We start from the raw sequence: 72,089 nt of genomic DNA, 5'->3' as shown, positions 1-72,089 counted from the left end.
TCTGAGAGATGAGGCTAGTATCATTATACGCTCAGAGCCATGTAATGTGTCCCAGCACATACTGGGTACCCCTCTTTGGACTGTCTTTGAGTATAAAGAAGAGACTCCAGAACAGGGGGCTGAGGACTCTGGTCTCTACAGGTTTCACACGTGCGTTTTGCTGGAAGAACCAGGGGAGTGGAGGTAAACTTGAATCCAGGATGTGTTGTAATATTCACAGTGAAATAAACTGAGATAAATCTTGACCCCATTTCAGAAAAAGAAAATCTCTTTTCAGTGCCGCAGGCTGTTTCTAGTCTTTATTTCTTGGTATATAATTTAAAATCTAGCTGACCTTCAGGCACAGAAGCCTAGTAATGAATTCAACTCATCTTAGAACAGATGGTAATAAAAGAAATCCTGCACATCAGTAAAGGGCATTAATGAAGCAATTAACCCTAGTCAGCATGTTATGTGACCCTGGCCTGAGAACAGACAACAAAACAAGGGAAAATGCCTGAACTGAGGACAAGGCTTATGATCAGGGGGAAGTGGGAGGACTCTCAAAAGCCAGGGAAAAAAGCAGTGACCTAAGAAAGACTCAAGGGACTGGTCCTCAGGGATCATCCCACAGTGAGGGAGTGGCCACCGCAGAACATCACAGGGCCAGGTGGCATGAGGAAAGATGTTCTTGATTTTTTCAATTATTCTTCATTTTTATTTTTTCCTTTTCTTTCCATTTTTCTTTCCTCCACCTCCTCCTTCTTTTTCTCTTCCCCACCCTCCTTCTTTCCCTGTTCCACTGCCTTTTTCTACTCCTCGCCCTCTCTCCCATTGGCCCTTTCCAGTTTCAACATTTTGTCTAGCGTCCATCATGCTCTGGTATGTGATCACCTCTCCATGGACATCCTCCCACATCTCTAGTCTGTCAGCTGAGCATTGCTGGCAGCGATGTAAAGATCTAAGCTGAGGCAGTGGCATTGAGCACAGGGCAGGAAACCAGGCTGTGAGGAGGTGGATGGGTAGAGGTGATGCTTTCCATCCTTACCTGCCTTCTGCTCCTCTTTCTTAACAGGACATTCCATACAACCCTCCAGCTGGTGCAGGCAGCTTGATTCTCTTCCCGGATGCTAGCACATTTGGAAACACTTTCTCAGTAAAATCGGGGGAGATGCTCATCACGGGCAGAGCTCTCGTTTTGATCCATGAAGAAAAATCTTTCAGATGTCAGTCGGCAGCTGACTGAGAACGACAGCTATGCAAATATATCCTTAAACTCAGAGGCATTGTGGAAGTACATAAACCAAGAGAGTTGAGGGGAACTTTTTGTAATAATGTTTCAGTTTCTTATACTGTCTTGGAGGGAATAATTGCTCTCTCTTTCCTGAGGTAACAGGAAATGACAACATGTAAGTCTAGAGTGACCTGAAGGTATTTATTAATGAAATGTCAATACTTTTAGTGTGTGCTGGATTGTTGATTGGGTTCAGTCATAAAAGACACAGCAGGTGAAGGTGCTTGCATCCAAGCCTGATGGCCAAAGTTCAATCCCCAGGACTGATATGACAACTCCTGAAAGTTGCCCTCTGACCTACAAACCTGTGCCATGTCATGTGAACACCCACATGCAGACACATATAATTGTGCACACGAAATAATTAAAAAAAATAAAAAAATTGAGACCTTTATGTCAGTTCTAAGACTGACTAAAAAAACTTAAAATTTCAGCCTAAGAATATTTGAAGGTCATTTATTTATTTTAGGAGAGCTGTTGGATTGCTCATTTTGATAGTTTGACCTAAAAGAGGGATGGAACACTTAAAAGTTATGAAGGTATGTAAACATCATTTGTCATCATAGCTGCAAATCTCTTTCAGCAATAGCTCTCCAGTCTAGTTGAGATCTCAGGCTCAACATTCGTCTTTCCAGACACCGATTGTGGCTAAAAGGAACCCTACCCCCAAGCTCATTTTTGTGTGAATATTTGCTCCATGAAGATACCATCTGATGTTCTTATCACTCTGTCAAATCATTTTGTGCCCTTGGGTGCACACTTAAACATATATTCCAGATAATCTACAGTATCTCTGCTGTGTCAAAATTTAACACAACTTGTATCATAATGATTTGATAATTGACAGCAGCTTGAATTTCTTGATAGGCTACAGAGTGCAAAAATCATGAGATCATATCATTTTTGAGACCAAGAGTCCAGGATTTGTAATAAATACACTTAGGATTTGTTTTTGATTTCTGTGGAAACAAATGAACATATAAATATTATGAGCCATGAACTCAAAGTGCTATAGCTGCAATCTGAGGAGGCCTAGAATGTGGGGGGATTCTCAGATGTTTGTAAGATACTTAATTAATTTATATTATTTCTTTTTTAATTTTATTTTATTTAATTAACTTTTTTCATTTATTTTATACACTAACCACAGTTTCCCCTCCCTTCTCTCCTCCAGTTCTCTCTCCCAACCAAGTCCTATCTATCCATCCACTCCTCCTCTGTCTCTATTCAGAAAGGGGCAGGCCTCCCATGGGTTGAACAAAGCATGGCACATCAAGTTGAGGTAGGATTGAGCTCCTTTTTCTGCATAAAGGCTGGAGAACAGGTTCCCAAAAGCAAGCTAAGCACCAGGGACAGGTCCTAATCTCATTGCTAGGAGCCTTACAAACAGACCAAGCAACACAGGGGTCACACATATGCAGAGGGCCTAGGTCCATCCCATGCAGGCTTCCTAACTGTTGATCCAGAGTCCATGTGCTCCCATGAGCTCAGGTCAGCTGTCTCTGTGGGTTCCTCCGTCATGACCTTGGCATGCACCTCTCCCCACAATCCTTCCTCCCTTTCTTCAAGAAGACTCCCAGACTTCAGTCCAATGTTTGACTATGGATCTCTGCATCTGCTTCCAGCAGTTACTGGGTAAAGGCTCTCTGATGACAATTAGGGTAGTCACCAACCTGATTGCAGTAGGTGGCCAGTTCAGGCACCCTCTCTACTATTGCTAGAAGTCTTAACTGGGGCCATCCTTGTGGATTCCTGGGACTTTCCTTGGTACCAGGTTTCTCCCTAACCCTGAAATGGCCCCCCATCAAGATGTCTCTTTACTTACTCTCCCCTCAGTCCTGTCTCCAGCCTGCTTCCCACACCCAACCTGCTCCCTCAAATTCCCATTCCCCCTCTTCCCCCTCACCCCACCCCTAGTTTACCCAGGAGATATCTTCTATTTCTCCTTCCTGGGGAAATCTATGCATCCCTCTTTGGGCCCTCTTTGATATCTAGTCTCTCTGGGGCTGTGGATTGTAGGTTGGTTGTCCTGTAAGACTTTAACCTAATATCCACCTATGAGTGAGTACATGGCCTGTTTGTCTTTCTGGGTCTTGGTTATCTCACTCAGAATGATTTTTTTTCTAGTTGCATCCATTTGCCTGCAAATTTCATGAGGCCATTGTTTTTTACAGCTGAGTAAGACTCCATTATGTAAATGTGCCACATTTTCCTTATTCATTCTATGGTTGAGAGGCATCTAGGTTGCTTCCAGGTTCTGGCTATTATGAATAATGCTGCTATGAACATAGTTGAGCAAGTGTCCTTATGGTATGATTGAGCATCTTTTGGGTATATGCCCAATTTTGGTAGATTCCCATTTTTTTTCTGAGAAACTGCCATACTGATTTCCAAAGTGGCTGTACCAGTTTGCACTTCCACCAACAGTGGAGGAGTGTTCCCCTTGCTCCACATCCTCTCCAACATAAGCACAATTAACACTTACACCAGTTGGAAGAAGAGGTTAGTAACTGGTCCTCCAGCTAAACAGCCCAAACCTCCAGGCTCTAAGCCTCAGGGCATATCCTATGCCCCTCCCTCTCCCATCTCAGCCCCAGCAAGGCAGCTGGACCCTGCCCCCAACTCTGGTGGAACCCCACTGTTCTGATGCAGACCCTAGTAGCCAGCCAGCAGGTGAGAGACTTATAGGCAGGCCGCATCACCACCTCTGCCACCTGCTGGACTCGGTTCCCACAAGACCCACTCCACTCCCCACCCCTACCTACCCCAGCATCCTCCCTGTGGACAGCCCTCTCCAGCAACACCAGCAAACCCTATATCATTTCTTAATGTCTAATTTTATGGCAGATGACTTTTTAGTGACCATCTAGTCACTTTAAAATGATACTGAAGGGACAAATCTTACTATGTTGTGTAAGCATTTGGGTGCTGAGAAGAGGCTTTTTGAGGTCATCCAATCTTTGAATTTTGGGGTCTCCAGGTTAGAGGGATGAAATAATTTGAATTTCCTTTGCAATGCACAGTATGTACACATCCAGGGCGAAGAAATTACTGTGTTCTTCAGAAACATATTCTGTTATTAGCATCTTAGACTGTTCTTTCTTATAGTGAATCTAAAATTCACCTGCCTCTCACCCTTAGGTAGTCACTGCAGCCTTTGGGACTGACAGGTAACAGTGTGATTAATTTTCCATGTGACAGCTCTTCAAGTATTTGAAGACATCTGCTCTGCCAACCACCTTCTTTCTTCCCTCCTTGCTCCTGTCTTCTCTGTTGAAAGCTAAACACATAGAAAGGAGTGTTTCAGGGACAAGAGGTCTTTCAGGCCTGATAAGTTTTACAGATCATCATCTACAAGATAGTGTATTCTTCTCTTTGTAGATCATTAAAAATACATCTCTTGTTCTACAGTCCTTCAGTCCTGACTTCACTAGATCACCCTGAGCTGCCCCTGACCCCTGGTGTTTTGGGATGCAATCAGGATGAAATTACGGCATTCAGCGTCATCAAAGGCATGGAGAAGTCTCAAGATCTCCCCTCTTATCCTGCGTTTTCACGTCTCTCCAGGTGTTTTTCTTGCCCACTTGGTTTTGCTCTGTGGGAAAAATTACGTAACAGTAAAATAAAAAAAAGCCTGACCTTATCTTCCTCCCTCCCCTCACTAGTGTTTAACTCCTCAAAGTCAGTTTCTGGAAAGTCCATTGGATCTGAAGAGTGCAGCGAGAGCGCAGAACTTGAATATAGCATGATAGCTCTGCCACCTGTTACGTGTGACTTTGTGCACATCATTCAACTTCTGTGTTCTGCTTGCCTTGAATGAGAATGTGAAATGAGTATAACAAGAGAACATAGTTGACAAAATACTGAATGTGGGTTTTAAAGTTAATGTATATAAAGTGTGTAGAAGGATTTCTGGTACATAGTGAGCATCAGTAAACACCCAGCTCTTATTTTAGCAGAGTAATGAAAGTTTCATTACTATGGTTTGAATCAACATCTCCCAGACTCATGCATTATTATATTCTTGGTCTCCATAGAGGTGCTATTGGCAGCAGTAGAGCCTGGGCAGCAGAGACTAGAGGAAGATCCTTGGATTACTGGGACCATGCCCTTGAAGGGGGTTGTAATACCCTGGTCTCTTCCTTTTTCTTTGTTTCTTGCCTTATGAGCTGAGTGGTTTGTTGCACAATGTGTCCTCTCCATGTCAAGCTATGATCACCATAGGCCCTAAGCAATGGGGCCATTTGATCTTAGAGTGGAATCTCCATAGCTATGAGCCCAAATAGAACTTTTTATTTCTTCATAAATGAATTACCTCCAGTATTTCATTGTAGTGATTTAAAGTTAATAAATACACTCATGTATCTTTATCTGAAGAAAGTCTTCCTCAGCCTGTGAAAGTGACCTATTGAATAGTTAAGATAAACAAAAACAAAAACACTATTTCTAGAATAAACACAGCTTTTTTTTTTTTGAGATAGAGTTTATCTGTGTAACTGCCCTGGCTGTCCCTGTCCTGGAACTTGCTCTGTAGACCAAACTGGCCATGAACTCACAAAGATCCGCCCGTCTCTGCCTCCTGAGTGCTGGGATTAAAGGCATGCACCACCACCACTTGTCTATGTATTTGGTAAACTGGAATATAGGGGCATGGATAGGAATAAAGTCTTTCTTACCCTGACAACTTTGCACTGACAGTACTTAGGTCAGGAGGATGCTCCTCATCTGAGCATTTGCTTCTGAGACATCTCCTGAAATCATTCCATCTCCCCTTTCATGTAAAATTTATTTTGGGGGCCCATGAGTCTCAAAGAGTGGCCATCTCACCCTTTTCTGACAACTTGTTCCTCATCCTCTGCTGTTCCAAAGGTTGCTATGGTTGTGATGGATCTAGGGATAACTGTGAGGTTATCTTGACTGTCACCACATATTGAAATTTGAATGCAATGAGCCAAGCACCATGGTGCATGCCTTAGGAATGTTCCACTTAAATTTTACAAGAACACTATGATTTTCTACTTGAAAATGTGGGCATTTGGGTTGGAAAAGCTAAGTAACTCATCCAAGGTCACATAACTCATTATAAACAGCCCAAAGATCTGAACCAAGCCTGTGACCTTACTCAATATTTAAGTTTTAAGACTGTTCTATGCTTATTTTATAACTTGCTTCTCATAGTCAGGACTTTAGCACATATATGATGGTATTGTCTAAAACCTCTTCCCAGTTGTTTTTATCATGAGATTCATTATAATTCTCATGGATCAATTGCTAGTTATGTATGTCAACCTACAGGGGTGTGTTAGTTCCCTTTTGTGTTGTGTGACAGGATGTCAGGCAGCAGGAATTCAAGGGAAGCTCATGATTCAAGGGTACAATAGAGTCCATCAAGGTGGGGAAGGCATGGTGGCTGAAATGGTTCAGTCCATGGTGATGGGAGATTGGGCCAGCAACTGATGGCAAAGAGAAAATAGAAAGCTCAGGATCAAAGTAGGGCCAGGCTATAACCCTTAGCTCTCAACAACCTAGCCTGCACTAACCAGCTAAAACCTAAGTCAAAAGGTTCCAAACAGCACCATAAGCTGGGAACCAAGTGTTCACACACACTAGCTCATGAGGATTATTTGACCTTTAAACCCTGACAAGGCAGTTCCTGATACATTCCTTCATGCTTCATCCGCAAAGACGATTGCTGCCATGGCCCAAGGGCAAATGGAACCCTCAGATTCACAACTGGGTCACTTTGGTAAGAGGTGGAGAACCAGAGGTGCCAGCAAGGCTGTTTTCTTGTGGCAGTGCATACTCATTTGGAGAACTTAGAAGCATCGCAGTTCCAGGGTGAGACACAGGGCGAAGGCAGACCAGATAGAGCAGTTTTACCCCTAGCTAGGTGACAGATGTCCTTGGAGTTGGCCCCATTACTTTCTCCTGAAATCTGTGTGATAAAGTTTAGATGACAGAATTAGAATGTGAGTCAGAAGGGCCTGGGGAAAAGGATTACCAGATGTACCACGACCACGGACGACAGGAGGTCAGTTCCCAGCACCCCTATCAGGTGGCTCACAATCCTGTGTAACTCCTCCTCCAAGAGATTTGACATCTCCGGTTTCTGGAGGCACTACATTCATGTGGTCACAGTGTGCCCCACGTACAAGATTTTAAAAAATTAGCAAATGACTAAGAGGAGAGGCAAGAGAAACGGTTAAGCACCCCTTCCATGTCACTGGGCCGGGCTCATTGTACGTTTTCTAGGAAAACTTCCTGAATAATCAAATGTTGACGCAATGGCTTCAACAATTTAATTGGCCAGGAGTATGCTGACGTAGCATGGTCTCTCTTGTTCCTACATTTACACCTTTGAGGTACGTTTCTCTTACTTGAGAGCTAATCTAGAAGTTAGGAGGTGTAGTGCACTTTCTAAACTTGGCTTACAAAGTTTTCAGAAGTCTTGCTTCCCACTGGAGAAAGAATTACCCACTCTGCTCATTGCTAGTAAGTTTTCTAGATTCCAGTTATCTGGCATTAGAATACCTTTAGGCTAGATTCATCTAGGATTTTATTTATTTATTTATTTATTTATTTATTTATTTATTTATTTATTTATTTATTTAAATTCCTAACCTTTAGGCTGTGTGTGCGCATGCCACGCTGGGCTTATAAAGGTCCAAGACCAACTTGTAGTTGGTTCTTTCCTGCTACTATGTGAGTTTTGGTGGCTGAACTCAAGTGCTCAGACTTGGCAACAAGTACCCTTACCCAGAGAGCCATCCTGCTTGCCCTGGCCTGGTATTTTTAAGAGCATTGAATACTGTTTGATCGTAGTCAGATTGGTAGTGTATCCTATCTCAGTGTGGAAATCCTGCATTCCCTCAGGCTGGGAAGAAAAGTGGATCAGTACCTGGAGGCTTCCATATTTCAAGTGTATGTTGTCACCGTCTTGAATGCAGGCTGGTCATGCCACATTTGCAGTTAGCTTCCAAACATTGCTGTTTGCTTCCACAGCTTACCCAGCCCACAGGGAAGCTTGCTCTTCTGTCCTAGCCAGGAAGTAGTCTTTAGAGAGCAGCAGCAGCCCTGGACTGTGTGTCGATCTACATTGAGATGCTGGAGGGTACCAGTGCTATAACCAGTTAGCTCTCTCAGGTAACGACTGTCTGCACAGTGTCTTAGGGCTCTTTACTTAATGAAGACTCTTGGTAAATTAAAGGAGATTTCAGCAAATCTTGTGGGGCATAGCTTGTTTATCTCTGAAATCACAGACTTGAGGTAGCAGCCTACTCCACCAAAGGACAATAAGACCCCCAGTTATTTGGTATCAGTGAATTTTAATATTGAGCACTCAATGCAAGATTTTTTAAAACTATAATATTTCATAGCTTATAATATGTAACTTTTTTGTTTTTTTGAATATGCAACACTTTTAATGGAAGTCAAGAGAGACATTTTTCAATTAAAAATAAATTTTGTTTAATGTTTATTTCTTAAAGTTTTACTTTTATTGTAATTGAAAGAAATATTTTAGAAGTAGTCATGCATTTTATCATGTGAGGCATTATGTACACATTAACAGAGAATAAAAGTGATAATCTTATTAATGTTTTATAAAACTTTAAAAATTCCAGCTCCTAGTTTTCCTCAGCGCTTTCCATTTTAAACTCTGATGATCCTGCTTTTCCATACAGATCCTCCTTTATACCATTAAAGGCATCCATGAGATTATATTATCTAGTGCTGTTCTGTAACCTATACTTATTTCTCCTCACCCTTGGGGCTATGAAAATTCAGTAACAACTTCATTCTAACTTGTGCTTGACAACAGTGGGCAGTTGTATATTAACGTCAAGGTAAAATAATAGAACTGATAAATACTAAGTCAGTTGTGATTGGTAAGACCAGTGCATTTTCAATATGTGGGGTGTTTTTTTAATGCAAGAAGTTAAAATGAGAAATAAGCATACCATTTCAGTTTTATAGTTTACAAAGCAATTTATACATATTATGTGATATGTGTATTAAAATTCTGGCCTACAGCAAACATCAACAAGAACATAGTTTTCTCTGGTGGCAGGTGGGTTTTTTTTTGTTTTTTGTTTTTTATTTTTTGTTTTTTTTTTAGATAAACCAATGCTATTATCCAGCGGGTATGTGTCCACATACTTTTCATTTCTCCTGCTGACAATGGCAGAGACTTTGTTTTCACCAAACCCTTTCTTCCCTATTCCTTTGGCACAACTGCATCATATTTCCTACTTCCCTTGAATTGCCGTCTGAGAATTGAATGTGAACATGTCTGATGTACATTGCCTTCAAGCTTCTTCCATAAAACTGTCTTGTGTGATTGCTGGACCCCGTTGACATGTGAAATCCACTATCACAGTTCCACTCCTTGTTAAGCTGACACTCTACACAAAATTCTGAAAGCCTGTTTAATCACCATATTGTTTCCACACAGTGATAATGGGTCACACTTTTCCTTAACATAATAAGCTAACCAGCATGCAAAAGAAAATACAGTCTTCCACAGAAGATGCCAAGGCCTTAAGTGCTATTACTCTTTTACGCAATATCCTGTAATTTAAATTCTAGAGTATAAATTAAAAATTAAGTAAGTACTAATGGTATAAAGTCAACCCATTTTATGTTACATAAGAAAAGACAAAGGGATTTGCTTTACACATGCGTACACACACACACACACACACACACACACACACACACACACGTTCATTACACAATAGAGAAAAATATGAGAGCTACCATCTTTATTTTTCTGGATCTCATCACGTTGTTGGAGCTGCTTGGTCTTTACAACGACTTCCTTTCACTGCCGTTCCTCTCCTGTATTGTTTGTGTTTTTAAGTTTCAGTAGGCTGGGACATGGTGCTAAGTGTGCAACACCATAACTCCTGGTATCCCCGCCTTGAACAGTTACACGGAAAAGAAATCACTGATGTTTCTCTCAGCCCCTATATTCTCTGAGCTGCCTTTTTGTAGCCATGCCTCGATTAGCTTTTTACAAACACGCTGCTTCTAGCTGGAGTATCCCTCCAATGCAGCCTGTATTCCACATGTGACTGCAACCGAGAGCGAGGAAGGAGGTGGTGTTCAGCAGCTGGTGACAGAGAGCCATGCTGTCTCAGGTTATAACCTAAGAGTAAGATAAATTGATGAGTGCTTGATATATCTGCACAAATAATTCAAATGTGTCTAGATACTCCACCCTCAAACAGGAGAGACAAGTGTCTGCACCCCTCAAGGACAGGTTGGACCTAGAGAATTTCCTACAGAATGTAGCATAGGGCAGCAAGCAGGAATAGAGTGACTTGGAAATAGAAAAACCTGACAACATGATCACATCCGGGTTATCAGTTCAGTATCAGCCATGCTCACATTTTGCCATCTTATGGTGTGATATGATGCCTCAGTATTGAAGCCTTCTGCCTCCATGTCTATAAGCCTTATCTAACTATGAGAAGGGCAAAGGAGAGCCACCTGGAGGAATATTCAATAAAAGACCTAACAAGTTTGAAAAGCTGTCAATACTAAGGCGAGGCATTATTAGTAGGAGAAACTGGACTTGGGAGATGTAGAAACATTCTTTGATGTTTTTGTAATTTCTGGGTAAATCTAAACTGTTTTTAAATAAAAAGTCTACCAAAAAGAGAAAAGGTGACCAAGTTATGTGTGTATAATTCAAAATTCCAAAATACCGTCTGTGGGCTAGATGCCTGTAGCCCCTCCCCTCAGTTTCCTCTGTTAGAACATTTGTTAGTCACTGATGGGACTATATGTGGAGTATTTAGAGGTGGGAAGAGAGGAGACCCACACTAATTTCTATGGTGGTTGGACTAATGTCTATCCTCACTAGTGACTATGACGCTTTCTTTTGCTCCTCAGCCTCACCAACATTTGTAATTTTTTATTTTGCATATTTTTTAATAACCATCCTAGCTAGGGTAAGATGATACCCAGTTGTGGTTTTGCTTTATATTGCTTTGATAGCTAATAATATTGAACATTTTCATATATTATTAACTATTTGTATTTCATTTTGGGGGAAATGTCTACTCAAGTCATTTGCTCATGCTTTAATTGGACTAGTGATTTTCTTGTTACATTTTCTGAGCTGCTTGCATATACCTGAGTGTCAGTCCTTTGCCAGGTGAATGGCCGTGAAATATTTTTCCCATTTTGTTGGTTGTCTCCTCATATTGCTGATTGTTTCCTTTGTGGTAAGAAGTTCGTTAGTTATTTATGATCCCAGCTGTCTAGTTTTGCTTTTATTCCCCATCAATGGCAATTTTGGAATTAAATAACATGTGCAAATGTAGATGGCTAGTTAGCAAGTGAATGAAAATTACTTTCTTATAAGTGCTCTTCAAAACTATAAAGACCATGAAAAACATAATATGAGAACCTGTTATTACCAAGAAGTTACTGTGGGGTGACATCACAACGATACGCTTTGTGGAATCTTGATGGGATTCCTGAATAGAGAAAGGGGGCTTCAAACTCTACAAAACACATTTAGAGGAGGTATTAGCTGAGATTCTCCAGACAAACAGACCAACGGGATGGCTATATGCTATGAAAGGAAATTTATTAGGCTGGCTTTCATGCTACACACTGGGTAACCCAGCAATGGCTACTGCACACTGAAGTCGCTAAGACCCAGGTCGTTCTCTGTCCTGGACACTGGATGTCTCAGCAATCCCATTCTGGCTCGAAGGCATGGGGGATTCCTGGAGCAGCTGGTAGTCCGCATTGTGAGGCTGAAGATGGGCTCTGATGGCGATGGCTACCATCCAAAAGCAAAGGAGGGGAAGCAGGCGGCCTGGCTTGTCCTGTGCCTTTTTAGATCTGGACCGCCGCTGGAAGGTACCGCCCACTGTGGGGCAGGCTCTTTAAATGACTCCTCTCCCTTTACTCAGTCCTTCCTGGAAATGCCTTCGCAGACAACCCAGAGCGCCTCTTAATCGAGTCTAGATCCAATCCGCACAGAGAGCAACTGTGGCTTTGTTTCGTATAGTTTTCACTTCTTGGTTTTCTAGTTTCTTCTTCCTTTGCATTGTGGATTACATGCCTCTGAATTTTAACAATAACTTTATATGAATGATTAGTATGTGCTAATCCCAAGGATGAAGTTATTAAAAGTTGTTTGTAGTTATTAGTGGGGACATCAGTAGGAACTTTTAATATGCTTTAAAGATATAGACAAAATATAAGAGTTTTCTATAAAATCAAAAATTTATTGATTTTATTTTATGTTTGTGAGTGTTTTGCCTGCACTATGTATGTATGTATGCCACATGCATGTAGTGCCCCATGGAGGCCAGCAGAGGATGCCAGATTCCCTGGAACTGGAGTTACACACAATTGTGAGCTGCTGTGGAGATGCTGGGAATTGAACCCTGGTCCTCTAGTCCTCGGAAGACTAGTCAGTTCTCTTAACCATTGCACCATCCCAGGTATAGCATGTCAAACTAATTTCTGAATATTTTACATCAGTTTTAATAGTTAGGACATTGTGTCTATAGACAGATGATAGATATATGGTTTGAGGCTAAATAAATATTTTGGGGAAATAAAAAAATCAGCTTAAAGATATCATTGAAGGAACACGTTATCTTCTGTGGAAAAAGCTTGAATGCTAAAGATGGTTAGATTAAGTCAAAACTAAATTGTTTGGGAGAATCATAGTTTCACTGAAGCTGAAATAAGTGTCTTGGTTTCTTCTGTTGCTGTGATAAAATACCCTAACAACAGCAACTGAAGGGAGAAAAGGTTTGTTTTGACTTACAGTTCAGACAGAGCGCAGCCCACTATGGCAGGAGGGTCAAGCCAGCCGGCTCTTAAGGCTGCTGGTCACATCACATCCACAGTACATCAGCAGAGGGCAGGTGGACATTTGTATGCTCTTTTTTTCTACAGTCAAAGACCCCAGCCGGGCAATGGTGCCGTCCATGGGTGAGTCATCCCACCTCAATTAGTCTAATCAAGACAATCCCTCACTGGCATGCCCTGGGATCTGTCTCCTAAGGGATTCCAGATATCATCAGGTTCACAACTGAGATCAGTCATCAGATTAAGAATATTGATGATTTTACTTGAAAACAAGGGAAGATTAAGACATGACCATGTTTCAAATTTAGGTATCATATTTTGCTCCATTCCTTTACTTTTAAAAATTCCATTCTTCCTCTAAGAAATATCTTTTTTTTTTTTTTTTGTTTTTTTGAGACAGAGTTTCTCTGTGTAGCTTTGTGCCTTTCCTGGAACTCGCTTTGTAGACCAGGTTGGCCTCGAACTCACAGAGATCTGCTTGGCTCTGCCTCCCAAGTGCTGGGATTAAAGGTGTGCGCCACCACCGCCTGGCTAAGAAATGTCTTTTGAAAGGTTGTTTATAATTAAAGACTCCCCATCTCTGCCATTTTCTCCTTCTCTTTCATTTACCTATGAAGCTGTGGAAAGATGGTGGATGGGGGATGCCGTGTAAAGCTTTGGGAACTTAGTATTCTGTTCACATTGCTCTAATCTCATTGAATACTGACGTTGGAACTGGGCCATGGGTAGAGGCTGGAGCAGTTGTGAACTGAGGAGGGTTATGGTAAGATTCTTCAGGATCCATGGAGAGCCTGGACCTTCTCAGAGGACAGCAATGCAGATAATCAATGAGGTTCTGATGAGATCTAGATCTCAAATGGAACTGAGGAACAAAGTATTGGATTAAAGTCCTCTTTGTTAAACTTGACTGCACTGTGTCTGAACTCTCAGACTTTGTGGAATGCAGGACTTTAGAGCAGTTAAGATAGAATATTTGGTACAGGGGAAATTTTATGCAGCAAAACATTCAGGCTATATGATGAAGTCGCTTTTAATGCCTTAAAGAAAAAAATGAGAGGGCAAAGAAATAACTTAAAGATGAGTTTATAATAAAAAGGGAAAGAGAAAAGAAAGATTTGAAAAGTCCTTAGCCTGACTGAGTGGCAGAAATGAACATTTTGAGGAGTGAAAGCCAAGGGTGACCCTGGGTGACCTGTTGCTTAGGAGATTAGCATGGATAGAAGGGATCATTGAACACTGGAGACTTGTTAAGCATTTCAGAGACCATCAAGTGTGTCCTTCCCATCACAGACCAAAGCAGTAGGTGGGCAGAATGTCTTCAAAGCATTAACCCAGGGTACCCTACGTGAACTCACTTCACATGAGAGCCTCAGATCTCTGCTACCCCAAGTCTGCTCTAAATCATCCCTGCTCTGATTGTTGGTAACATGAGACCCCACCCACTGCTCTGGAAGGGAGCCCCAGGTAGATGTCATGTATTCTGCAGGCCTGAAGAATGCAAGAGCTGTGAGGCCCTGCCTTCCTCTGCATATATTTTAGTGGATGTCATCATGGCCCAGAGATGCCCAGAGACTCAGGCAGAACACTGAAGTAAGGGTTGAACCTCTACACACAACCCTTTCTAGGGCAATGCCTCCTGGAACTGTGGACATGGGAGTGTCTCTGAGAATCCAGGATTATAGAGATACAATGGCAGTTTTGGAGAGTTTCAGACAGGAAGCTCCATCTTGAGTGAGCTGAAGCATGGGCAAACCCAGGAAGGGCACAAAGATAGATGTGTGAGGCATGGAGTCAAATGAGACTGCTCTCTTACATGAGACAGTGTTATTTTCTCTGTCCGGTTTTGGAGTTCTTGGCCTTTTCTTATTTGGAATGAGGATGTCTCACCACTATTTTGGAGGTACATAACTTCTGTTGATTTCATAGGCTCAGAGCTGGCGTGATTCGCCACAGTATTAACCCAGCCTTGAATCTCACATCTAATTCAAATGAGACTCTAGATTTTAGACTTTTAAATTAGTGCTGAATTGAATTAAGACTTTGGGACTTCTGATGTTGAATAGGCAGAAGGACATGAATTTGCAGGGCCAGGGGAATAATTCTGTGATTTGAGTGTTTTTTTTTTTAACAAAAGTTCATGTGTTAGAAAGTTATTTTTGCTAATTCTATGTTAAAGTGGGTCTCTTGAGTGGTGATCAGGGTTCCATGAGGTCACAATGGTATTTGTGGCTTTGTAAGTAGAAAATGAGGTCCAAGCAATGCATTCTCTGTCTTGTCACTTGATGCCCCCTAATATCTTATGAAGAAGACCTTCATCATCTACTGCTGTTATACTCTTGGATACCCCAATTGTCAGAAATCTCAGCTAAATAAATAAAATTGCATTCTTCATTTATCATCAAGTCTATGGTATCACTTATGGTAATAGAAACCTAACGAAGACACTGCTTAGTAAAATATTATATTCTAGGTCATATGCTACCTTCCCAATAAGAAGAACTGAAATCAAGGATGGATGAATGGAAAGGGATGGAGAAGAGGGCCAGAGGGCCAAGGGAGTGTGAGGAGGCACAATGGTACCCAGATCCAAAGAATCTTAAGTCGGTATACTATCTCGGCACAGCCTTCACTCTGTTATTTCCTTCACTCCAGCTCAACTATTAATGAGACAACCAACTTCTCTTTGCTTTCTCCATGACCCTTCTAAAGTTTAATTACATAACAATCATAATTCACTGGATAATTTCTAATAATTAGCTTTTGGCCTTAGAAGTATCTATCAATGTGTGCCATGAAAACTATGCCAGTCATTACTGTTACATTCTATAGATGAGGAAACGGAGGCTTGGAGAAGTGAATAATTTGTGACTCATCCATTTGGTGACCTGGCTCCAGTTTGAACAGAGTCATAAACCAGTGGTTCCTAATGTTCCACCCCTGTTATCCCACCCACAGGAGTATCTGCACTGGTGGGAGTCTGGCACTGTATGGGAGGACGTGAAAACAAACCATGGTAGCAAGCATGTTAGTGAGGGATGTTAGAGCCTTGTCACAGAGAGAATTGAAAGTTGTGCTCCTCAGGTGCTTGCTTAATTTACCCTTCCCCCTTTTAACAGAAGATTTTTCTTTCTATAGCATTAATACTTTGATTAATGGAAAGAATAACAGTGAACCAAAACTATCAGATTTAACATCCCATAGGTGAGTATGTTTGAGATCCATTGAAGTCTGATTAAGCTGCTCTTTAGAAAAGATAGTGAGCCAAACAAGCATTGTATAAAGAGGTAGATTCCCCAAAACACTGCGCAGGAAGGTATTCTAAAGTGGGCAAGAAAAAGACAGGCAAAGCAAAGCAGAAGGGAATCCTCCACAGAATAATTCAACATAAAACACAACCAAGGGAATAGCAAATTTGAGCAGTGATTTTTTAATCAATATTTTATTAGATAGTAACTCAATACTATATAAAATTTATTTCATCCTTATATCAAAACAATATATTTTAAAAAGATGCTACTCTTATTGAATTAAGCCATACTGATTGTTACTCAAAAACCTCCCCAGACTGCTGAATCTATGGTCTATAGTCAAAATCTGCAGACTATGTTGACCAGAATAAACACATTCTGGAATCTTCCTTGCATCATCATGTGTGTCTGTTTATGTGCTGTGGCTTATTTTGTCTTGACCAGAGGAGGGGGAGGAATGTTCTTGATGGAGGCTACCCTTGTGTGGGAAGAGGAAAAGGTTGATGCTTCAGGCCCTTCACAGGAATCTTCTTGAGCCTCATACCAGATTTGGGAGAGCTGGTTGTACCTGACTAAGCCTGCCACAGGGGTGAGCTCATCCAAACAATGTCTAGCGTGGTGAGTGCAAGTTCTATTTTGTGACTCCTGTGCCACACTGAGCTGTTCCTCTTTGGTTACAGCCCAGCATGGGATCTGAAGACTTGAGACACACCTTAGTTAGAAGAATAAGGACACAGGAAGACCGAAGTTAAACCTCCAGCTTTCTGAAACTAAAGCTTGGATTTCAGATTTAAATTCCTCCATAAACAAGTAGAGAGTTGGGGGGGGGGTGGCCGGTGGAGAAGAAGAGGGGAAGGTGGAGGGGGAGGAAGAGAAGGAAGGAGAGGAGGGAAGAGAAGGAGAAGAAAGAGTGGAAAAGAGGAAGGGAAATTCTCTTGACCTTGAAGAGACTAGGAATTCTAGAGGACATATTCTTGGAGCATTTATTTTATTTCTGTCAGTGAATAAAGCTCTCATGGAAAGATACTAATTTATCTGGCCTAGTTAGTATGTTAAATTACACTATTTCATCCTCTAGTGGCCTGAAAAAGTTAATTTACCATTTGAATGTCCGGAATGCTAAATACATATATCATGTCTTGGCCCTTTATAATTCTCAACAAATATACAGTATGCTTTGCTTAGGTGTGCTTTCTTTTTTTTTTTAAATTTATATTTACAGTTAATGGGATGGGATAAGAGGACTGAAGGAGTCTGCTGGCAGTAAGACCACAGATGCTGACTATGGTGCATCTCAGAGAATACCGTGATATAAGAGAGGGAGACGATGCCAGGAAGAAGAGAGCACAGAGAAGTGCTGAGCCCGTGACAGTGACTCTGAGACCCACTGGCTTCCCCTACTCTGCCCTTTGCATCCATGGGGCATGACCTTCTATCCCCCAGTCCTGAGATGCTCTAGACCCCACCCTCTCCTGCAGAAAGCCCTCTTTCCCAGGGCTCTAAGGGGGAAACCAGAATGGATGGATCTAAAAACCGAAGAGTCGATTTTCATTCTTCCAGATATGTTAGTTGCTTAAAGCACTAAGATAATTAGGATTGGTCTAGAAACAAAATGTCACTTGCTTAATTTATACAATGGGATGAGAAAGAAGTGGCAGATGCTTGACTTACATTTCACATGTAAGAGATGTTTATTGTTCTCTTGGATGTCAGAAATGCAGCTTCTGAAGATGGGTGGCTTTTATGTATTGCTTTTGCAAGATCAGTAAGTCAGTACCCAAGACCCAAGCCCTTTGGCCACTTCAGAGGCAAATATGTTTATAATATAAGGTAAAACTGGAAGCTCTTATCCCTCTTTGAAGGCTGTTGAGCGTGTTTTGGAGTTCCAGAAACTGCTCAGTGCATAACAACTTCTCATAGCAAATGTTATGAAGTAGGGACAAGGTTGGGCAAGACACAAGTCAAAAAAAAAAAGCCTTATTTGGAAAGATCCAACTAGAATTAAGAGGACAGATAAATGAAATCTAATGGATAAATAAAACATAAATGATGTTCTTTCATCTATCTGTGTACATAGTTGATTCGTTCGTTAGTTTCTGAGCTAAAATTGTGCTATGTGGGCCAGGGTGACCCTGAGGACTTGCTGTTCTCCTGCTTCAGCCCTAAGTGCTGGGATTACAGGTATGCACCACCACAAGCAGTGGCTACATGAAATTTCTGAAGGAGATTTGGGTAAGCTAAAAATCTTACCAAAGAATTCGTTAATCAATTAATAGAAGCTAATAAATTAATAGAAGACACTGAGCTGTCACCTTTAAGAATTTTACAGACAGCTATGAGTCTTGAGAAACTGCCTTTCTGTATCATCTGTCAAATGCCTGAGTTTTTTTCAGTGAACTTGGCTCTGCTCTCTTTTAACTCCTGAGTTTTTTCAGTGAACTTGGCTCTGGTCCCTTTAACTCCAGCCATAGCCAGATGGAGAGTTCCACAAGTGTTTGGCTCTGATTTTCCCTCAGAGGGCTCCATGAGTTGAGGCCACAAGCTGGCTGCAGGGTCATCTTCTGCCATTGGTCTGGGCCCACTTTACCTTGCTTACTCCCCCAGGGGGGAGATAAATGAACAGTCAGGTGAGACCCAGCAGGGGGAGTGGGTGAGCTGGCCCTATGGCCATCTGAGTCTGTCCTTGGGTGTGGGTATGGGTGTGGGGCAGCTGGGTGGGAGCAGCGTGCAGGCTACCAGCACCAAGTGGTGCGCCTCTCGGGGGTGTGTGCAGAAGGCTCCAGGATAAATAGGAGGCTCCCAGCGCTGGGCGACACTGGAACCCGCTGGCTGCCCGCCCCGGGTGTTTCCCTGCCCTGTAGCCAGGCTGCCTGCTGCGTAGTTTCGTTTCCTCCTGGCTCAGGGATTAGTTTCCAAGCACCCTCTCGGTGCCGGGCCCGGGAAGGGCACGAAGAAGGAGCAGGGAGACTCTTCCAGGGGCTGCCCTGCCCCGCACAGCACGGTTGATGGACCCGGCCGCCCCGGGCAGCGGCGTCAGCTCCCTGTCGCTGCTCCTGGTTCTTGCCCTGGGTAAGTGTCCCTTCTGGGAGCTGCAGATCAGGAGGAAAGACAGAGTGCTGGCGTCGTGCGAACCTTGATCTGAAGAGGGAGACAGCTAAGCTAAGATCCCGCCTCTGGCTTGCACCTGCTGGAGGCTTCCCGGGCTGTGTGCGAGGCCTCAGGACGGAAGGGACCCTGCGGGCCGCTGCTGGGCTGCGCTCAGGTGGCACTGCCAGGGCGGTGTGCCAGGAGCAGAGCCTGGAGGAGGTCTCTGCTGCGGGGACCCGGGAGGCACATAGCCGGTGGGTGAGGCAGGAGCAAGGGAGTTTGCACTCAGAAGGATACCAGCAGGAGGCAGAGGAGGGAACTCCTTTCATGCAAGGGCGAGAGAGCAACATGCCGCTGTGTGTGTGTGTGTGTGTGTGTGTGTGTGTGTGTGTGTGTGTGTGTGTGTGTGTGTGTTTTCCAGGAATGTGTGAGAGACAGGACCGCTGTTGAGACTAGCAGTGGCCTAGGAGGAATCATTGCACGCACGCGTGAGAGACAGTCACACACACACACACACACACACACACACACACACACATACACACACACACACCTTTTCCTCTTTCTTCTTTTTCTTGTTCAATTAGGGAGTAACTGGAGCTGGGAGGGAAAAGTGCTCTCTTCTGAGACATTTCTGTGATGCTTCCATTCACGACAATTAAGCAAAGATAAATGAAAAAAAAAAAAAAAAAGAAAAGAAAGAACCTGCCTCACTTAGGATCTGTTGTTTCCCATTTTAAGAAGTCACAAGAGGAGATGTTTCTCTTCATTTGGAAAATTAAGGCCAGTTGGTTGAGAACCCACGGCTGTGATTTCTGCTGTGGGGAAGAGGAGAGGCTGGTGCCCGGGAACCAGAACTCAGGAAGGACAGCAGGAGCTTCAGGCTCTGAGTAGGGGACAAGAAGACAGTCTGATGGGAAAGTCTAACCGTCTTAAGACCTCTGATTCGAGGTCCCTGAGGATGCTGGAAGGGAAGGGATGCTAGTGATATTTTCTAGCCTTAGGTGGAGTCTAAGGAAGATTGAGACATTGCCTGCCAAGTGTCATCGTGTTATTAAACCTTCTCTCAAGGCTGGAAACAGGCTACCTATCACCTGTGGAAAGGGATGAGACTGTATCCCAAGGTGGACAAACGGATGGGTTCTAAGTGGAAATTTCATTTGGCTGTGTCTCCAGCATGGGGAAGGAAAGTAAAATGATTGTCGACCTGGTAGCAGGTGGCTTGGATGTGGGACCCAGGTTAGAGAGAATGGACTGGCTTAGCCTGCAGCAGAAGCAGTTCATACTAACCCAGTGTAGAGTGATGTGGAACAAGAAGAGTGAGCCACCTGAGAAGGAGGTCCAGAGGAAGCATTGATTCTATTATCAGCATCATTTGGATGCAACTGGTCTCTCATCCTCTCTCTTGTCTGGACTATCCCGTAGAGAAGGTCTTCATCTTGTTAGAGTGAACAAGATGCAAAAGTATATGATAAGTGGGTAGAAGACTGTTCAAGAGACTCTTAGATGTGGTTCTTGAACTTACAGTGCTTCTGTTGAGTCGGGAATGCCAGTCTGACAATACAGAACAATTAGGGGAAAGTTCAGATACGCAGAGAAGGGAGAGCTCCACACTGTATGTGGACTGGTGACAAGAAGCTGCATGGAAGATATGTGTGGGTACTGGGAGAATCTGAAGAAAGAGAGGAACTCGGGGTAGGAGTGGGCAAGGCAAGAGCATTTAGTAAAGGGATGTTGGTATGGTGGTAATTCTCTACTGGAAAAAGAAGCAATTGGGTTGAGAGAAAATGTAAACAGATTATGAAGAACCAAAAAGACAAGTCATATTAAACTATTTGATCAGAAATCAATAGGCAGTTAAACAAACTCAATTACAGCGCATGAATGGAGGATGTAAACAATGAATCAGAGGAGATAAAGCTGGTATTAGGGTGCAGTGTGGAAGGAAGCCGGACAATGGGCTAAATAGCTTGACTGTCTTGAGAGTATGAGTTAAGCATGAGCTATGTGGCTGGACCAGGAGAGTGAGGAAAGAAATGATCTTTCAGGGCTGATGGGCATTTATTTCCCCCTTTACTGTCACAGTCTATTTCATACCCCTAACCAAAGACAAAAATGAAAAAAGAAATCCTCTAACCCAGTGTGACAGTACACCCAGGAAAACCTAAATGCACAGTACATCTAGGGAAACCTCCTCGATGACTGATAGTTTAGGAGCTTGGATTCTGTCTCTAGATCCCCTACACGCTTGCAAAGTGCCAAGGGATGTCATTTGTTGGCATCACTGTTTCCATTAAGCATTCCTCCTTCTATCACACATGCCCTTCAAGTCCCATTCCTAATTCAAACCATATGTCATTTTACTTTTGCAAAGACTGGGAGCAGTGGGATGTGATGTGTGATATGACCTGTGGGACAGTGGGAAGAACACTGCACACGGTCGCTGAGCAGGTGGGAGGCCTGGCTCCACCCCTGCTCTTCTGTGACTCTAGCATACCTGTAAGTTACACATTTTTTCAACATCATTTTCTTCATTTGTGAAACGATGAGGTGTTAGGTTCCCATCATCACATTCTTCACACAAAAAATACACAAAATAATATATGATGAGTTAGGAAAAGCTTAATAGGAATGTGCTTTAAGTATAGATGCATCTAAAGCTACTGGGCATTTGGAAGATTGATCTATACAGGGTCATTACCATTCTAATACATATAAAAATCAGATGACACTCCCTTTAGGGATTTTATGAAAGAAAAAGTGAGTTGGAGATAGAAAAAAAGAAGTATAGCACAAAACAATTAGTTTTATATAATACAAATGAATTTAACATATATTATAGATCTATATGTGTAAATATATATTTATATGTGTACTTAATATCTTTTATACACATCATTTTGGTGTTATTTTACTAAAGCTGCCCAAAATCATTTTTATAGAGCCAGTGGAAATCTTGACTTCGATTCCTCATCTGTATTCTCTTAATTGTTAATCAAATTCGGCTACTGATAGAAATCTAATTCCAGTGGTTGAGAGGGCATCATTCAAGGAGAGATATTGAATACTGCCTTTTTAGCCTTGTCACTGTGTTTGAGAAATGAGCCGAGTGGAATTAGTCCTATCTCTTAGAATTATAGGTGTTAGGATGTAGTCCTGTATGATTCTTTTTTTATTTCATTTTTCTTTATTAAGAAATCTTCTACTCACTCCACATACTATCCATAGACCCCCCCTCCTCCCTCCTCCCTCCTCCCACTCCCAGCCCTCTTCCCCAAGCCACCCCGCATCCCCACATGCCCCAAATCGAGGTCTCCCATGGGGAGTCAGCAGATCCCAGCACACTGAGCCTAGGCAGGTCCAAGCCCCTTTCCACTGCACCAAGGCTGTGCAAGGTGTCACACCACAGTCACCGGCAGGGGGATTGGGATCTGTATGATTCTTTAAATGACAAAAAAGTCCATTCCTGAGTTCTTACTTGCCAAAAGAAGGGAACAGCCTGTAGTGATGTCACTCCAGGCCCTGTTTGCATTTGCTTGCTGTATAGAGGCAGGCCATGAGAACTAAGTCTGGTTTGGGTGATCCTTGTTCTTGTTAAACTTTAGTGAGTGCTACTTTTGACTTCCCAATGGCTTGCATTTCAAAAGCTAGCATTCATGACAGATACTCTGAACAGATACACAAAGTATCCTCTGTCAACAATGACTGTGGTTGACATTCCCCCTCAAGTCACAAAAAACTCATGAATTTACAATGTACTAATGAAAGGATAGAACTAATGATAATAATATTACATCTAAGTCTCTAAGTAAGCATCAGGTTACAGATAACATGTTTGTTTTTCACCATTACACCTTGATAATGATGTGCTGTTTTTCATGAGCGAAAACTTTGGAAGGTGGGAATGAGGTAATATCCTGTATCTGTCATGCATTCAACAGATATAGATTGATGACTTTTTATGGAAAAGGCCTACGTAATTGATGGCCATGCTTGAACGTTATTTGCATAACACTTTCCAATGCACAGTGCTTGTTCCTCAGATAAGAGACAAAAAACTGTAAGGAAGAGAATAGGTTTTGACTTATGCCTCTAAGGTTTGCACATCAAGTGCTGTCTGATCTGTCAAGTATGTAATATCATCGCCCAGTTATAAAGCAAAAAACATTCTTAAGTCATCTAATACAACAGGCACAAAATTCTTCAGGTGAAGTAGTTCCCAGCCTCCTGCCAAGATACTCTACGTTCACTGTTTATATGGAGAACTTGATACACAATTAACTTGCGGAGTTGTTAAAAGTGTCCAGGGACTCACTTACCACGCAGTGAACTGATTTCCTAGTTCTTTATACTGCTCATACAGATAGCCTTGCCCTTTACGTTATAGAATGCTCACAGTGAGTATGCTTTCTAAGGCTAATGAGTGTATCTTAAAAAAATCTCAGTAGCTTAGGTGAGTCTTGAGTGGTGAGAATTTAAAGAAATAGAGAATTTTTTAGATGGATGGAGAGAGTTGGGGTATTTAATCTGAATCCATATCAATTAAGTAGTTGCCTATTTTGATTATCAGCTGTTCAAGTCAACTGACCATGAAATAGTTTCATTCATTCTTTACATTTTTGAAGGATATGTAGATTGTTATTTACTGGCCCATGGGTTAGTGGCATGAATTACAGAATGAGTTTGGAAAGTACAGAAGTGGTCATATTCAATTTTCTTGTTTGAAAGTGTGGCATGGGTTGTATAAAGAAATGGGTTACTAATAGAACATTTTCACCTTTTCAAAATTATGAGCTTATTATTTGGCCTTGTTTGCTCATGAAGGGTTGCATAAAGAATGCCTCACAAAAAATAAGAATTCAAAATAATTAGTTAAATGAATGGGTAAGTGAACATGGCTGTTGATGAGCATGCCCCCATTGAAAATGCAGCAAGTCCCTTGGCTCTCTCCATATGTCTTATAGTTGTATAGCCTGGTCCTCTTGTGGGAACAGGGGCTGTCTCTTACTCTTTTACAGGTTTTTGGGACCCTGTTCCTCATACTGGGTTGCCTTGCCCAGCCTTAATACATGGAGAGATGCTTAGTCTTACTGCAGCTTGATAAGCCATGTTTTGTTGATACTCATGGGAGACCCGCCCTTTCCTAAACAGAAATGGGGGTGAAAACAGAGGGAGGGTGGGGGGGAGGGACTTGGAAAAGAGGAGAGAGGAAACTTTGTCCAGGCTGTAAAATAAATAAATAAATAAATAAATAAATAAATAAATAAATAAATAAATAAATAAATACTAAAAAATGCAGCAAGGTCAAGTAAATCTTTTGATTTCATGTTGCAAAATGGAGGCCATAGCTCTAAGATGCTGAAGGACATGTTTCTTCATCTCTTACTATGTGGTCCTGGTGCTGGAGGGGTGAATGAGCCTTCTGCAAAAATGTTCTTATTTTGCATGAAGTAAGATCATTTCTTCTGCTCTTTGTTGAAGATTCAAACTTACTATACCTGTCTCATAGGTTGAGTTCTAGGGAAGATGTGATTGGTCAAAAGAACTTTTCAAAATAAGTCTTTGGAGATTTGGGGGTATACCTCAGTGTCCAGCATGTTGGAGGCCCTGGGTTTAATATCTAACACCAAGGAAAGAAAAAGAAGTGATTATGTGAGGAAGGGGAAGACAGTGGACTTGAGACAGTCTCTTGTGGTTCATCAAAAACGATTTACCTCTTTTGGATTAGAACAATGCTTTTCACCAACAGTGAGTAATAAAGTTGTTATATTATGGATTTCTGGGTGATAGTCTATAGGAAAAAACCAATAAATAAAACACACTTTTGGTAGCCTCTGTGGACACTGAAATAGATTTGCTTTAGAGGCTGCTGTTCTTGGACTTGGTAGTGCTGGAGAATTTGTCACTTATTCTAAATCACAAATGAAGATGGTAGAGCCACCAGTTGCCTCGTTTTAAACTTGTGACTCGTGAACATTTATCCTCTCTTTTTTGGAGTGAGCAGCATGATCTGAGCTTAGCCAGAGCAGGAAAGGGCCCAGGATAGAACAGCCAGGAGCAAGGCCAAGGGACTGTTTGCAGAGCTGAATGAAGAAGTTTGGTGGACTTGGACTTGACTTCCTCCTGAGTATCTTCTTAGTGGTCTGCTCTGTGGGATTCTGATGGACACAGGATGCTGTTGTGTACTTAGATCTTGTCTTGATCTTTAGTTTGGAATCCCAACATTGCTACTCTTTAGACTTTGGGGATCTTTATAAACTTATTTCTGTCCGGGCGGTGGTGGCACACGCCTTTAATCCCAGCACTCTCAGGAGGCAGAGCCAGGTGGATCTCTGTGAGTTCAAGGCCAGCCTGGTCTACAGAGTGAGATATCCAGGAAAGGCACAAAGCTACACAGAGAAACCCTGTCTTGAAAAATAAAAAAAAAATTATTTCTGTACCTATTATCCCATTTGGTCTTCAGCACAAAAGTAGCAGGCAACCAGTAATACTGTACAGGGCAGGCACTAGTCTAAAAGACTTATGACTTATTTGATCTATAAAACATACCCACCTAGTGCCATTATATCCCCATTATATAGGAGGAATATAGATACAGGGATCATGTAACAAATCCAGGTTTCTGGCTTTATTGAATATGAATTTTAAAGTGTGAAGTGAGTGCCTGAGTCCTAGTCAATAAGCATCCATTGCTGAATGTGAGAGATTGGAACAGATAGGATGCTAAAAGCCCGGGATGTCATGCTGCACTAAAGTAGAAAAATTGACACTGGAATCGCATATTCTTGGCTTATTATTATTGCTTTTTAAAATGTTGAAGTTTATCATAGCTGTTTTCTCACCATCAGTCATGTTGCCTCTCTATACATCTCTGTCATCTTTGGCTATTTCATGTATTTGGGAGGGTCTGGCTCTTCAATCCCCCCAGATAACCTGCCTGCCCATGATCCTGGGCTGGACTTCCCTGGTTGATAGAGTTAATTTGATAAAGATCTTTGGAACAGGTGTTTACTTTGGTCTGTGACTAGCATTACTCTGGACATCATAGACTGATCTTATACTGAAATAAATGTGAACATTTGGAAGGATTCCTATGCCTTCCCGGGTCTTTTTTTCAGCCATATGACACCCACATGCTCTTGTGGGAAATTGGGGGATGACATCGTTTTTATTATTCTAGATTAGATCCACTTGCCTATTACTGAGAATAGGTGACAGGGTCTACTCTGACCTGGACTAATATAGGAATTAGGAGGCAGACTCAGCCAGAACATTGGCTGTAATATCTGGTGCTCTGAATTACTGACTCTGAAACCTCAGTCCCTTAAACCTTCTCAGCCTTAGTACCCTCATTTACAAATGCTGATAGGAATGGAACCAAGGTTATTGCATAGATGACCCTCATTACTCTGTAAAACACCTACAGTGAGTCCAAAGAGTAAATTTTAGATACGCATAATCTATTATATGAAATCACAGGAGAAATCATAATGACCAATACCTTCTTAATACTTTTTGTTGCAATTTTGAGTCTGACTTCCTGATTATATTCAGAATGTATTAATTAATGAAAAAAATCCTTTTTTGGGCCTTTGTTTGCCAAGTTTATGATCTGCAAGTTATGAAATAGGCATCAGATAAAAATCCCCCAAAGAACTTTACTTTGACTGATTTTGAAAGGAAAATGTGCACTATAAATTTGCAAAAGTGAAATGAATATCTATTCTCTGAATACGAAATGCCCTCATAGATTCTTTTTCACCTGCCAGTTCTGATCCTGATTTTATGTAGTTAAGAGCTTCACAGCACTGTGTGACATTGATATAGATACAAAGTCATTCTGTAGTAGTTGAGTGTATTTAAGAGGTGATTTTTGATATTTGAAGCCATCTCATCAAAATGAGATTGTCTCATTTCTTTGAATTGCAGAAATAATTGCCTCAATTTAAAAGGAATAGATCTGTCATTTTGGAAGAGTGGGTGGTGATGCAATGTCAAAATTCATTTTAAATATCAGAAAAATGGAAAAAATATTTCATAAATTTTAGGAGAAAAATTTCTGACTCTTTAGATAGCCATTCATGATATTAAATTGTTCCATTTCTGTCTTATAACAGTGAGATAATTACTTAGCTTTTCCACATCTCATTCTCTGACCCACTCAAAAAAATCCTCATCATCACTTAGGGACACAGGATCGTTTTGAGGACAACATAGAATAATACAGGGAAAGATTTTACCAGAATAATTGGGAAACAAATGTCTAGAACAGTACTACTACTCTCAACTTTGTGAATAACTTTGGGAATAACTTTCAAAATATTTCATAGATATACTTTATAAACTAGTAATAGAATCACTTCATCCATTAATCCAAGTGAAGTGATAGATTTTTGTACTCTGAGCAAAGGAGAAGGAAATTGTCACATTTTTCACCTCTGGAGGAAAAGAAAGTAAGTTTTTGTCCATAACCATGACAGAGGTCTTGTCAGATTGCTCACGTATATCTGAGTGCCTAGAATAATGTTTTTATATAGGAAGTATTCAGTAAGTACTTGCTGAGCAAATGAACGTAAGATAGCCCAGGAAGTATTCCTAGACCAGTATATTCTCATAGTATACCACAGAGTATTTGGTGTAAACTTTATACTATAACACACATACACACACAAACACACACTCACTCAGACACACACAGACACACATACACAGACACACATACACAGACACACACACACACAGAGGGAGAAAGAGAAAGAGATAGAGAGAGAGAAACTCTTTGATAACTGAAATTTAGGAACTTTCTACTCTCTCTCACAACTCTTTGTATTTGTCTGAAGATTTGCTAAAAAATGACTTTTTTTCACTATACAGTTCCTTACCAAGATGTCTCTGAGTGAGATGACCTAGCATAATTGGATTATTCATGGACTTTAGTGTTGATAACTACCATTAGCAACCTGTCAATTTACCCCAAAGCAGGACTCTCCTGTACATGGCACAATGTTTGGGGTCAAAAGAAAGCACCATTGTGATTTATAAAACTTATAATAATGAGAAAGATCTAAATTTATCATAGTTTTACAATTTTAAAAGTGCACCTACTATTACTTTAAAGAATGTCTATGACCTTTAGGCATCAATGAATGAATAAGAACCGTTTACTTATAAACAATTATCTTCTAACAGGAGTTTAAAATATGTTGTGTTAAAATGTTCATCACAAATGAAAGAGTATAGACTTACTTAATTCTACAGTACAGGTTAAATACGATCCTCATAGGAGGGGGATTGAAGGGCTGAGTGATTGAGTGAACCCACTGATGGAGTAGAGACTGGAGGCAATTCTTCCATGACAGTGATGGGGAGTTACCTAGGAAAGACTTAGAGGTTGGTAGATGAATAGCTGCTACCTTTTTTTTTTTTTTTTTTTTTTTTTTTGGTTTTTCGAGACAGGGTTTCTCTGTGTAGCTTTGCGCCTTTCCTGGATCTCGCGCTGTAGACCAGGCTGGCCTCGAACTCACAGAGATCCGCCTGCCTCTGCCTCCCGAGTGCTGGGATTAAAGGCGTGCGCCACCACCGCCCGGCGCTGCTACTTTTTAATGTGTGCAACAAAATAGTGAGAATGCTCAAATGCCTAGAGCACGAAGTTGATTTTGTGGTCTATGGAGGGAAATACTGACTCCAGAAAGAGGAGCTTTCTAAAATGAAGCCTTTAATCAGGACATTGAATTCTTGATGCAGTGCTCTCTTGGTGGGGTTCCCAGGGACTGGAGCCAAGTAATTTTGTAATTCAGATAAAGCCAAGTTTTTAATGGCAAGTGAAACTTTAAAATATTTTATGGGTTCTTAGTTGGAGGGAGTTTGTTTAGATGCTGAGGAAAAATTCAGTCTGCCTTTCTCCTGGTTCCCTACTGTTTAGTGATGGGCTACCTCATCTTAATCAAAGGTCTGGACCAGTGGTCTGCCCCATGGTTCTTTTCCTTGTTTTATGTTTTCTAGACAAGGTTACAGAACTCAGGCTGGCCTTGAACTTCTAATCTTCCTACTTCAGACTCCTGAATGCTGAAGTTACAGGTATATACCACCATGCCCAACTTTGTGGTCCCTAATCACTCACTGCTAGGCTCTATAAGCTTGGAGGTAGCATCAGGTTCATCTTGTGGCAACAATAGCATCTTTTAAGAGATACTAATGTTTTAATAATTAATAGGATTAAAAAGTTTAATGATTATAATGTAGTGACATGTTTAAGAGAATTGATTCATGACCCTGAAGGAGTGGAAACCCAAATGGAGTATGCTTTATTCTTTTTTCTTTAAAGTTCTTCTTATTATGTGGAAGCTTTATAACATCCAGGGACACCATTTTATTCTCTAACTCATATTAGCAAGAGGACCTTCACTGGGATGTAATAATAATGGATAAAAGTACTACCTTGGTGTTCTCAATAGGGTAGTAACACTGTGAACACGGTGATTTAAGAGTGACCTTAGTGTACAGAAGAACAGACGAGAAACTAGTCAAAGGCAAGGGAAAACTCTACTGATGCATAGCTTGGCTGAGAGAAGAGAGGAAAATTTGTAAATATTTCAGCATAAGAATTCTTCAGCTGTATTGACAGATCACAGATCCACAAGGAAGGAGAAACAAGGATCACAGCTCGCTCTGAAATTGACAGTCTGAGACAGAGAAAGTGTGTGGTACCATATTGGGGAGAGCATGGTTTTTCTGTGGGCCTGTGATCTGCTTTTGGGACACTTGATGCCTGATCAGGAACTGAAACTATGGAGACCAACAGAAGTTAGAGTGGTGGAACCCAACCTGGGCTGTTTCCCAGGGAACGTGAAAAGTACACAACATCATGCCTCCTCATGAAGTCTTCCTTAATATGCTTCTAAGGAGTCTTCTTTCTAGGAGAAGAACAATGTTCCTTTATAGAGTAATTATAAATATATATGTAGATACTCTTCCCTTCAGGAAATGAAACTTAATTCCTTGGCACCTTTCAATGGAAAACTGATTTAGTGACTTGCTTTCAAAGAATAGTATAACATCCCATGTGGAGTGGTTTCTTTTGTTTTCAAGGATGAATAATATCCTATTGCATGTATCTATCATACTATCTTTACTTATAATTAATTTGATGGACTTTGACATTGTATTCTTGTTTTGGCTAATACTAATGCTGTAGTGATCACGTGGCTACAGATAACTCACAAAACTCTTGATTTCAATGTACTTGTATATATATATCCAAGAAAGGGATTGCTGTGTTTTTGTGAGTGTTGTGAAGCAGTCAAAACCAGAACCAGAAATGATGGTTCATCAACTTAGAAGCTGAGATAAGGGGATTACTTCCAGTTTAAGGCCAACCAGTGCTACTAGTAAGACTCTGTCTCAAGCACAACAAAATAAAAACAAAACTAAAAATGAAAAACCATAGAAGCAGAGGGTAGACTGGTGTTTTCAGGGATGGAGGTGCTTGAGAAACGAGGAGGTATTACTCTAAGGATGCTAGGATTCAGTTTTGCAATATGATAATCCCAGAGATCCGCCGGAGTGCTGAGCTTGACATACTGCACCATGTACTTAAAACATTTGCTGAATTCCTAACATGTAACAGAGTGTGCAAAGGGAATGTAGTAACTGTATAGGTCAGAGGTCTGGTGTGACCTCCTTAACCAAGTAATCCAGGTTAACACAACCAACTGTCATTTAGATGTCATGCCTTCTCTAATACATTATAATGTGAAGAATGAGTCAACAATGTAATAGTCTCTCCAATAATTACAATCACAGCTGAGCTATGTAAAAACATCAGACAAATGAAAAGATGAGGGACAATCTACGGGATACTCAATGTGTCAATGAGGTTATGAACACCAAGAAAAGACAGGCCTGTTACAGGGCAAAGGAGACTAAAAATCTTGACAAAGAAAGATATGAACAACAACAGTGATGCATCTGGAATAGTTCTGGTCATGTGTCGCAGCAATGTGACCAGGTCACATCAGAGGCAGCTAAAAGCGAGGAAGGGGTATATTCTTAATGCTTAATGCCTTGAAAGTTTTCAATAAATATGAAATTCTCGCATAAAATGTTCTCTTGAAAAAGAGACTCCTTTTTGAACAACTACCTGTTTAGAAAATAGGGCTGGAAATATAAATGATGTTTTTCACTGACTATGATTTCTCTAGCACTATGCTGGGCACACAATATGTCCCAGTAACTATCTGTCCAGTAACCGAGTCCGTGAGTGTTTTGTGACACCAGATGACACTGCAGGAAACAAGACAGAGACAAAAAATTCATAGAGACAGAAAGAGAATGGACATTCCCAATGGTCGAGTCAGGGGTAGGGTGAGGGGATTTTGTTTGATGAGTATAAAAATTTCAATTTTGCAAGCTGAAGAGAATTCTAGAGGTGATGGTGAGGTTTCCACGATAATTTGGATTAATTTTATGCCACCAAATTATACTTTAAAAAGGCAAGATTCTAACTTTTACATTTATTTTATCGCAGTAAAGAAGAGCAGGGGAAATGAGAGACCTGAAGCAGTGTTGGTGGCATTGAACTCATGGTAGAGAAGTCAGAAAAAGTGCTGTGGGTGAGGGAAGGGACGGGCAAGTCAGGAAGCAGAGAGCATGAGTATATTGCTGAAAAGTTTGAGGATCAGCCCTATGGAATGCTGGGGATGAAGAGAATGAGGCTGCTAGCTGTGTGTGAGCTGTGTGAGCCCAGGATCCAGACACTGATAACTGAGGAACCCGAACATGCATGTACACAAGCCACTGAGCAAATGGGGTGCTGACTGGGAAGGGTGAATCTTGGTCTATCAGAAACAACTTTGTTGTGGAATATTTGTGCAATGCACTGCGTGAAGGTATATAGCTGTGATTGGTGTGGTAAAGGGCTGAGCAGTCAATAGCTAGACAGGAGAGATGGGTAAGACGTTCTGGCAGAGAGAAGGCACTGAGAAGAGGAAGGCAGAGTTGCCAGTCAGACAGAGAAAAAAAAAGATGAACAGTACAGAGTAAAGATAACCAAGCCACGTAAAAGAACAAAGATGAGAAGATACGTGTTAATTTAAGTTATAAGAACTAGTTAGGAACAAGCTAAGGCCGCACTAAGGCTGAGCTGTCACAATTAACAATAAGTCTCTGTGTCACTTTTTTTGTGTGTGAGCTTGCACCCTCTCCCCCCCAAAATCCATCTACACAACTTAACATATTTGAAAAGCAGTTTCAACAAAGGTCCCCTCCGTATGGATCAGAGTACAAGTTAGACCAATGAACTCAAGGCCTAAGGAAGATAACTTTCACATTAATCCAGGATGAATTCTTTTCCCATATGAAGCTTTGAAAACAAAAATGGAAGCAAATGCTCTAGGATGTGGTGAGTTTTCCACACCTGGGCACATTGGGGGTTATTCTTAGCTCTTATGGGAAGCATGCAGAGGTGATCTCCAGGCAGAAAGGCAGATGGACCAAGTGACTTTCAGGATATATTGTGTTTTTATGAATACAGAATGATGCTAGTTCACTTTGAGGATGCTTTGAAGGTTAGGAGATCCTCAAAGGAAGAAGCTGCCACTCTCCCCTGAGACGAGCATAAGAGGCAGAGCCATCAGGACTGGAAGCCAGCATTGGAGAAGAAAATGATTTGATTATTTTCCCATCCAAACTTGAGTTCCATGACTCTTCTCTTCTCATGGGCCTCATCTTGAAATATAGCAGCATTTTTATGCCCGAGGATGTTTCTACCTTGAAAACTCTGCAGATTTGATAGTTGAATAACTCAACTGTGCCTTAGTGTGAAGGAAACACAAATCACAGCTACATCTGCTAAAATATATTGATGAAAATTTCAACTGCTGCTGTGTCAGAGGCCACCTTTTCCCTTGTGATAGAAAATGGAGAGAAAATTCTGCACTCGTTTTTAGATAACTTATAGTCAGTCTGTAATGGAGAGGCACAAGAGATGAGGTTGCATACATAATTACAAGCCTCACTTCCCTCCCCCACCTTTTTTTTTAAAAAAAGTCTACTAAATGACAACCCCTTGTTCTTTCTTATTGATTTCTTCCCAACAATAGTCAACACTATTATGCATGTATTGGGTGGTTTTCTAGACTAATCAACTTCACAACTGTGAATCTGTCTTTCAGGATGTGGTGAGCAGGCATTGCAAAGAGTCAACTGAAAATATGTGGTGTGACTGTTTCTTAATGAGTCTTATTTTCCTAAATCACATGGGAAAATCAATTGAATTATTTCACAGTCACAGCAACACATCAAGAGGGCCCTTGATTCATGAGACATTTTCTTTTTATCATTTCTCCTCCAGCCACATGGCTTTGCCCACAGTCTCTAACACACACAAAGCTCATTGCTACACCATTGCCTCTGATTCATTTCAGTTTCCTGCTTCTTAATGAAGTTTGTCTTTAATATCTCATCAGCTTACCACATTGTCTCTCTTTGGGATCCCAGTATAATTCATTTTCTATATTTCTTACACTTGGAAGATAATCCTAATATTATGTGCTTTTCTTTCTTTATATTTTTAGTCCTTATGAACAGTTTTACTGATAAAGATAATAATAGATGAATACTAAGGGGAATTGGCTTACTCAAACTCATTTAAAGAACTCTGGGACTTTTGAAGGTTGGGTAAGTCTCCACTCTGAAACCCTTTGTCTTTTCTTTAATATTGTTAAACTTTGGTGCCTTGTTTTCTTTTTAAAACAATGTTTTCAATGTTTTTATTTACTCCTTGGTAATTTCATACAATATATTTTGATCATATTTTTCTCCTCTCCTAACTCCTCCCCCTCCATCCTAACATCCAACTTCCTGTTCTCTCTCTCTCTCCCTCCCTCCCTCTCTCCCTCCCTCCCTCTCTCTCTCCCTCCCTCCCTCCCCCCCCCCCCTCTCTCTGTGTTTTAAATTGAGTCCAATTCATGCTGGCTGATGACTCTTGAGAATGGGCTATGTCTTGAAGAGTGACTGTTATACTCTGTGGTAAAAATGTTACTATCTACCATTCTTAGTCTTTATTAGACGCCAAGATATTATATCTTTCATTTAGAATAGAGTTTCATATTAGAGGAGAAACAATTGTATTTTACTTTCCTGGTTTGGAATGACAGTGACATATTTGTGAAGATCCTATGGATTGTTTCTTTTTCTCCATGCTTCCCCCTCAGGCCCTGAAAAGCCCATCTTTCAGTTTGATCGAATAGAAAGTTTCCCAGGTGAAATCACTGGAAAGAACTTGGGAACTCCGCTTTCGCTTGGCACACTGTTTCTCTGTTTTCTAAGAGGTGTCCTGCTACCCAGGTTCCTGTGCTGGAACCCAGTGGGCCAAACCAAGAGCTCTTCTGCTGCCTCCCAAACAGGTTGCCCCACTTTGGACCTTGGCATAAGTCCTGGCCTCTTATTCATCAGAACTAAGTACATTAGTAGCCAGCAGAAGAGTTTTATCAGTGGGGAACTGGTGATGAGCACGACTGGGCCGATACATTTCTCCTTCCTTCCATTTTCTGGAAGCACACCTTAGTTAGATTCAGTAACTGTTTGGACCGCTTATGTGGTCTGTGTGTGGGTAAATATGCTATTGGGGGGAATTCCTATGTCCTTGTGTGAGACAATGAAGACAAATTTTTAAGTACCTCCCTTCTCTCTTTCATTTCCTTTTCCATCATTTTCATGGCCTTGGGATTGTAACTCTTTAATCCATATCTCAGGATCTGGCTCCTAGAGGACATGGATTGAGACATTCTAGGCTCTAGGAAAATTCTTCTGAGCTAAGTAATTTCTCTTCTTATGGGTTTGCTTGGAAAACAGGCTAAATGGTAACATACTCAGGGCAGTATTTGTAAGTGCAATAGTTAATACATCGTGAAAGACAGCAACAGAAAAGGCAGAAAAAGAGTTGATTTTGTTTTTGTTTTTTTTTTTTTTTTTTTTGTTTTTGTTTTTTTTTTTTATTAATTTATTTTGCAATACAATTCAGTTCTACATATCAGCCACGGATTCCCTTGTTCTCCCCCCTCCCGTCCCCCTCACCTTCCCCCCAACCCCCCCCCCCCCCATTCCCATCTCCTCCAGGGCAAAGCCTTCCCCACAGACTGAGGTCAACCTGGTAGACTCAGTCCAGGTAGGTCTAGTCCCCTCCTCCCAGGCCGAGCCAAACAATCCTGCATAGGCCCCAGGTTTCAAACAGCCAACTCATGCAATGAGCACAAGATCTGGTCCCACTGCCTGGATGCCTCCCAAACAGATCAAGCCAATCAACTGTCTCATCCATTCAGAGGGCCTGATCCAGTGGGGACCCCTCAGCCATTGGTTCATAGTTCATGTGTTTCCATTCATTTGGCTATTTGTCCCTGTGCTTTATCCAACCTTGGTCTCAACAATTCTCGCTCATATAAACCCTCCTCATTCTCGCTAATTGGACTCCCAGAGATCCACCCGGGGCCTAGTCATGGATCTCTGCATCTAGATCCCTCAGTAGTTGGATGAGGTTTCTAGCACAACAATTAGGGTGTTTGGCCATCCCATCACCAGAGTAGGTCAGTTCGGGCTGTCTCTCGACCACTGCCAGCAGTCTGTTGTGTGGGTATCTTTGTGGATTTCTGTGGGCCTCTCTAGCACTTTGCTTCTTCCTATTCTCATGTGGTCTTTATTTACCATGGTCTTCTATTCCTTGTTCTCCCTCTCTGTTGTTGATCCAGCTGGGATCTCCCGCTCCCCCAAGCTCTCTTTCCCTCAACCCTCGCCTTTCATTACCCCCACTCATGTCCAGGCTGTTCATGTAGATCTCATTCCATTTCTCTGTCATTGGGTGATCCCTGTATCTTTCTTGGGGTCCTGTTTTCCAGGTAGCCTCCCTGGTGATGTGAGTAGCAGACAAGTCATCCTTGTTTCATGTCTAGTATCTTGCTATGAGTGAGTACATACCATGTTTGTCTTTCTGAGTCTGGGTTACCTCACTCAGGATGATTTTTTCTAGATCCATCCATTTGCCTGCAAACCTCATGATGCCATTGTTTTTCTCTGCTGAGTAGTATTCCATTGTGTATATGTACCACATTTTGTTTATCCATTCTTCAGTTGAAGGGCATCTGGGTTGTTTCCATGTTCTGGCTATTACAAACAATGCTGATATGAACATAACTGAACAAGTGCTCTTATGGTGTGGTTGAGCATTTCTTGGGTATATGCCCAAGAGTGGTATAGCTGGATCTTGGGGGAGATGGATTCCCAATTTTCTAAGAAAGCGCCATATTGATTTCCAAAGTGGTTGTACAAGCTTGCATTCCCACCAGCAGTGGAGGAGAGTTCCCCTAGCTCCACATCCTCTCCAGCATAAGGTGTCTTCAGTGTTTTTGATCTTAGCCATTCTGACAGGCGTAAGGTGGTATCTCAGAGTTGTTTTGATTTGCATTTCCCTGATGATTAGGGATGTTGAGCAGTTCCTTAAATGTCTTTCGGCCATTTGAGTTTCCTCTGTTGAGAATTCTCTGTTTAGCTCTATAGCCCATTTCTTAATTGGACTGTTGGGCATTTTGATGTCTAATTTCTTGAATTCCTTATATATTCTGGATATCAGTCCTCTGTCAGATGTGGGGTTGGTGAAGATCTTTTCCCATTCTGTAGGCTGTCGCTTTGCCTTGTTGACCGTATCCTTTGCTCTACAAAAGCTTCTCAGTTTCAAGAGGTCCCATTGATTGATTGTTTGTCTCAGAGTCTGTGCTACTGGTGTTCTATTTAGGAAGTAGTCTCCTATGCCGATGCGTTCAAGACTACTTCCTACTTTCTCTTCTAGCAGGTTCAGAGTAGCTGGATTTATGTTGAGGTCCTTGATCCACTTGGACTTAAGTTTTGTGCACGGTGATAGATATGGATCTATTTGCAGCCTTCTACATGTTGATATCCAGTTTTGCCAGCACCATTTGTTGAAGATGCTTTCTTTTTTCCATTGTGCACTTTTGGCTTCTTTGTCAAAAATTATATGTTCATAGGTGTGCGGATTAATGTCAGGGTCTTCAATTCGATTCCATTGGTCCACATGTCGGTTTCTATGCCAGTACCAAGCTGTTTTTATTACTGTAGCTCTATAGTAGAGCTTGAAGTCAGGGATCGTGATGCCTCCAGATGTTGTGTTATTGTACAGGATTCCTTTGGCTATCCTGGGTTTTTTGTTTTTCCATATGAATTTGAGTATTATTCTTTCCAGGTCTGTGAAGAATTGTGTTGGTATTTTGATGGGGATTGCATTGAATCTGTAGATTGCTTTTGGTAAGATTGCCATTTTTACTATGTTAGTCCTGCCTATCCATGAGCATGGGAGATCTTTCCATTTTCTGACATCTTCTTCAATTTCTTTTTTCAGGGACTTAAAGTTCTTGTCATATAGGTCCTTCACTTGCTTGGTTAGTGTTACCCCAAGGTATTTTATGCCATTTGTGGCTATAGTAAAGGGTGATGTATCTCTGATTTCCTTCTCCACTTCTTTGTCCATTGTATATAGGAGGGCTACTGATTTTTTTGAGTTGATCTTGTATCCTGCTATGTTGCTGAAGGTGTTTATAAGCTGTATCAGTTCCTTGGTGGAATCTTTGGGGTCGCTCAAGTATACTATCATGTCATCTGCAAATAGGGAAAGCTTGACTTCTTCCTTTCCAATTTGTATCCCCTTAATCTCCTTATGTTGTCTTATTGCTCTGGCTAGAACTTCAAGTACTATATTGAATAAGTATGGGGAGAGTGGACAGCCTTGCCTCGTTCCTGATTTTAGTGGAATTGCTTTGAGTTTCTCTCCATTTAATTTGATGTTGGCTGTTGGCTTGCTGTAAATTGCCTTTATTATGTTTAGGTATGTTCCCTGTATTCCTGATCGCTCTAATACCTTTATCATGAAGGGGTGTTGGATTTTGTCAAATGCCTTTTCTGCATCCAGTGAGATGATCATATGGTTTTTTTCTTTGAGTTTGTTTATATGGTGTATTATATTGACGGACTTTCGTATGTTGAACCACCCTTGCATCCCTGGAATGAATCCTACTTGATCATGGTGGATAATTGTTTTGATGTGTTCTTGGAGTCTGTTTGCCAGTATTTTATTGAGTATTTTTGCATCAATGTTCATGAGGGAGATCGGTCTGTAGTTCTCTTTCTTTGTTGTATCCTTGTTTGGTTTAGGAATTAGGGTAATTGTAGCCTCGTAGAAGGAGTTTGGTAATGTTCCTTCTGTTTCTATTGTGTGGAACAATTTAGAGAGTATTGGTATTAACTCTTCTTTGAAGATCTGGTAGAATTCTGCACTGAAACCATCTGGTCCTGGGCTTTTTTTGGTTGGGAGACTTTTAATGACTGTTTCTATTTCATTAGGGGTTATTGGACTATTTAAATAGTTTATCTGGTCTTGATTTAACTTAGGTATGTGGTACCTATCCAGAAAGTTATCCATTTCTTTTAGGTTTTCCAGTTTTGTCGAATAGAGGTTTTTGAAGTATGACCTGATGATTCTCTGGATTTCCTCAATGTCTGTTGTTATGTCCCCCTTTTCATTTCTGATTTTGTTGATTTGGATGCTCTCTCTCTGTCTTTTGGTTAGTTTGGATAAGGGCTTGTCTATCTTGTTGATTTTCTCAAAGAACCAACTCTTTGTTTCATTAATTTTTTGTATTGTTCTCTTTGTTTCTATTTTATTGATTTCAGCTCTCACTTTGATAATTTCCTGGCGTCTATTTTTCCTGGGAGACTGTGCTTCTTCTTGTTCTAGAGCTTTCAGGTATGCTGTTAAGTCTCTAGTGTGAGATTTCTCCAACTTATTTATGTGGGCATTTAGTGCTATGAATTTCCCTCTTAGTACTGCTTTCATAGTGTCCCATAAATTTGGATATGTGGTGTCTTCATTTTCATTGATCTCTAGGAAGTCTTTAATTTCTTTCTTTATTTCTTCCTTAACCCATTGGTGATTCAGTTGGGTATTATTCAGTTTCCATGAGATTGCAGGTTTTCTGTAGTTTTTGTTGTTGTTGAAATCCAACTTTAGACCATGGTGGTCTGATAGAACACAGGAGGTTATTCCAATTCTTTTGTATCTGTTTAGATTTGTTTTGTGGCCAAGTATGTGGTCAATTTTAGAGAAGGTTCCATGGGGTGCTGAGAAGAAGGTATATTCTTTTTTGTTAGGATGGAATGTTCTGTAGATATCGATTAAGTCCATTTGAGTCATGACATCAGTTAAGTCCTTTATTTCTCTGTTAAGTTTCAATTTGGGAGATCTGTCCAGTGGTGAAAGTGGGGTGTTGAGGTCTCCCACTATTAATGTGTGGGGTTTTATATGTGATTTAAGCTTTAGTAATGTTTCTTTTACATATGTGGGTGCCCTTGTGTTTGGGGCATAAATATTCAGAATTGAGACTTCATCTTGGTGGATCTTTCCTGCGATGAGTATGTAATGCCCTTCTTGATCTCTTTTGATTGATTTTAGTTTGAAGTCTATTTTGCTGGATATCAGGATGGCTACACCTGCTTGTTTCTTAAGACCGTTTGATTGGAAAGTCTTTTCCCAGCCTTTTATTTTTAGGTAGTGTCTATCTTCGAATTTGAGATGTGTTTCTTGTATGCAGCAGAAAGATGGGTCCTGCTTTCGTATCCATTCTGTAAGCCTATGTCTTTTTATAGGTGAATTAAGTCCATTGATATTGAGGGAAATTAATGACCAGTGATTGTTCATTCCTGTTATTTTTTGGTGGTGATGTGTGGGTACTTCTATACGTTGGGGTTTACTGTTGTGGCTTTATCTGTTGCCTGTGTTTTCGAGGGTGTATCTGACTTCCTTAGGTTGGAATTTTCCTTCTAGTGCTTTCTGTAGGGCTGGGTTTGTGGATAAGTATTGTTTAAATCTGGCTTTGTCATGGAATGTCTTGTTCACTCCATCTATGGTGATTGAAAGTTTTGCTGGGTATATTAGTCTAGGCTGACATCCATGGTCTCTTAGTGTCTGCATTACATCTGTCCAGGTTCTTCTGGCTTTCAAAGTCTCCATTGAGAAATCGGGTGTTATTCTGATGGGTTTGCCTTTATATGTCACTTGGCCTTTTTCCTTTGCTGCTCTTAATATTCTTTCTTTATTCTGTACGTTTAGTTGTTTAACTATTATGTGGCGAGGGGACTTTTTTTGGGGGTCTAGTCTGTTTGGTGTTCTATAAGCTTCTTGTATCTTCATAGGCATTTCCTTCTTTAAGTTGGGAAAGTTTTCTTCTATGATCTTGTTGAATATATTTTCTGTGCCCTTGAGTTGGTATTCTTCTCCTTCTTCGACCCCTATTATTCTTAGGTTTGGTCTTTTCATGGTGTCCCAAATTTCTTGGACATTTTGGTTCATGGCTTTGTTGGCTTTAGTGTTTTCTTTGACTGATGAATGTATTTCTTCTACTGTATCTTCAACGCTAGAGATCCTCTCTTCCATCTCTTGCATTCTGTTGATTATACTTGCATCTGAAGTTCCCAATCGTTTTCTCAGATTTTCTATTTCCAGCATTCCCTCTGTTTGTGTCTTCTTCATTTTTTCTATTTCCCTTTTCAGGTCTTGGACTGTTTCCTTCATTTGTTTCATTGATTTTTCTTGATTTTCTCTCAGTATTTTATTGTTTTCTTCCAGGACTTTATTGATTTCTTCTAATTTGTTTGCCCTTTCCTCTAGTTGTTTACAGCGTTCTTCACATTTTTTTGTCTTTTCCTCTACACAAGCCTCTAGCTTCTTCATGATGTCATTCATAAGGCTGTTTTCTTCTGCTTCTTCCAATTTCTGATGTTCAGGTCTAGGTGTTGGAGGAGGGCTAGGGCCTGGTGATGCTGTATTGCTATTCATTTTGTTGTATATGTTTCTGCCTTGACGTCTGCCCATCTCCTTGTGCTTCGTTACTGGCCTTATCCGCACACTTGGTTCAACCAGACCAGTGTTCCAAAAGGGAAGTCCGGAGCAAGATGGGAGCTGGGGGCCGGCCTCTAAGTCTCAGGAAGAGGCTTGGGGCTCAGGCGGATGGGAGTGGGGGCAGGGCGTGGAGACTGCAGGGTCTGCCAGGGGTCTTGGAGAAGGGGATCCTTCCCGGTGGGGCAGCAGGGAACCTGCCCGGTGGCCAGAACCTGGGGCCAAGTTGGGCAGGTCTTCCCTGGAGTGGCTGGTGCCCAGGGATGGGGTCCAGGGCAAGGAAGGGCACTCACCAGTTTTCCAAAAGGGAAGTCCGGAGCAAGATGGGAGCTGGGGGCCAGCCTCTAAGTCTCAGGAAGAGGCTTGGGGCTCAGGGGGATGGGAGTGGGGGCAGGGCGTGGAGACTGCAGGGTCTGCCAGGGGTCTTGGAGAAGGGGATCCTTCCCGGTGGGGCTAGCAGGGAACCTGCCCGGTGGCCAGAACCTGGGGCCAAGTTGGGCAGGTCTTCCCTGGAGTGGCTGGTGCCCAGGGATGGGGTCTGGGGCAAGGAAGGGTACTCACCAGTTTTCCAAAAGGGAAGTCCGGAGCAGGATGGGAGCTGGGGGCCGGCCTCTAAGTCTCAGGAAGAGGCTTGGGGCTCAGGCGGATGGGCGTGGGGGCAGGGCGTGGAGACTGCAGGGTCTGCCAGGGGTCTTGGAGAAGGGGATCCTTCCCGGTGGGGCTAGCAGGGAACCTGCCCGGTGGCCAGAACCTGGGGCCAAGTTGGGCAGGTCTTCCCTGGAGTGGCTGGTGCCCAGGGATGGGGTCTGGGGCAAGGAAGGGTACTCACCAGTTTTCCAAAAGGGAAGTCCGGAGCAAGATGGGAGCTGGGGGCCGGCTTCTAAGTCTCAGGAAGAGGCTTGGGGCTCAGGCGGATGGGAGTGGGGGCAGGGTGTGGAGACTGCAGGGCCTGCCAGGGGTCTTGGAGAAGGGGATCCTTCCCGGTGGGGCTAGCAGGGAACCTGCCGGGTGGCCAGAACCTGGGGCCAAGTTGGGCAGGTCTTTCCTGGAGTGGCTGGTGCCCAGGGATGGGGTCCGGGGCAAGGAAGGGCACTCACCAGTTTTCCAAAAGGGAAGTCCGGAGCAAGATGGGAGCTGGGGGCCGGCCTCTAAGTCTCAGGAAGAGGCTTGGGGCTCAGGCGGATGGGCGTGGGGGCAGGGCGTGGAGACTGCAGGGTCTGCCAGGGGTCTTGGAGAAGGGGATCCTTCCCGGTGCGGCTAGCAGGGAACCTGCCCGGTGGCCAGAACCTGGGGCCAAGTTGGGCAGGTCTTCCCTGGAGTGGCTGGTGCCCAGGGATGGGGTCCAGGGCAAGGAAGGGCACTCACCAGTTTTCCAAAAGGGAAGTCCGGAGCAAGATGGGAGCTGGGGGCCGGCCTCTAAGTCTCAGGAAGAGGCTTGGGGCTCAGGGGGATGGGAGTGGGGGCAGGGCGTGGAGACTGCAGGGTCTGCCAGGGGTCTTGGAGAAGGGGATCCTTCCCGGTGGGGCTAGCAGGGAACCTGCCCGGTGGCCAGAACCTGGGGCCAAGTTGGGCAGGTCTTCCCTTGAGTGGCTGGTGCCCAGGGATGGGGTCTGGGGCAAGGAAGGGTACTCACCAGTTTTCCAAAAGGGAAGTCCGGAGCAGGATGGGAGCTGGAGGCCGGCCTCTAAGTCTCAGGAAGAGGCTTGGGGCTCAGGCGGATGGGCGTGGGGGCAGGGTGTGAAGACTGCAGGGCCTGCCAGGGGTCTTGGAGAAGGGGATCCTTCCCGGTGGGGCTAGCAGGGAACCTGCCCGGTGGCCAGAACCTGGGGCCAAGTTGGGCAGGTCTTCCCTGGAGTGGCTGGTGCCCAGGGATGGGGTCTGGGGCAAGGAAGGGTACTCACCAGTTTTCCAAAAGGGAAGTCCGGAGCAAGATGGGAGCTGGGGGCCGGCTTCTAAGTCTCAGGAAGAGGCTTGGGGCTCAGGCGGATGGGAGTGGGGGCAGGGCGTGGAGACTGCAGGGCCTGCCAGGGGTCTTGGAGAAGGGGATCCTTCCCGGTGGGGCTAGCAGGGAACCTGCCGGGTGGCCAGAACCTGGGGCCAAGTTGGGCAGGTCTTCCCTGGAGTGGCTGGTGCCCAGGGATGGGGTCCGGGGCAAGGAAGGGCACTCACCAGTTTTCCAAAAGGGAAGTCCGGAGCAAGATGGGAGCTGGGGGCCGGCCTCTAAGTCTCAGGAAGAGGCTTGGGGCTCAGGCGGATGGGCGTGGGGGCAGGGCGTGGAGACTGCAGGGTCTGCCAGGGGTCTTGGAGAAGGGGATCCTTCCCGGTGGGGCAGCAGGGAACCTGCCCGGTGGCCAGAACCTGGGGCCAAGTTGGGCAGGTCTTCCCTGGAGTGGCTGGTGCCCAGGGATGGGGTCTGGGGCAAGGAAGGGCACTCACCAGTTTTCCAAAAGGGAAGTCCGGAGCAAGATGGGAGCTCAGTTGATTTTGTTTTTAAGGAGAGCACAAATACTAAATTTCATTCACTTCACAATTTTTATCTTAGTCCAGCGCGAGCCCAGCATTAATCAGCAGCCCCACCCTGTCATTATTTCCAGTTCCACGTTAGATACGGCGTCTTTCTGGACGTGGGAACCACTCGTAGTTCACACAGTCTACATTCTGTTTCTCTTCTTGGCAGCAAAGATGCTACAGGAGAAGTTCTCAAATGCTTACGATTTTTCCCCCTTGTATTGACTTAAACTGCAGAGAAACTTTATTAAATATGCTCTTTTTGAAGTCTAGAGAAATGATTATAGCTCAGTCAGTTGTTACTGAATTGTACTGTCTCATATCTGACCTTATCAACTATATTTGTGCCATTGACTCAACCAACCGAGTCAGAAATCCCAGCTCCCATAAATGGTGTGCTGAGTCACAGAACTATGCCGAGAACACAAAGACCCAACACATGAGAAAGACCCCATACTGCTATTAATCAGCAAAGACCTATTTATTCACTTCAGAGATCTTAAAAACAAAACAAAACAAAACACACTAGGAAGAGACAACACTTGGAGATACCCCTACACAGTTTGTCCCATTAACTACAAAACACACTTCGGGAATGTGGTGTGTGTGTGTATGTATGCATTGACATTTTGTTGTCATTGTTTCAGACATTTTATATACAAGTGAAATTACAATCTAGATGTAGAAATTAGTCAGTATCCGTTTACCATTTACGAGAGTGAGAATATGGCTTTCTATACATGCAAAGGCATTAACCATGGTTACAGTTTATAATTTCTTTCCCCCTCTGTGTTTACATACCTAGCTAAATTTTCACCGTGACACGGGAGTTGGGTTTACAGAAAGAACTCTGAAGCTCAGTGGTTAGTAGAATCATAATCACTAATCAGCCAATTAAAATTCAGATCTAGAATCTAAGTCTTGCTTCAGCTGATGGCAAAGCTGTTGTTTTCGTGCTGCTCAATGCTGTTTCCCTTTAATGTAAATGAAGTCTCGGGGACCTGAGGATGAAACAGTCTTCCTGTTTCTGAAGGAACACGGAGTGCGGTTCACATCTTAAATCTGGTCTAGTTGAAGACATTGAATTCAGTAGGTAAGCAGAGGTCGGCAAGGTATCTAAGAAGTTTGTAATCATTAAAATAGAGATAAATGAACATTTTGTGATAATATATTTGTTTTTAAGATCCAAAATGTTCTTGGCTTTATACATGGAAAATTCAGCTCAGCGATGAGGCAAAGGCGTCGAACACACTGTAGGGTCACATAAGATCTTTTTAAATAGTTGATCCAGCTGGCTTATTTCTTACCTCAGCGTTAGCAGTGACTGTGAGACTGTGCCATGTGCCTTGTCAAGCTGCCTCCTTTTGAATGCCGGTATTGTTCCTACTGACTTCATTCCCCATGCTGACGGATGGGGATAATAATTTAATACAGTCTGTAATTTTTAACTTGACGATCTCAAGATGCATTAACGTAGATGGGCTTGGACTCAACTGAAGCAGTGCTGGATTTCTTTCCCCTTTTCTTTGAGTTTATGAATAAGGTTGATACTTTAAGAACTAACTCCAGGAATGAGAACTCAAGTTCTAGTCACTTAGCAAGTAGGGCTAACATTGTACCTTTGTTTTTATTGTCTTATTCTTGTATACCTGAGAAATTCTATAGAGCATGTGAAGTGGAATATTTGATAGGCTCAATAAAGGAATCCAAAAGCAAGAGAAAAGGTTGTGAATTCTTTGACAGTTAAAGCTTCACACGATACAGTTAAAAAGGAGTAAGTGTAAAAAACTGTCTACTTAGAAGAAATACAAAAGATGAAGGAAAGTAAAGGGGGAAAAAAACACAGAGGAGAAACATGCCCAATATGACACTGCTTCTCAGCAATATAAGAATTTAGTAGGTATGTTCTATTTTAGGCAGAATAAAACCTCAACATTTATTATGACAGCCCAGAGGGGCTCATAGATCATGGGCTTGCATTACTAGAAGTTGTGGGGCTGAGAACCCTACTCATGTCTGTCTTTTAAAAGATCATGTTGGATGGTACTTTGCATTTACAGGAAGATGACAAAGCTTTTTGACATAACTAATAAAATATGGTTGAAGGAGCCAGGATGCTTAGCTTGGTAAGAGAAAGTTCCATAGGGAAACTTGATAGCCAGTTACAAATATTTCCGAATGTTTTGTGGGGAAGAGAGGTTATACTTATTTTAGGTGATTCCAAAGATAACAAGCAAGAAAAGTGAGCTGCACAGATGGAGGCAGGTTTGAGTGAATCAATGCCTGGGACTGAAAGCATGCATGCGTGGTCTCGAGATTGGTCTGCTTAGAACAGACTGAATCCTTCCACTGAAACTTTAGGACTTTGATGGGTGCTTTGAAAGGATAGTTTCTGAGTTCAAAGTTGGTAGGCTATTTAAAAACCTTCAGAATTCTTAGTAATTTAACATAATTTGTGATGCTTTTGATGGGAGGTTTTATGCTTCCTACATACTTATCCCAATTATTTTGCCATGTCTTTTCCTAAACACAATGCATTCTCCATCTCATAAATACATTGATAACTTTAATAATATGTGCTTCTTAAAAAATTCTTATTTTTCATTAACTAGATTATGGGATGAACAGAAAATCTACAATACAAGGTTTTCTTGAGGAAAAAGATAATTTGTCAGCTCAAAGACACATAGTGAACTGGAACCTTTCCATGTGATGGTGATAATAAGGACTTTAAGAAGTCCCAGTATAAGCCTTTAAAGGCTGTACAGTGTGCAGTTGGTCTACTTTAAAGGGATATGGTAAAAATGCAGGCTGTACTTTAGATTAAAATACATAAAATTGGTTGCAGAGATTTGCATTGGTTCTCACGTGGAGGAGCTCCCCTGGCCTTGGAGCGTTTGGTGATGTCTACACATTTTTCATAGTGATAGTTCAAGTGTGATGTGCAGAGGGGCACTAGACACTATTGACATGTAGCAGGTAAAGGCCCAAGTCACTTAATCATTTTACAATGTACAACCTCCCACAGCAAGGATATATTCAGCCCCAGATGCCAACAGTGGGACCTGGGAAAGAGTCCAGGGATGCTTCCTACTTATGTGAAGCTACAACTTTAGCTTCCTTAAACACAATGTCTTACATAGGATAGATGTAAGGTCTGATTTTCCTAAGATTCTTCTCCAGTTTTCTCAAGGTAACGCTTCGTTTGCCAGCATGGCTACCTCGACAGCAGCTACTCAAAGTGTTAGGAACTGACTAATCACTACCATGCTCCCCGGAGAGTGGATATTGGGTGATTATTGTCTCCAATTTTGTGATAACTTTGTGTGAAATGATCAATATTTGCATTGTTATGACCACATGGATGCTCACCACTGCCACAGCAGATAAAACACTGTGATTACTTTGCTTGCACATTTTTAGAAAACGATTAATTGACACTTTAAAAGTCATTTATTTCCCATTAGAAGTTCATCATAAACCTCAGCCTCTATATGAAACCTTTGCCACCAGGAAGAGCTGATTCTCTCTCAGCCTTTCTTATGCGCTGTCTCTCACTTTGTTAACATGCAGTACCTTGATATGTGCATCTCTTGAACCAGAATATAAGATCTTTGATGTTAGCCTTAATATCTTTATCTTTGAGCCTTCAGAGTCTCGCATCAGTAGCAAGCACACAGTGTGTAATGAGTATTTGTTGACTAATGGATGGAACAAGAGTGTTCTTTGTAAAGTAGCCTGTAGTATTTGGTAACAGGCTTGGTGAATGTTTCACTGATTTCTCAGTCTCTTCTTACAGATTGTAAAGTCCTGTGAAGACCTGAGTAGTTAAAATGAACAGAGCAAACCTCATGGGGTCTGTGGGTACTTAAAGATTTCCTGTCTCTTCATTCCAGCCAGGTCCTGTGGGGGAAAGGTATTATCTTCCATTATAAAGATGGAAGGACTAATTTCAGATTTGAGAGGAACTGTCTTGGCTCAATTATTAGAATCTGCTCAGGCCAAAAATGCTTTTGTTTTTCCAGATAGGTTTATGACCACCAGTTACTAGCTGAAGATGGTTTGTAGGGCAGTAGGAGGTAGAGTGTATGTTGTTCAGAACCTTTTCTTGAACTGGGTACTGGTTTATCTGAAAACACCTCCCCTCTTGGCCTGTCTCTAACCTCTGAGCTGGTGGCCTCTTTTTCTCAACTGATGCCAGAACGTGGAGTAGGGATTAGCAGAAGGAGCCTGGCCATGGGCCTTGGTTTGATGGAATATTTGAATAATTGTTTCAGTGGAACCAGTGTTCCCTCCATTAGATAGAAGTGGAGAACAATGGGTTAAATTATAAGCAATATTAGGAATAAAAGTAGCTAGACAAAAATTGGATAGTATTCTAAGCTATTTTTCTGATAAAACTTAACCTTTATAACGATCCTGAGAAGTAAATATTTTCACTTTTAGCTTGTAGATATTGAATCTCTATTAGATTTAGACTTCCCTCCCTTCTTCCCTTCCTCTCTCCCTTCTTCCCTTCCTCCTTTCCTCCCTCTCTCCCTCCCTCCCTCCCCCTTCTTTCTTTTCTTTCTTTATACAAATTCCATGTGTGTACATATTTGTGTGTGTGCATATAAGTGTGCATATAAGCATGTGGAGGTCCAATTGGCTACACTGGCTGGGCAGCAAGCTCCATGGATACCTGTCTGTTTCCTCTCCCCCAGCACCACTGTTTCAAATGTGTGCCACCATGCTGACTTTTTAAGTGGGTGCCAGGGGATCCAAACTTAGGTCCTTATGCTTGTGTGGCTGGCCCCTTACCGACTGAGCCATCTCTCCAGTCCATCCTTTCCTTAGCTTCCCTCCCTCACTCCTCCCCTCCCTTCCCCTCCCCTCCCCTCCCCTCCCCTCCCCTCTTCTTCCCTCCCTTCCCCTCCCTTCTCTTCTTCTTCCTTCCTCTCCCCCCCTCCCTCTCTCTCTCTCTCTCTCTCTCAGCTATTAGAGTACATGAACTATAGAGTTCAGGCTTCCTCATTTTGTCTCGGGGGAAAACCAACTTGTGAATTGGATTTTAGAAATGACTTAACTGTGTTTTATTGTTTCCCAGAAGAATTTGCTGCTGGGAGTTTTTGGATTTGAAAACTTTTTGAAAATAGCCTATTTATTTACTGATTCTTCATGTATCGTATTTTGTGTTAGGTACTGAGATTTCAAAGATGAGTGGTCTATAATTCCTGTGCTTCAGGAGCCCACAGCAATTGTTGGCTTCTGATTGTTTTAAGTGGGAAATGCTAGAGAAAAAAGTATAAATAATGGAAGTTTGGTGGCAAAATTGTGGGTTTTTTTTGAAAAAAGATTCACTCCTTTTTTCCCCCATTGCAACAAACAAAATGTGCTTGTAGAAAAATTAAAAAATAAAGATAAAATTAAAAAAAAGTGTTCCCAATGAGCTGGATCAATTTTCTGTTTGTCTACCTTTTGATTATTAGACAAATGGAGAAATGTGCTTTACACACACACACACACACACACACACACACACAAACACACACACACACACACACAAATCAACCACATTAAATCAGTACTCTATGGTCTGTTTGCTTATTTGGAAACACACTAAAATGTACTATTAATGTTTTAACACCATTTTTATGCATAAAGGTAGGTCAAATGTGTTTAATTAATCATGTGTTGCTAGACACTAAGGTAAATGATGTGTGCATGTGTGTGCGTGTGTGGTGTATGTGGACGTGTGTGTGTGTGTGTGTGTGTGTGTGTGTGTGTGTGTGTACATACAATCTTATAAAGGACAGAAGGTGTTGGGTATCCGACTCTATTATTTAACGTACTTTTCCTTGACTGAACCTGGAGTAGGGCTTTCAGCCTGGGTTTGTCCTACGGTTCCACTGATAGGAACTCAGTTTCTCATGACTGCATAGCAAATGCTCTTACCCACTGAACCATCTCCTATCTCCTATTTAAGAACTTTTAATTCTTTATAACTTAGGTCACACAGAGACCTTTGTAGGTAACTTATTCTGTGTATATCCTGCATTATTTCCAGAGGAGAACTTACCAGTTTATAAGTACTGGGCATGAAGAATTGCAAGTGTTTAATTTCTTTTGTTTTTGTGTTTTGTGTTAAATTGTGCTCCAGAAAAGGGTAAATTTGCCCATCACCAGTGTTTTAAGTTTCCATTTCTGTTCAATTTCTCCAACCTTTGGTACTTTCTCTTTCTTTAAAACAATGTTTTCCAATTCAATAACCAATAAAGCTGACATTATAAAGAAAATTTTTGGAAAGTTTTGACCTTATAATTTGCTAGCCATTGTTTCCTGGCACACTGCTATCATTTTGTATCGTAGTTAATTGGCTGGCTCCTTATCTGCCTCGTGGCTTCAGAGCTTCTTGAGGGTCAAGTGTATCCTAATCACCTGGGTGTTTCCAAAGGCTCATGATTGTTTGTTGAATTAAATGGAATTGGAGAACATGTTGCCTAGCAACTGTTGGCCAGATGTATAATTTCCAACAACCAATAGGAATGCTTGTTATTTCTGTCAGCTGCATAGCAATGAGGCAATTTACTGAGCACTGATTATATGTCAGGATGTGTTTAGTGATCTGTATCCTTAACACATACTTCACATACTCAACACTGTCAACAAGGTCTTGAACTAAGGAGCAGCCAATTCCCAAGCCATCTTTTTCTTCCTCTTCTTATCTCTGCTACCATTTCCTATTCTCTCCCCCTTTCATCACAGACATTTTCCACATGAGTGAACTAGAAAGACTGGCATAATAAACCTTGACCCATCCACCATTCAGCTTCACCTTTGCCTTTCTTTTCCATCTTGTACCACATTCCCATAATGTTATCTTAAAATAAGACTCAAGGCAGGTGTGGCTCGGTAGTATAGCACTTGACCAGCAATTCAAAGAACATGGGTATGATTGTCAGTATCACAAAATAATAAGGATTATGATAATAATAAAGTGAATTTTAGGTACCTTCTTTAACTAATGACTATTTAAAAAATATTTATGATATACGAATTCTTAATATAAAGCACAATGTCATTACAGTATTTTGAAATGTTTACAGCAATTCTCTAGTGGGATCTAATATCCAGTCAGTACTAATTTCCTTGGTGGTCTAATACATGACTCCTCATCCTTGAATCAGGATTAGCACAAGTACCACTTACCGTTTTCTCAGCTACTCCAACAACAACACATTTCTTTTTCCTGGGGAAAATATAAGGTCCCTCTTAGAGCTTGTTAAGTTGAAGAACGTAAAATTCTGAAAGAATCATCATGGGAGGTGTGGGTTGATGGCAGAGGGCTTGCTTAGTATACACATGAAGCCTGGGTTTAATACCAACAATAAAAAAAAAATTCCCCATGGGCTGAGTATCTATTTGACCGCTTCACCAATGTAAGTACACTTGGAAGTTAACCTCTGAGAAACAGCAGAGCATGTGGCTGTGGGGAATGAAATAGTTCCTTTGCCATGGGGCTCATCACTTACTCTCTCTGCATCTTCATCCTTGTATTTATCTGGTTACTGGGATCCCATCCCACTACGTTTGTTTTTGTGATGAGCTGCTACTGTAGGTTACAGCCAAGTCTCCTCCCTAAAGATGTGTAGTTACAGGAAGTGGTACTGGCTTGAAAATTCTGTCTTTCCACTGAACTGAACACGTTAAGACATGCTGATCCCTGGTCTCCTTCCGGATTGGGAGAGGATAGCATGCAACAGAAGCCACGGGGTTGCTGTTTTCCATAGCGGGTCATGACATTTAAAGGATATTTTACATTGAGTAAAGTTTCAAATTTATTTTCTGATTCTGTTTTTTAATTTGAAGGTCTTGCAATTCTCCACTGTGTGGTGGCAGATGGGAACACAACCAGAACACCTGAAACCAATGGCTCTCTCTGTGGAGCTCCTGGGGAAAACTGCACAGGTAACGCGTATGCTTCAGAATTAATCCTGGAAAGCTACACCCCTAGACTTAATTTTTTAAAAAATAATATTCATTATACTAGGTGATTCTTTGTGCTTATAGTAGTATACTAGGTACTATATTAAGTAGTTTGCATGCAGTAATTTATTCATTACTTGAAGAGTTTTCTAAGTGAGATAAAATTTTAAAAACAATACACTGTATTTTATGCATTTAAATAATACTGTAAGAATTTTTTGATATAGTTTTAAAGAGAAAAGATGGGAAATTTTCAGTTTAAAAAGCTCCCTTAAGGTTACCCCACTGAAGGTCACAAGCCCGTAAATTGCAATTCTGTGATTTGAACTCCAGTCTCCCTGATTTTAGTGCCTCCATGCTTAGCCACCATATACTTAGGGTCTTAGTTACTTTTTCCAATTGCTTTGACAAAATCCTTGATAAAAATAGCTCCAGGAAGGAAGGATTTATTTTGGCCCCCAGTTTGAGGGTACAATTTAGCATGGCTATGGCTGTGGTCCTGGGAGCCTGAGGCAGCTGGTCACATCATATGCACAGTCAAGAAGTATTGAGAGGTGAACATTGGAGCCCTCTAGGTTTCTCCTTTATATTTGTGCAGATACAGTAGCTCAACCAAAGCCGCTGTGCACATTCAAGATGGGTCTTCCCACCTTAGTTAACACTCTATGAAAGCATCCTCTTAGACATGCCCAGAGGTATGTCTCCTAGGTGATTCTGAGTTCTGTCAAGTCAACAATCAAGATTAACCATTTCACCCTGTGTCACCAATTCATGGTGCTCCAGACTACATTATGTGATGTATTGGCTTGGATTCATGAATTCTTGGTGCATTCCACACTTTTCTGCTTTCTCTATTCCATACTCTAAAAAAGAGAAGAAGGAAAGGACTTTTGCACACTCTATCTTGCAGATGCTTGAATTAATATTCTCAGAGGTTTTATGCTGCACACATTTGGTCCTTAGACCACCACTTGCTATTGTTGGCTGATCCAAGTTGCTTTTGGTTCTACATAGATTTTTGTGACCTGGTCCTCTACAAGGATTATTTCTAATTTTAGAAAAAAAAAATTTAAAAGCTACAGGCCACTTTAAATATTTGGGTATAGCTGAGGAAGTGCCTGGTGCATTCCCTGGGAGATTTATTGAGCTAGGAGCATGGTCACTGGATGTGAGTATGCTTTGACTAGTACCCTGGGAACAGTGCACAGGCCAGGAACATGTTGAGTAAGTCTTCCTCAGCTGAGTCATCAGTTCTGGCCTGATCTTCCTATTTTATCCCCCAGAGCAGTGGGTGGGCTGCAGGATGTGCATAGGCCATGGAATCTACTGGTGTCTTAGTTCATGCTTATGGGGGCCTGGTTTTGTTACTCTTGTTAAGATAACAAGGTCAACTTTATATGGTTGATTGTTTTTCTTCAGTTTAGTTTCAAATATCATTAAATGATGGCATTTTCAACATAATCACTCTGAAAAATTATTCCATAATCTTATGATTGACAATATTCAAAAATCTTCCCTGCCATAATCCTTAAGATTTTTTCTGATTTTATTTTTGTCAAAGTAAGTACATTTAACACCTCTACTTTTAAAAGAAATTTTGAAGTGTGTTATATAGTTGTTATTAAAAGTATGATGTTATATAACAGATATTTTGAAATAATTTGTGTTTAAATAACTTTATGCCTACTATATAGCAATTCCCATATCTTTCTTCCTCAAGATGCTGGTAACCATGATTCTATTGTCTGCTTCTGTGAATGTTGCTGATTTAGATAGCTCAGAGAAGTGGGGTCATACAGGATTAATCCATAGTGACTGTCCTGTTTAGTTTAGTATGATGTTCTCCAGGTGAATTCAAGTTACCATGTATTCCAGGGTTTTCTTCTTTAACATGGCTGACTATTGCCTCATTGCATATGCTGTATTTTCTTTATCCATTCATTTGTCAATAGACACTTGGGTTATATCAACAATTGAATCTTGTGAGGGATGCTGCAATGGACATGGAATGAAAATATCTCTTTGATTTCCTAATTTCAGCTCTTTAGGATTAATACCCAGAAGTGAGGTATTCTGGATCATGTGGTTGCTCTATTTTAATTTTATTTGAGGAACATCCACTCTTTTCCATAGCCAGCCTGGAAGATTAAATGCTCACCAACATAAGGTTCCAAATTCACCACATAATCTCTCTCTTCCTCTAATTCTGGTAAGAATGAGGCAATCTTTTATCCTGGATTTGATTTACATTTCTCTGAATGATACATGGTATTAAGCAGGTGAGTGTGTGTGTGTGTGTGTGTGTGTGTGTGTGTGTGTGTGTGTGTGTGTGTGTTTTGACCATTTGTAAGTCTTCTCTGGAAAAATACCTGTTTAATTCCACAGTCCCATTTCAAAGATTAGATTATTAACTATCTAGTTTAAGAGTTTCTTATTTTAGATATCAATAACTTATTGCACGTATAATTTGAAAATGTTTACTCCTATCCTATAGGTGCCTTGACTCTGCTGATTCCTTTCTGTGCTGTGCTTTCATTCTGGCTTTTGGTACTTATACTTTTGGTGCCATATCCATCAGAAAGTTTTCCCATGTGATATCTCATATGAGTGTTAAAGCTTCATGTCTTACATTTAAATCTCAAATCCATTTTGAACATACTATTGTGAATAGTGTAAGAAAGGAATCAAATCTCATTCTTTTTTGTAGGATACTCATTTTCAAACTTCATTTATTTATTTTATTATTTAAGATTAGAATACAATTACATCATTTCCCCCTTTCCTCTTCTTTCTCTGACCCTTCCCATGTATCCACAGCCCCCATCTCTTTAAAATTCATGGCTTCTTTTCTCTTTAATTGTTGTTACATGCATATGTATATAACACATATGTGTTCTCTCTATATATGTATGTTACTAAATACTAAAGTATGACCAGCTCACTCTGTACAAAGTTACTTGTATGTGTATTTCAGGGCTGACCATTTGGTACTGGATAACTAATCATTGTGCTCTTCCCTGGAAAGACTATATCCCTCTCTCAGAATTTCCTAGTTGCTTGTAGGTCTTTGTCTTAGAGTTGAAGTCTCTTGAACTTTCCCCCTTCTATGTTAGCATGTTTATTGATGTTATCCTTGGTCAGGTCATGTTTTGACAGACTTGACCTCACATTTTTGGTGATACTTCACGGATGTAGCTTCTGACATTTCTGGCAGACACAATCATACAGCAAACTTCCTGATCCTCTGGTTCTTATACTCTTCCTCCATCCCATCTATAAGATGCTTATTATTAACCACCCGAAAGTTATATGGGGACATCAAAATGAGGATGATGTGAGGGAACTATTTAAAAGGCAAATTGCCTGAAAGCAAAGACCAGGTGGAGTCCAGATGGCTCTGGAAGAATAGCTGATATCAAGAGCAGAACTTTAATGACTGACTCTCACATTGGCAAGTCACTTATGCTTTCAGAACCTGAGTCTGGAGCCAGCAGCACCAAGAAGCAGATTAGATGATACTGAGACAGATTTTCTGTGTCTAAATGATTCTTTTATTTTTACTGTTATTAAACTCAGTGTCTAAGAATTACATTTTCAGTTTGTCATTTTCTGATGAGTAAGGAGTGCATTCACTCATACTTACAAGCATCTATGATACAATGGGCCTTCTATGATGACAGGAATAAACAATGAGCAAAAGGAGCAAAGATAAGGTCAAGAAAGTAGTGGGAGTGACTTGTAGAACTACTCAGGTTAATTAGTCCATTTTTGTGAGCATCTCTCTGGCATCTGTGTTGCCAATTAGATAGCTGAGATGTCACATAGAAAAGCAGAAGAATTTGAGGTGTCACGAGGAAGGAGACAGCCTCCAGCCTAGAGCTGATGTGGGAATGAAGCCCAGTGGAGGGTGTGATGGGGTGATTTTGCATGTGTTTTGAAGACAGCCAATAGGATTTGCTGATCAATTAGATGTAGAATAAGAGTCAAAGAAGTCCAATAATGCTGAGATATTTGGTCTAAATAAACAGTCAGAATGAATACAATTTACTGAAGTAAGGAAAAGTTAAAATGCCAGTTTAGATAGCCAACTGTATGGTTAGTTGGACAATTCCTATAATGTGAAGACATCTTAGATGGGACATCAACCTGGGAATTGTTGCCATGAAAATAGGACCTCATGGACTCACTCCTGGACTGTGTATAGAGAAAGGAGGCCATCCTGGGCTCTAAGAGGGTGATAAGCTTTAGAAGCTAAGGGAGATGAGAAAGACCCTGCATAAGGAGGCTAGGGGACTGAGCATAGAAATTGGGATTTCATTCAGAATTTTATAGCATGTTTGTTTTAAAACCAAAATAAAACACATTTTCTTCTTGACCATTGGTCATTTGCTCCAGCCGTGAAGAACTTTGAATGTATATAAACATAGAACACTTCAACATTCCTGGTGTTTAGCAATGAATACACAACAAAATCAACTAATTATGGAAAAATATTTATTTTTGTTCTCAGTTTCAGTAGTTCCACTGTATGGACACCAGACCTTGTTGCTTTGGTGCCTGTGGTGAGGCAACACTTCATGGTGGGTATGTGTCTCAGAGGCAATCACTTCATGACGCTTGGGAAGCCGGGAGAGAAAGAAACCAACGTTCTACAGTCACCTGTTCAGGCACACCTTGAGTGAGCCAAGCTCTCCCACTACACCTGTCTTTCTAAAGGTTCCACAGTCATCAATAGGGTCGTGGGCAGGTGACCAAGTCTTTAACACATAAGCTTTTGGTCATTTTTTTCCTTTGGTAGACTAAAGCAGGTCAGCTTTCTGCATAGACTTCAGTTCTGTAATGGCCAGCCTGGCTACCTTGGTCAAAATACAGTCTAACCCAGCTTTAACACCATCCCATGATTCCCACCTCTCCCCAGTTTCAACCATAGATCCCAGTTGCTCAGAATGGGGCACCTTCCCCTTCTCCTTTTCTATGAGAAATGCCGTTTAGCTGTAAGACATACGGTATTCCCCAAATTCCAACTTTTTCATTGCTTCAAGGACATTGTAAATTCTCCCTGCTCCTGATTCAAGGAGATAGTTGGTAAGATAAGAAGGTAAGATAAGACAGCTTTAAAAATATAAAATTGTCTTCTTCAGATTTTGGCATAAGAAGATTTTAAACTGAGGAAACCTCTGCTGGGAAGAGGTTTCTTCCCCCAGCAGCTCAGAAGTGGGTTATGAAAGCCTTTGACAACACTTCACAGGCTAGAAGGAAACCCATCCATCCCCAAGTTCTCTGGGGCCCTGTGTATCCTCTTCTGAGCATGCTTCTTCATTTTAGAGGTCAGATATGTGTGGGAGGATGAATATGGAGTCATTTGCCCTCCTCCCCCTCTCTTTCTTTATCCCCGTCAGGTTTCTGTTTCAAGTCTTAGCATCCTCCCATAGTTAGTTCCATTACATATGTAATTAAGGTGCTAGAAATAATGTGAACTAATAATCACTGCAGTAAGTATTACAAAAAGCATTATTGGGCCAATGGGATGGCTCAGTAGGTAAAGGCATTTGCTGTCCAAATCTGAGGACCCGGGTTTGATTCCTGGAACCCACATGGTAGAAGGAGATAACCAATTTCTTCATGCTGTCATGCCATGCCCTGCCATGTCATTCCATGCTGTGCATTTAGTCACCCACACTGTCATGCATGCACCCACCTATGTACACACACAAGTTAGTTAAATAATCAATGTAACACAATGTTTAAATGTCAGGATAATTATAGTATAAGTTACCCTTAGAGTAAGTAGCCTGCTGAGGTGAGGTATGGGTAGCATGCCATTTACAGAATTATTAAATACATTCATAACATGCACTGTTGGAATAGTCAGTGGAGATTTTATGAAAAACAGACCTAATGTGTCTGTACTTGCTGGTTTTGTGTGTCAACTTGATACAAGCTAGAGTCATCAGAGGAAGAAACCTCAGTTGAGGAAATGCCTCCATGAGATCCAGCTATAAGGCATTTTCTCATTTAGTGATCAATGGGGAAGGGCCAGACCATTGTGGGTGGTGTCATCCCTGGGCTGTTGGTCCTGGGTTCTATAAGAAGGGGGGCTGAGCAAGCCATGGAGAGCAAGTCAGTAAGCAACTCCTCTCCATGGCATCTGCATCAGCTCCTGCAACCGAGATTCTGTTCTGTTTGAGTTTCCTGTCCTGACTTCCTTCAGTGATGAACAGCAATGCTGGAGTGTAAGCCAAAGAAACCCTTTCCTCCCCGACTTGCTTTTTGGTCATGGTGTTTCGTTGCAGCAACAGAAACCCGAACTAAGACAGTGTCCATTCTGAAGAGCTTCAGTCAGAACTGTTAGAAAAACTCTTTGCATTACAAAACTCTGTTATGTTTAATATTGTAAATATGTCAGAATCAGGAAAATTTCATATCAGAACTAAATTATTTGGTTGCTTTTCAGATTTCTCTCCATTGGCTTAGCCCACAGGAATCTGTCATATCTAATCTAACTAGCCTTATGACCAATACGAGCAAGTGCTTCTCATCGAACGGTCCATAGGAGCCAAGCAAGTTGTCTTTGTTTCCGAGCCCTACTGCAAAGTCTTTAAATCATTTTTTGTTGTTGCTGCACACAGTCATCTGTCATAGCTCTCATGGTTTCTGACTCAGCTGACCATCAGGATCTTGAGAAGCCAGTGTCCCACAACAGATTGAGACAGTATCTGTGGCAGCCCTCCAAGTCTGGGGTTATGCTTGCAGCCTGGCCAACAGGCAGGTGCAGTTGCTCTGTGAAATTCTGAAATGCCACCTTACTGAAAAATACCTGTTTGCATGCACTCATTGACCCAGGTTCAGATGAGAGGGAGAAGACCAACGAAGCTCACTCACCTCTAACATCATGGAGGTTGTCTTGTTGTTCCATTTTTAGAAAGATGCCATTCAATTTTCAAGAAAGAAATGTAATGGTTGGGGCTGGTGATACTTTTGTCATAAGATTAACTCCTGTAACTCCTTCTTGATAAACATCTGGGCACCAGAAGAGTGGAATGAGCTCCCCTCTGGCTCCATTCACCCACCTCTACTGTCAGGTCTCATGATAGTCAGAACATGGCTTCCCAGTTCAATTTCGGACAATGTGACTCAGGGGGATGCTGGATGAGGAGTAAACATTACTCTGCCTTTTGCAGAGAGAATGCTGACAAATGTTCTCATTTCGAAGATCGTGCAAGACAGGTTTTTGTTTGGTTTTGTTTGGTTGGTGTTAAATATCAAATGTGTGATTTATTTCTGTTTCAGCTCTGAAAGTTCCATAGAGAAATCACCAGGCATTTTCTGCCTGCTGGCAAGAAAAGGGGTTTAAATCCAAATAACTCTGGGAGTATTTAAAAGCATGCTTCTTCTGCGAGCTAAGCTGAGTGATCAAAACAGGGCCTGGCAACTGCTTGGCTGGCATGGATTTGTGCTGCTTGGATGGGCAGAGGCTGCTTAAATCGCTGCATCCAGCAGCTGCTAGTTAATTTGTCTTTTGGAATGATATTCTTCGTGGTGTTCATTGGAAGTCTGGATGCATATAAAGGAACCCAGCAAAGAGAGGAATTAGTAAAGTTTCCGATACAAAACCCCATGCCTTAGACTTAAAGGCTAGGATGCTTTGCAAATCAAGAAAACTCTTCTGGAGCATAGAAGATCTCTGCCTTGCTACCTCTTAAATGTATCTCTTTGCTTTTCATTCCTTGGTCCAGGCCCACATCACACTTGTTGGCATGCCCCTGTGCTCCTCGGCTTTCTCCTAGCGCCTAGCCTCTCCCTGTGCTAAGGTAGTCTGCACTACCTTACCTGGTGGTTGGAAGACTGCTTCCCTATGTTTTCCTTACAGGTACCATGTAACCTCGTTGTGCAAACAGCCCTTTATTCTCTCTTGGTCTACATGTCACTGCAGTCTGCTGAGGCTCATGTAGATGTAACCAACCGTCTTATTAAATAAGAAACACAGAACCAATGCAAAGAAGAAAGCCAAGAGATCAGAGCTAAGAGCCTTACCCTGCAGCTAGCCTCTTAAGCCAAGAGACCTCTCCGAAAGAGACCTACTTCCTGTGTGTTTGTCTTTATATAGTCTTTCTGTTCTGCCTTCTCATTGGTTGTAAACCCAAACACATGACTGCCTCGTCACTGCCTGTCTGTAGAGACTTCCAGGTCTTCTATGGTTGGTATTGAGATTAAAGGCATGTGTCTCCAATGCTGGCTGTATCCTTGAATACACAGAGATCTACCTAGTTCTGTCTACCAAGTGCTGGGATTAAAGGCGTGCGCCACCACCGCCACACTCTTGCTATGGCTCTAATAGCTCTGACCCCCGGGCAGCTTTATTTATTAACATACAATTAAAATCACATTTCAGTACAAATAAAATACCACCATAGGCTCACATTCCCTAACGCTATCCCCTGCATCATTAACTGCTCTTGACAAGATCCTCCCACTTCTTTACATCTGCCTCCCATGTTCCCCATCCTGTTAGCTCTGAGTGCTTCTGCTTTTAGGGTTCCCCAGTGTTAAATTGTTTACCGACTGACACCTAAAAGCTACATTCTCCAAAAATCCTTATTTATTAAGGAAGCCCTTTCCACACTTACACAAGATTTCCTTTGAAATGGCTAAGGTCTTCAAGGATCAAGCATTGGCTTATTAGCTGGGAACTTAACAGTATTTTTTTTTTTGGCACTCTGCTGGGCACTTTCACATCCTTTCTTATATTTCTCAACAGCCAGTTAAGATAGACCTTGTCGTCTTCACTTTATAGATGTGGAAACTGAGGCTCAGACAGCTTAATTAGCATATCTGGACTCAGCTAGTGACGAGTTCAAAACCACACACTGCTCTTTCCCCCAATTCCATGTCCCTTCCCCTGCTTCCAGCACACTGCAATTGTTTCTATGGTTACTATAGCTGTTTTCCTGTCTGTCTGTTATTATTTTTAATTTGTGCTATTGTGCCAGTTAAAACACATCGAGGGGACTTTGTTCATCGATGCTTCAGTACCTACACTTAAAGGGTTAGAAAACACTGCTGGTGGGAGCTGACTTAGCAAGCGGTTTGGCAAAATTCACGTTCTTGCTTTCACAGGATGTGCCGTTATTTCTAGGAGAATCTCAGTCCCTTTGAAGAACCCCACTCACTGGTGTGCATGAGAGCAAAGTATCTGGCATGCACAAGCATTTGGCCTGCGAGTCCAGTGATTCAACGAAAACCAGGTCAGCCAGCTCCTGAGCAGCAAGCAATCTGGCATCCTCGGAGAGTGTAGAGTAGCCCTCAGAGCCCATGAGATCTGCATCCATTGGACTGACTCATTCAGTGGTGGCTCAAGTCAATAGTAGAGAGAGGCGAGCTATTATTTACTAACAGTACAGCATAACAACTTACTTGATTTCCATGTTCTGTTAGGTACCATAAGTAATTTAGACTTTATAGAGGATGTATGCACATTAGATATAACGTTATACAATATTATATAAGAAATTCAGATTTCTTGGGGTTAAGGCATCTGTAAAGGTCCTGGAAACCATCTCCCATGGATCCCAAGAGATCTGCATTACATCTTAGCATCACAGAAATCTGCAGTGTATTGATTATCCAAAAGTCTTCAAGATTCTACTGTCTGCCCCACAGAGTTGTTCTGTGTTCAGTTTCTATCAAGGTGTTTAAAGGTTATTGCTGACAACAAAGTCATAACTTAATATCATTGGCACGTGGGAGACAGTCCCTGCAGTGAGTGCTGTATGTCTTTCTTCCGCCTCTCCTCTCCCTGTTTCTCAATCCTGCAAACTGTTGGCTATACCATGTACGTGGAAGTTTAGCTCTAGGTGAGAGCTGGCTTGTGGCTTTTTTTTTCTCTCGTGTAGCTGGCATATATTAGTTGTGAATCAACAAATGAAATGGGGAGTTAGTATTTTAATACTGCTTTCTTCTTTTCCAGGCACAACCCCTAGACAGAAACTGAAAACCCACTTCTCCCGGTGCCCCAAGCAGTACAAGCATTACTGCATCCATGGGAGATGCCGCTTCGTGGCGGACGAGCAAACTCCCTCCTGCATGTAAGTAGAAGGCTCGATGCCCATGAGCAAAGGGGTGCAGCATGCTCCCAGGCTGGGGCTTGACAGCATTGGAAAGTCTGAGCTAAGCCTACCATCTGTCCGGACCCAGTTCCGTCGTGTCCTGCCTTCAGCCACTTTTTTTAGGGCCCGGCTCAGCATCTACTTGTGGAGAAACTGACGCAGACTTTCCTCCTGAAATACGAGTGTGAGAACCCAGAACCAATTCGCACCGCTGGTGTCTGTCCTCTGCTTCCTTGTGCAAGAAACGCTGATTCTGTCTGTGTTAGGATCTCGTCAGTCCCAATCATCTCCTGGGTGGTTCAAATGAAAACAGATTCTTTGGCATGTGTGAGGCGGTTCCGTAGTTGATGTCAATGCGAAGGAATTCCTGCCAAACTAGATGCTGTCCTTCTGCAGGTGTCAGTAAAGTGTGAGGAAATCAGAGTATTTGTAAGTAGAGATGATCAAGGCCTACTTAGCCCACTGGGGAGTGGGGAGAGGGGCAGACTTCAGATCAAGAGTCCAAGTTTCATTTTTTTTTGTGTGTGTATTTTTAATATTTGTTTTCTTCTAAAGGGATGTCCCTTTAAGGAGAATTCTAGGATTTTACTTCATAGAGGGATCAAGTGATTCCTTAAGCATAATTCTGACCTCAAGTTCACAGAATATGTATGTTCTGCACAGCTTGCCTAATATATATAATTTCTCATAAGTATCTCGCAAGTGTATTTTGCTTGAACATTAAGGGTTATGGATTTCCTAAAAATTTAACTCAGTTCAATTCTACAAAGAAATATACATAGATAATACTTAGAGGTAGGATAAGAATTGGTAGTGTAAAAAACAAGATGTGTGTGTGTGTGTGTAGACCTGAGTTTTTATTTTTTTACTTAGTTTTTTACTGGCTTGGAGACATATACTAAATTTTAAAATGATGAGTGCCCCTTGACCTTGACCCAGTACATTTTCTTCTAACTGGTTCCCATGTCTGCAGATTTATTGTTCTTTAACTGTGCTGTCTTCTGAGATGAAACCCAGATTGTGGAATCTCCCTGCCTGAGATCAAGTCATGGCGATCCCATTCGCCGTGAGGTTAATACCCACTTCCTCAGCCTCCAAAACTCCTTAGATCCTGGCTTAACTTCCTTGTCTTAATTTTCAGTGCATTTGCAAATGTCCTGCACGATCCCGCGATCCCGTGTTCCTTCTCAGGGTTTGGTATACAAATCCCTCTCTTAGCCTAGAGAGCTTACTCCTGCTGGTGATGTAAGGCAGCTTAAGCATCTCTCCCTCCTCCTCTTACTTTCCATGTGGGAGACCCTTAGTGAAAATAATCATCAGCTGATGCGTAATTGGTGTGTTGAGGGCAAAATGACAGGAGAGGTGCTCTAGCCATGTTGAAATTTGACCTTCTAGCATGACTTCATTGGGTGACAACCTACAGGAAGTTCTGCTTGCTGAGATACTCAGTTAAAGCTACTGAACCCAGAGTTTGTAGTTAGAAAAAATTCCTAAAGAGCAGCATGTAATGGCTGGCCATTTATAGGCAAAACAGTTGTTTAAAAAAAAGTATGTTGGGCTTGTTAAAGAAATAGTTAAGCTAATTAAAAGAGAGTGTGCATGTTTGTAAGATTTAATTATATTCTTTACAAACTCTTAAAAACATTCCCCGTCATGTCCAATTAAAGGTGATCTTTTTCAATCCTAATTTTAAGAGCATTTTGATATTTTAATGCATTTCTAGGTTCTCAGCCTGTGGTTTTTAAATAATTAAATATTTACTTATTTTATTTTATGTGTGTGCGAGTGCACACCTGAATGTATATTTATGCACCACATGTACATAGGAGCCCATAGCGGACAGAAGAGGGCATTGTATTACATGGAAATGGAAATACAAATGGCTGTGAGCTTCCATATGGGTGCTGGGAATTGAACCTGGGTCCTCTGGAAGAGTAGCAAGTGCTCTTAACCAGTGAGCCAAGGCTGCAGCTCTTTAGCCCATTTTGACCGTAGAATGAAGATATGCAGTGTTCTTGAATGAAGCAGTTCTTCCTCACTTATCCTGAGACCCATCGTCTTGTGATCCTTAGGTGTGCTTCTCCTTTCTCTATATAACAGTTTACCTTTCCATTGAGACTGTTTCTGAGTTTGTTTCTGTTGGCTTTTGAAGCATTTTGTCAGCTACAATGTAGGCAGCTGAGATCTCCTTACTGGAGAAATAACTGGCTTTGTGGGAATTAATTGCCTTGGTTCTTGTTGAGCATCAGGTATGGAACAGCCTGGCAATATATCCTGAGGTTTGTAAAGAAATGAGGTCACATAGAAATCTTTTCAAGGTGCAGAATTTGATAGTTATGATATTTAAATAACTATGCATGTGGCCAGTATTTCTTTGTGTTTGGGTGTATCTGTGAAGAATAAAGGGAAATATTAATGCAAAGATGCTAGTGTTGCAAGAGATAAATTTGGTTAAAATGAACTTGATTTTTATGTTTTCTTTAAGGTTCTACAACCCAGAATTCTATGCAGAGTCCATATATCATGGAGCCATTAGCTCAGGGAGACTTGCAGGAATAATTCCCAGTTTGGTCAAAAGTTTCCCTAACTATAACCACAGATTAGGAAATCTGCTGAGTTGAAGTTTATCTTGAGATTATATTGAGCAGGGCAGTGATGGCACATGCCTTTAATCCCAGCGCTTGGGAAGCAGAGGCAGGCAGATCTCAGAAGTCAGCCTGGTCTACAGAGTGAGTTCCAGGACAGTCAGGACTGTTAAATAGAGAAACCCTGTCTCGAAAAACAAAAACAAAAAAGAAATTATACTGATAGACATGTGAGAGACTGGGGGAAGACATAGTCCCATTGAGATTCCTGACTAATTCTGGTTGATTTCTTTCAAGAGGGCCATGGCATCAAAGGTCACTGCCTAGAGGGAAGTGGAGGCAGTGATAAACACACCTGTAAATGTAGCCTTACTCACCCATCTAACAGAGCAGCCTGGGACAGGACTTGTGATACAGCTGTGAGATGTGGATGCAAGAGCAATAAAAGACTGTTTCCTGACCTGTGGTCTCCCAAGTCATAGAATTAGAACCCAGTGTGTGTGTGTGTGTGTGTGTGTGTGTGTGTGTGTGTGTGTGTGTGTGTGTGTGTGTGTGTTGGGAGAATCTGTGGAAATAATCTTTATAGAACTTTTTGATTTTGGACATGGAGTCATGGTATTTCATACACAATACCATGTTTTTTTTTTTTTTTTTTGGTTTTTCAAGACAGGGTTTCTCTGTGTAGCTTTGCGCCTTTCCTGGAACTCACTTGGTAGCCCAGGCTGGCCTCGAACTCACAGAGATCCACCTGGCTCTGCCTCCCGAGTGCTGGGATTAAAGGCGTGCGCCACCACCGCCCGGCTACCATGTTTAACTATATGAAATTATGTAATTTGTTTGTTTGTTTGTTTTATTGAGACAGGGTTTCTCTGTGTAGCCTTGACTGGAACTTGCTCTGTAGACCAGGCTGGCTTTGAACTCATAGAGATCTGCCTGCCTCTGCCAGGTATTAAAGGCATGTGCCATCACCACTCGGTTTGACAATATGAAATCATGTTATTTTAAGGTAGTGCTTTGATGCAGTGAAATGTATATCTTACCCTACAATGAAATGAGACTTTGTACAGCTTTGTCATCCTGGTCCTGAAGTTTTTATGAACTGGGAATGTTGTGGAGGGAATTTTAGCATCCCCTTATGCACAAACTGAGAGATTAAAGTTGCAAAGTATTTTAATAGGTTGCCACATGGTCTGCTCCTATCAGACAAGTTAATGACGTTCTGCCGGTGGTAGGTTTCAGCGGAGCAAGGTGCAGTTGCTTGTGAACACGGTGGAGGAGACCTTGCCTTCTTTTATTTTCCCCTTTTTAAGGAACCGTGTTCTTCATTAAGCAATGAAAACAGTGCTAATTTCTTCCGAAAAGAAGCCCAGACTCATAAAAGTGTTTTTCTTGTACAGCTGTGAGAAAGGCTACTTCGGGGCACGGTGTGAGAGAGTGGATTTATTTTACCTCCAGCAAGACCGAGGACAGATCCTGGTGATCTGCTTGATTGTGGTCATGGTGGTATTCATCATTCTGGTCATCTGTGTCTGTACCTGCTGTCAGTAAGTGTATTTGTTTGCACTCAACTTTAAGTAAACCTGAGAAATTACATTTTGCTTTTCTTCTCTTCCCCTTTCTTCTTTCTCTTCTTTTTTTCCCACCATCTCTTCCCCTTTGCTTTGTTTTAAAGAAGTAAACTTTTTGAGGCACATGCTTTTTGATATAAAATTTATATTAGTAGTGAAACACATTGGAGATCATTTTTATCAGTTTACTGGGAATAATTATTATAGGTTGAAACAAAATTTGTAGATATCTGCTATGGGATGTCTTTCTGTATCCTTTGAATATGTGTTGCAATGATTGCTTAATAAAGAAGCTGCTCTGGCCTATGGTGAGTCAGATTATAGCCAGGCAGGAAATCCAAGAGAGAGACAGGAAGAAGAAAGGCAGAGGGGAGAGAAACACCAGTCGCAGGAGAAGCAAGATGTAAAAGTACCAGTAAGCCACGAAGCCACGTGGCAACTTATAGATAAATAGAAATGGGTTAACTTATAAGAGCTAGCTAGTGAGAAGCTTGCCACAGGCCAAAAAATTGGTAATTTATATTAAGCCTGTGAATGATTATTTTATGAGTGACTGTGGGACCTTGGGGCTGGTTAAGACTGGAGAAACCTTCTGGCTACAGATACCTTTGGGCTAAAAGTTCCAGTCATTTAGTCCTGAGGGCAGATGTATTTTGTGCTTGTTAGGAAGTTAAATAAAATTTTCATTTTCCAAAACTGCCTAATTACTTAGTGACATTTAAGAATAGAAACAAACTAAAACATTTATGTGTGACCATGTTAAAATATCAACTTTTACATGCATGGGCAATTTCTCTGTTTTCATTATCATGAGTTTTCATTATGCATTTGGAATCAGAGATATCTTTCTTTTTCTTTGAAAGAAAATGGGTTGGGACAATTATTAACCCATGGGCAGCTTCTCTTGGAGACCTATCATTAAGTTTCATATTTTCTCATCTTGAGGAGTGTCCCTTCCTAAAACATTGCATCCACTTCTGTGCTATGGACTATGCTAAAAAGAGATGCCTCACAATTCCTGTTCTTGAGATAAAACAAAGAAAAACAAACGAACAAACAAAAACACAAAACTCCCAAACAAAATACAAAAACTGAATTTGACCAGCTCCACCATTAGGTAGTTTTGAGACTTGGGACAAATTTTTTAATGTCTCTGAACTGGATTGTGTTTTCTATAAAATACAAGTATTAAACAAGATGATTTACAGGAATCCTAGCTATTAAATTGAGAGATTGTTTTGAGTTTTTGTACTTTATGGTAGAAAGGAATGTTTTTTTTTTTTCTTTTTTTGGTTTTTCGAGACAGGGTTTCTCTGTGTAGCTTTGCACCTTTCCTGGAACTCCCTCTGTAGTCCAGGCTGGCCTCAAACTCACAGAGATCCGCCTGCCTCTGCCTCCCAAGTGCTGGGATTAAAGGCATGTGCCACCACCTCCCAGAATGTTTTTAATGTCACATTTAGGGCAGAGGATGAGTTGAGCACAGCTGAGAAATGATCCTTTTATATTAATTTTGAACCACACGTTCGGGAAACTAGAGTGCAGCCTAGAATATTAAATCAATTTCTTCATTAATGTGCCTAGAACTTTAGTAATGTTTCTGGGGGCTGCTATCACTCCCCCAGTTTCTTATGCCTGTTCCAGCCCCCATTGCTTCTTTACATTGAGTAGAGCTAATTGTTGTACCCTGTGAAATAACTTGGCATGGAAAATTTTCTTTTGCCTACTAAGCTCTCTCAATAATCAGGTAGAAGATTCTTTTTACTTAACATCAATATGTATATGGTCTGTGGTAGCCAGCGCTTGAACTTACAAAAAGATATATAACAAAAGAGAAGCCAGTGGATGTAAGATAAAAAGGAACTTACATATCCTGAATAATATAGAAAGAAGGTCACAGGCTCTCTTACTGAATATTTATATATTGACATGGACTCACATATTTGGACTAATTTCTAACATATTATTTTTGAAGTCCCCTTCGGAAACACCGTAAAAAGAGGAAGGAAGAGAACATGGAAACTCTGGGTAAAGATAAAACTCCCATAAGTGAAGATATTCAAGAGACCAATATTGCTTAATGGTAAGTATGCTGAGCATAGTAGATGGGAAGCCCGGTGACTGTCAATGGTACATTGAGGTTTATTTATGTCTAATAATCATTGATTGGAATTGGGTTATGTATACAAACATCTAAAGATAAATTCATTTTCTTTATGAAACCTAAAGGTTTTGTCATAACTGTATCATGACATAATAACACAGGAAAATAGAAGCAAATAGCTAGTCTTTGTTAAATCAGACTAAAATAATTAATTCCAGTTTTATTCTCAAAGGACAATTCCATTCTTTCCCTTCTCTTGAGTGTATTACCACAGAAATAGGCATTCCAGTGCTACACAGTTGCCATGCTTCTTTTGTATATTTTTTTCTTCCACACTTTTGAGCAAAAGAACAAGTATTTTAATTTAGACATATCACCATTAAGAGAGGAAATACAACAACAATAGCAATGTGAAGAAGATGATGATGGTGATGGAGAATTTAGTATACATGAAGCATAGTTCTCAACTCTTGAAGTGTTTGTGAGTCAGGATCCCAACCATAGTCACAGATCCTCTCGGTTTATTCAAGCAGATACTCTAATAAGAGTACTACCAGGTCACTCTCCTAAGAGTCTAGGAAGACCACCATGACACTCGACTCTGGTTGCAGCAAGAAGTCACATGAATGCCCTATACGCGGTGGGGCCTTGGTGAGAATTAGCTGGCATCCCTCAAGGTGGGAGCAGTTGCTCTGGCAGAAAGAGCCACTGCTGAAACCTAGACAATGGGAAAAAAATAAACAAATGCCCCAAAGTGTCCCTGCTTCAAATCTTCAGCCCAAGCCTGGCACCCAAAACAAATTGACAGTGGAGTGGAGCCCCAGCCCTGTAATCAGTAACAGGAGCCCCTTGGAAAATCTGCAAGGGGCTCACAGAGCACAACCAGCAGAAGCAAGTGAGGGTGATTTGGGTTATAATGGCAGGAAATCCAACCAAGGCTATTTTAAAACTAAAGTAGTGTGTTGACCCACATGAATGGTAGCTCCATAGTTGGTGGCACCTCTAGGAAATACAATTTCTCTCTTTCTGCTAAACTGTTCACAGGGTTGGCTAAATTCCTGGCCAGTTCCTCTAGGTTAGAGGAGAGGTTGGGAGCAAACAGGTCTGGTGTTTCCTTGTTCTCCCTCAGCATAGGAAAGCAGTCACCTTCCATAACACTCTGTGACAGTGACACTCCTTTCCACAAACGTCTCAGTCGCCAATGGCGAACAGTAACACTTGATGAGGAATTACAGTGTTCTTCTCATTTATTACAAAGACAACACTAATGACTCCAAGCACAAATGCCGAGTCTAGCTTAGCTATTCTTGTTGTAATTATTGTATAGTACTTTATTTTAAAGTCGTTGCTCTTATTTTCTTCATTCTCATAGGTTACAAAGTTACCGCGAGCTGGTGGTGAGCTACAAAACACTTTGCTCATTTGCAGATGGACAGGAGGTGTCTCAGGAAAACAGCTAGCAGAAATGAATGTTTAAATATTGTATTTACCTTTTTATTTTTATTTGTAACTTTGTGTTGTTTGTTACTGTTTTTAGTAATATTTTTTTTATTACGGTCTAATAATTGAGGACCTGGCTAGGTAGCATTAAAAAGAAGGGACATTTCAAAATAAGCCTTGTTGCCAGGATTATTAGTCAAATAAAAGAGAAGGGGGAAAGAGGTTAGATTTTTAAGAACTGAGTCAATAATAAGGCTCACCAGCTTTACACACTTATCGTATGCTGAACTTGGAATATATTATTTACTTTTATCCTCCACAGTCTGTGAGAGAGCATATTTCTGTTCTCATTCACATATATGCAAAAGTTAAGTAATCTCACTTAGACTTAGAGATGAAGGAATTGACGGAGTCAGAACTGAGTTGTACCCAGATTCAGAGCTGGCGCTCTTATCGTTAATTTGGGCTCCTGTAATATGCAACCCAAGATTTCTTTCTGGATTGTGCTTTGCTATGATTCTGAGGTGGTAGGGCAGTTTTCCCACATTAACACAGAATATGGAATCATGGCCAGTGCTGATGTCATCATCATGATTTTTGCAAAGTTGACTTCTATTATTATCATCATCATTATTATTATTATTTTGCTTTTCCATAAAGTCTCAGTGGCATGAGTAAATTCTTACATTTTCAAAACAAACAGATTTGTCCCATACTTATAGTAATAAATATAGATGGAAAAGTAAATGACTGGCCAGGCGGTGGTGGTGCACGCCTTTAATCCCATCACCCAGGAGGCAGAACCAGGAGGATCTCTGTGAGTTCAAGGCCAGCCAGTTCTACAGAGCGAAATTTAGGACAGGCACCAAAACTACACAGAGAAACCCTGTCTCGAAACAAACAAACAAACAAACAAACAAAACAAAAAAGTAAGTGACTGGTGTTCTTTAAACCCCTGATAGGTATTTATGCTCAGTAAAGTATAAACATCACTGTAAGAGACTGTTAGTATCAGTGATGGTGCGGTTGACCATATGCGGCCATATGTGACCACAGCCTCAATTCTAATGCACGTATGATTGCTTTCAGGTGACTTTTGATGCCATGGCATGCTGACCATAGCATCTATTATTTGAACTATTTTGCCACATGTTCCTTTGACTATTTGATCTATCTAGTAGAAAATATATTAAGCATAAAAAATGAAATTTATATTTAGTCAGTATTCTACAGAATAGGGAATTTTCCATATTGACTAGCCGAGTCACTTACAAAAGCCAATGGGAAAATGTCCTCAGACAGGGGACTTCCTGCCTATCAGGATCCTTGTAAATTTTACTTTACAAAAGAGATTCCATAGATTTAAACAAAAGCCTGGATTCCATATGTTCTTTTAGCACAGTGTTTGGAAGTAGGCTGGGGTTTCACTCATGAAGGAATAGCTCACCTGCCAATAATAGCTAAGCGAAAGTATTGTCATGTCTCAAAATGGATTTTCTTCCTTGTGACTGAATGGCCATCCTTGAAACAAGACTACCCAACTGGACTCAGATTTGTGCTTTATTTTCTAACGTTTCCATGGGCTCGAGTATGCCTTCTCTTTCTGGTCTTCTTTGATGCTAAACAGGCCTGAAATAAACATTTAAACATTTAAATTAGAACATTTAAAAATACCACCAATCCTGTTAAGTGTCTCTGCTCTCCTGGTCCCTGGTTGGCTGACCAATGCAATCTCTTTAAAGAAGTCAGTGCTGGGAAACTCACTTTTATCTGAAACTTTTAATGGTGTCTGTTGAAATTCTGATATCTAGAAAGAATTTCAAGAATTTTCATGTCTTTTCAGAGTGTATTTTGTAATTGTTTTTGCATATACTATGTTGTTGTTTATATAGACTGTTGAGGTTATAATGGAATAAAATAAATTTATTTTTAAACAAAGCAGCCATATTTTTCTTGAGAATTTTCTACTGGTACCATGAATTATTAGTAGAAATAAATGCAAACATTTGCTTTTCAAATTTTATCTTTATAGAAACCATTCATTGAAGCATCAGAAATATTCTACTTGACTCATGTGTTTTCTTTTATAAATGGAAGCATTTGGAAGCATGGGGACACCTCTGTGACCATCTGTCCAGGTCTCTGACAGAGAGAGAGAGAGAGAGAGAGAGAGAGAGAGAGAGAGAGAGAGAGAGAGAGAGAGATGCTTCTGGCAAGTGGTCAGTGAGCAACATTGTAGTCCTGGCTGCATTCACTGTCACCACTTAGGTTCATTCCTGTCTGTGAGTTCCATGAGACTCGTTAGTATCTCCATAACAAATTCCTCATTTGGCTTAAGATAGTTCTTTTGGAGTCTCTTTAACCTGGAGCTAAGGGCCTGAGTGACTCCGGTGCATTCTGAGATTGCAGACA

The 72,089-nt window shown here is 41.4% G+C and overlaps 1 protein-coding gene across 1 annotated transcript; it reads left to right on the top strand.

Annotated features, from left to right (window-relative positions):
- Positions 1-19,075: 19,075 nt before the first annotated feature.
- Positions 19,076-69,779, top strand: Btc (betacellulin). Its single transcript, XM_052735354.1, has 6 exons — positions 19,076-19,434; positions 51,761-51,859; positions 61,845-61,962; positions 65,966-66,112; positions 68,109-68,216; positions 69,610-69,779. Exons 1-5 carry the CDS (start codon positions 19,371-19,373, stop codon positions 68,212-68,214), a joined length of 534 nt encoding a protein of 177 aa, XP_052591314.1. The 5' UTR covers positions 19,076-19,370; the 3' UTR covers positions 68,215-68,216; positions 69,610-69,779.
- Positions 69,780-72,089: the final 2,310 nt, after the last annotated feature.

Source organism: Peromyscus californicus, unplaced genomic scaffold (genome assembly GCF_007827085.1).
Source record: "Peromyscus californicus insignis strain IS unplaced genomic scaffold, ASM782708v3 Scaffold_13__1_contigs__length_99412109, whole genome shotgun sequence".
In the NCBI taxonomy this organism is placed as follows: domain Eukaryota; kingdom Metazoa; phylum Chordata; class Mammalia; order Rodentia; family Cricetidae; genus Peromyscus; species Peromyscus californicus.
The sequence above is the reverse complement of the archived record's forward strand: the minus strand, read 5'-3'. Positions and strand labels throughout refer to the sequence as shown.

Bases quoted from the DNA above. Each gene is read 5' to 3' on its own strand.
- Btc (XM_052735354.1), top strand. From the start codon at position 19,371: ATGGACCCGGCCGCCCCGGGCAGCGGCGTCAGCTCCCTGTCGCTGCTC. The intron at 61,963-65,965 runs GTAAGTAGAAGG...TTTCTTGTACAG, and splicing joins GAGCAAACTCCCTCCTGCAT to CTGTGAGAAAGGCTACTTCG. The intron at 66,113-68,108 runs GTAAGTGTATTT...TTATTTTTGAAG, and splicing joins TGTGTCTGTACCTGCTGTCA to TCCCCTTCGGAAACACCGTA.